The sequence below is a fragment of the Apium graveolens genome, chromosome 3 (assembly GCF_009905375.1).
Source record: "Apium graveolens cultivar Ventura chromosome 3, ASM990537v1, whole genome shotgun sequence".
Lineage (NCBI taxonomy): Eukaryota > Viridiplantae > Streptophyta > Magnoliopsida > Apiales > Apiaceae > Apium > Apium graveolens.
In genome coordinates this window covers 85,497,220-85,569,308 of record NC_133649.1, presented here as the reverse complement: position 1 = coordinate 85,569,308, position 72,089 = coordinate 85,497,220, and the positions used below count along the sequence as shown (strand labels likewise).

At 35.7% G+C, this 72,089-nt stretch overlaps 3 protein-coding genes and 1 non-coding gene across 4 annotated transcripts; 1 reads left to right on the top strand and 3 right to left on the bottom strand.

The window, feature by feature from the left end:
* Positions 1–43,173: 43,173 nt before the first annotated feature.
* On the bottom strand, positions 43,174–43,839 carry LOC141712551 (uncharacterized). The gene has a single exon (XM_074515535.1). It carries the CDS (start codon positions 43,748–43,750, stop codon positions 43,400–43,402), a length of 351 nt encoding a protein of 116 aa, XP_074371636.1. The 5' UTR covers positions 43,751–43,839; the 3' UTR covers positions 43,174–43,399.
* A 497-nt stretch (positions 43,840–44,336) lies between these two features.
* TRNAP-UGG (transfer RNA proline (anticodon UGG)) lies at positions 44,337–44,408 on the top strand. Its single transcript has one exon. It is a non-coding gene; the product is annotated as a tRNA-Pro (tRNA).
* A 122-nt stretch (positions 44,409–44,530) lies between these two features.
* Positions 44,531–49,318, bottom strand: LOC141712549 (putative pentatricopeptide repeat-containing protein At3g13770, mitochondrial). The gene is made up of 2 exons (XM_074515533.1): positions 48,727–49,318; positions 44,531–46,039 (listed from the first exon to the last, which is right to left on the bottom strand). Exons 1-2 carry the CDS (start codon positions 49,220–49,222, stop codon positions 44,595–44,597), a joined length of 1,941 nt encoding a protein of 646 aa, XP_074371634.1. The 5' UTR covers positions 49,223–49,318; the 3' UTR covers positions 44,531–44,594.
* Positions 49,319–49,542: 224 nt separating this feature from the next.
* LOC141712550 (exopolygalacturonase) lies at positions 49,543–53,111 on the bottom strand. The gene is made up of 3 exons (XM_074515534.1): positions 52,391–53,111; positions 50,863–51,194; positions 49,543–50,120 (listed from the first exon to the last, which is right to left on the bottom strand). The coding sequence occupies exons 1-3, from the start codon at positions 52,972–52,974 to the stop codon at positions 49,633–49,635; spliced, it is 1,404 nt and encodes a 467-aa protein (XP_074371635.1). The 5' UTR covers positions 52,975–53,111; the 3' UTR covers positions 49,543–49,632.
* Positions 53,112–72,089: the final 18,978 nt, after the last annotated feature.

Here is a 72,089-nt window from a genome sequence, read left to right as displayed (position 1 = left end):
ATTGATGTGAAGTTTCTTGAACACCTCCAGAAACTTACCGAACTGCTTATCCAGCTTTTGTTGTTGCAATCTCTTAGGGAAAAGTGGTGGAGCATAAAGTTGTTTCTCCCCTGTATTACCCTCAGGCAGAGTGTGTTCAACAGTAGTCTTCCTTGGTTCCACCGCTTTCTCCTTTTGCTTCTCTTCTTCATCGCCAACTTCAGCTTCTCCGTCTTTTGCTTTTTCAACATCAGCAACTTGTCCAGACCTTAAGGTAATAGCCTTGATTTGCTCTTTAGCTTCCTTTCTGCCTGGCACTTCAGTATCACTGGGAAGTGTGCCAGGTTGACGATTGAGCACTGCATTGGCTATTTGACCAATTTGATTTACCAAGATCTTAATAGAAACAACCTGACTTTTGCACAACAACTTGAGTTCCTCGAAATCAGCACTAGAAGGTGGAGCTGCACCTCCTTGTTGAGGATATGATTGCCTTTGAGCATAATGATGTGGTTGCTGGAATCCAGGTGGATTAAACTGTTTACTTACGCCTTGCTGATATGGTTGCTGAATAGCATTTTGATTATTGCTCCAGCTGAAATTGGGATGATTTCTGTTGTTAGGATGATAGGTAGCTGGCACAAGCTATTGCAGTCGCTGATAATTGTTCACATACTGAACAGATTCATTAACAAGAGAACATTAATCCGTAGCATGAGAACCTGCACAAAGTTCACAGACCATGGCTATCTGATTTACTCCATAGGTGGCTAGAGAATCGACCTTCAAAGACAGCGCTTGGAGCTGCGCTACAATAGCTGTAGATGCATCAACTTCCAGAATACCTGCTACCTTCCCAGGCATCATCCTTTGAGTTGGGTTTTGATGCTCATTTGCAGCCATAGTCTCAATAAGATTATAAGCCTCAGTATAGCTTTTGTCCCACAAGGAGCCTCCAGCTGCTGCATCGAGCATGGGCCAAGATTGGGCCCCCAAACCATTATGGAAACCAGTGATCACCATCCAATCAGGCATACCATAATGTGGACACTTTCTCAACATCTCCTTGTAGCGCTCCCAAGCTTCGCACATGGATTCTGTAGGTTGCTGCGCAAACTGAGTAAGAGCACTCCTCATAGCTGCAGTCTTCACCATTGGATAGAACTTTACCAAAAACTTTTGCGCAAGATCTTGCCAAGTAGTGATGGACCCAGCTGGTTCAGAATATAACCAGTCCTTAGCTTTATCCCCCAGAGAGAATGGGAAAAGCCTCAGCTTGATAGCCTCATCAGTCACACCATTATATTTGAAAGTACTACAGATCTCGACAAAATTCCTGATATGCATGTTGGGATCTTCAGTAGCAGCACCTCCGAAAGAAACAGAATTCTGCACCATCTGAATAGTGCCCAGCTTGATTTCAAAAGTGTTAGCCTGAATAGCCGAATGAAGGATGCTTGACTGAATGTCATCAATTTTAGGCCGAGAAAAGTCCATAAGAGCTGGATGTGCCGGAACTATACGATCACCCATGATTACTGGTTCTTTCTGCTCACTCTCTGTATCCGAATCTTCAAAATCTATCTTCTCCGGAATACCAAGAACTTCGTCTGTCTCCTCAGCCGTATCTAAAGTCCTCTTGCGAGTACGAGAACGTATTTGCATAAACGCTCGCTAAAGTACCTGAAACAAAACCGGAAACAATAACTAACACATCTTAATCAATGAGTCCTAATGACCACTGATGGTAAACATATAAACTAAACAAATACACCGAGTCCCCGGCAGCGGTGCCAAAAACTTGTTAGGGCGGAAAACACGTGCTAATAATACACGCAAGTATACACATTTGCAAGTAATGTAGCATACTTTCTAGTTCATTCCCACAGAGACTGAGACTAATTATGTTCAATTAACACTTACTCACCAATGTATAATTACTTCTCAATGTCAAGACAATAACACGTAGACTTTGATTAACTAATTACTAACTTTAATTAACTATGAGAATTAAACACTTAATTGACACTTGAATTAACAATATTAAACACACATGAGATCACAACTTCATTACTACTTCCTTCAATAGTTATTGTTATTACCCTTAACATGTAAAGGTGATGATATTAATCGAACAACACGAAACTGATAAAAGCCAACTTTCATTGTACTAATACTATTCTACCAAGCATCCACAATTAACACAGAAGTTGAATAGGCATCAATTATGTTGAGACCCTATATGTCTATAGAATTTGACAACATAACAATTTAAGCACAAGTTATTCCTTATGATTACACAGGGAAAGTAAAACGGTTAGAGTTACCCACTAATCATGCATACACATACATGAACCTATGCTAGCATGGCACACGATCCACTGTCGCTTCACAAGAGATAAACACCCTATCTTACATGTTCGTGACACACATAAGACGAATAAGCACAACCAATACTAGATATCATACAATCAACACATACTAAGGTATTAAACAACTAACTAAAGAATTCCATAGTAAATCTGTTACGACCCTATTATCACGATTAGCCCATGATAGCACTCATCGTCATCATGGGTTCATATGAAAACATGATAATAACACACACGAATAACTAAATAAACTACTTATATTAAACCAGAGTACGTCACAAGAGTAAATAGGTTCAAAGTAAAGAAAACTAGCATCCACTGTTACAACAAAATAAAGAATCACAAGAAAATATGCTTCCCCTTCGTAGCGGTGTGCTAAAACGGTCTTCTTCCTTATCTCCTTGCTCCTCGATTAATACGACGATTCAACACACGTGAAACGTCTCTGAAAACTACTTATATAGAAGCCCCACAAGTCCCAGCTATTTCAGAAGTCGGAAGCTCAACAGAATTAGGAGTCTAAAAATCAGTATCTTTTTTTACGCCCCTGAGCGGCCGCTCAGCAATCCTGAGTGGGCGCCCAGCTTCCTGAGCGGTCGCTCAGTAGAGCTGAGTGGGCGCTCAAAACCTTTCTGGAAAATTCATTTCTATGCTCCCGTTCTTCGCTGCATTCTGCTCCGAACTTCCCACTTGCAATGCCAAGCACATACTAAGGCTTATTCTTGATGAAATCTCTCCACAAACGCAAGTAATACTCTGAAATGTACAAATACTTGAAAAATGCATTAAATACATAAAATACTTGATTTCAAGACATCAATTCAAGCTATTATAAGATGTTCTAAGTGGTATAAAATGCCACTTATCAACCTCTACCCTTGCTAGGGTTTCCCTGGTCATCAGCTTCATCATCTTTCTTCTTCAGTATTTGATGACTAGAGCATTTGGACTTAACTATCTTCTCCCCCTTTTTGGCATCATCTGATAGTAGGAGTGAGAGAAGAAGTTCAACTGAAGATTGAATTTAATCCAATTGAGCCTGTTGAGAAGCTTGATTAGCAAGGACCTCAGAGATTTGGGCCTGTTGCTTCTTTTGAGCTTTCTCAATTGCTTCTACCTTTTCAAGTGTAACTCAGGATATGTCGATTCAAATTCAACATTTGTTTGTCAAATCAGCACAAATTATTAGTAACCACAATTTTAATCAAAACATTCATCAAGAAATACAGTTCAAGTAAATGAAGTAAAGATTAACAGGTTTCAATGAGAACATTCACATGCACATAATATAAGATAAACAAAGACTAAATCTTGCAATCAAAAGAAATTTCATTAAAATAACAAAAGAGTACATTTTATGAAATTTGTAGATTACATGCAAAAGATTACAAGATAATCCTAGTCTAAGATTAGTTCCTCCTGCTGCTGACAACTAGCACTACAAGACGGATGATCCGTTCTTGCTAAAGAAGAGCCTCTCTCTGTTCTTCTTCCAAGCGATCAAGATGGAGTTGATAGTCCATCTCAAAGAAAAAGAGATTTGTTCAAACCTCTTGTGGAACCAAGTTCCATATCTCATCAGCAATGGTAGTGACATGCCATTCATATTCCCAGTCACCACAACTGAACTCGACGTTGAAGTTTTCATAGTTCATAAACATGTTTACAAGAACCATTTTTATGAAGGAGGAAAATAGTGAGAATTAAAAGAGAGAGAATGATTTTGTATGAGAATAGAAGATGATTTGTCTGAGATGAAATGTCAGGTTAAATAGCCAATGGAATATCAAGGGACTAGAGGACTGATTAATGACTAAGTGTAGAGTTAACTTAATGAGCGTCTCCCTAAACCGATGTGTAATGATTTAGGCAATATGTGAACAGTCAATAGTAAAAGTAGGAGTTAATGGGCACGGGAAATAAGTAATAATTACTGTGCACATGCAGTTTTTCAAGATAAACACGTTTACCACTAACCCAAATGATTATGACTGTTTTTATCTCACCTAATTATATTCTGATTAAATATGACCGTTTCAATAGTTATCACAAATAATTCAAGTAAAGAATAATGCCACATAAGCATCAGAGTTTCCATCATAATTTAATATCAGAACTTGACTATTATCAGATTTTAACAGTCATCAGAACATGGCTTCTATACTCAAAAAGTGAATGTTTGTATTAGTGATTCTTCATACAAATACTAACTTGTTTCTTCGGAGTTTAATCATCAAAACTTGTCCTCAGAAATTATGCATATGACACTTAACTGTTTATCTGAAACAACTTCATCACCACAATAATTTTCATCATTCATATGGAGTGATAGTGTGTGCATTTGCAAAATATCAGATAAAGATTAAAGTCTGATAAACTTCAGTACATCTTAGAAATAAGGCATAACTAAGAAAAATGCTTAAAATCTGTCATTAATAATGAAGTCTACTATAGAATGAATTTATGCAAAATTCCACCTCAACTGTTTGTGCTCATTTTATGCATCTTTTGAAATTCCTTTTTACAGTGGCTTCTCAGTGTAAGTGAGTCACAACTGCTTATCAGAATTTATGCTATTATCAGAGTATTTCTCCAGTAATCAGAGAATGTGAAAAGTCACCAAGAAAGATTTATTTACTTTTCTAATGCATATTACTTAATACCAGCAATGTACTTGGGTCTTCCCTTCCACATATTTACTCTAGATCTCAAAGGAGTACCTGACTTTAATTTTCTTTCTTTTCTTTTCTTTTGAAAAGTGAGGCTTATCAGCATTTAGTTCATCCTTAAGATTTACTGACATCAGAATTTGACAGATAAGAAGCAAGAATCTAGTTTGTGACTTAGTAATAAGATACATAAAGTAAATTTGACTAAACTCAAAATCAGAATTTGCTTGTGTTAATGAATTTCCACATACACAACTAATTCAAACATGGGATTTCTAGTATGTTAAAGACTACTAGGTCACCATCTAGCACATTAATCCTCATTGGATTGAATAGTCACAGAATATTCAAATCACTATCAGAGTATATAGATCCACATCAGATAACAATCAGCATTTAATGTATTTCAATTTAAGCACAGATTACATGAAGATAAGACAATCTGTAAACACTGATCATAAAGTCTGATGCATGAGAACAAAAAACTAAGCAGATTTAGAGAAAGAACCTGAAACCATTCCAAGTTCATTTACCAGTCTTGTAAAAGTAGCTTCACATAGTGGTTTTGTGAAGATATCTGCTTGTTGTTGATCTGTTGGAACAAAATGCAATTCCACTGTACCTTCCATCATATTTTCCCTTATGAAATGGTATCGAATGCTGATGTGCTTTGTCATTGATTGTTGAATTGGATTACCTGTCATAACAATAGCACTTTGATTATCACAGTAAATAGGTATTTTAGAAAATTCTAACCCATAATCCAGTAATTGATTCTTCATCCAAAGAATCTGTGCACAACAGCTTCCTGCAGCAATATATTCTGCTTCTGCAGTTGATGTGGAAATTGATTTCTGTTTCTTGCTAAACCAAGAAACTAATCTGCCTCCAAGAAATTGGTAGCTTCCACTCGTGCTTTTCCTATCTATTTTGCATCCTACAAAATCTGCATCTGAGTAACCTTTTAGCTTAAAGTCTGATTCTCTAGGATACCATAATCCTAGATCAGCTGTATCCTTGAGGTACTTGAAAATTCTTTTCACATCTATTAAATGAGGTTCTCTTGGATCAGCCTGAAATCTTGTACAAAGACAGGTAGCATACATGATATCAGGTCTACTTGCAGTTAAATAGAGTAAAGAGCCAATCATACCTCTGTAGTTAGTAATATCTACCGATGAACCAGTATCTTTATATAACTTGGTTGTAGTGGTCATGGGAGTGGATGCAGTTGTATAGTCTTGCATTCCAAATTTCTTCAGTAAATTTCTGGTGTACTTGGATTGATTGATAAACGTACCTTCTTCATTTTGTTTGACTTGAATTCCCAGAAAATAGCTAAGTTCTCCCATCATACTCATTTGATATCTTGACTGCATTAGCTTTGCAAATCTTTCACAGAGCTTGGCATTTGTAGAACCAAATATGATATCATCAACATATATCTGTACCAAAAGTAAGTCATTTCCATGGTTGAAGGTAGAAAGAGTTTTATCAATTGTACCTCTATAAAATCCACTTTCTAGAAGAAATTGAGCTAAAGTCTCATACCATGCTCTTGGAGCATACTTAAGGCCATAAAGTGTTTTGTCTAATCTGTAGACATGATTTGGAAATTTTGAATCTACAAAGCCTGGAGGTTGTTCAACATAAACCTCTTCTTCCAATTCTCCATTGAGAAAAACACTTTTCACATCCATTTGAAAGACTATAAACTTTTTGTGAGCAGCATAAGCCAAAAAGATTCTTATGGCTTCCAATCTAGCAACTGGTGCAAATATTTCATCATAATCAATACCCTTCTGTTGAGAGTAGCCTTTAGCAACCAACCTTGCTTTGGTCCTTATAATTATGCCATCACTGTCAGTTTTATTTCTGAACACCCACTTTGTGCCAACAACTGATCTGTTCTTTGGTCTTGGCACTAGGGTCCAGACTTTATTTCTTTCAAATTCATTTAACTCTTCCTGCATTGCTTGCACCCAATCAAGCATCTTGAAGAGCTTCTTCCACTTTCTTTGGTTCAGTCTGAGATAGAAAGGAATGATAGAGATATTCATTTGATGTTGTAGTTCTAGTTCTGATACCTGCTTCAGGATCTCCAATTATTAAGTCAGGTGTATGTGATTTGGTCCACTTCCTTGCAGATGGAAGTTGATTTCTAGAACTGGATCCTTCCTCATGATCCATGCTATCTCCATCAGCATTTTCTGATACTCCCCCTGTAGTTATGCTCTCTGAAACTTCATAATTTGAGTTGGTTCCTTCAAGATTTGAAGAATCAAAGTTTCCAGAATTATCAGAATTTGGCTCATCAGAACTTGATGAATGAGAACTTGAAGAGCCAGTGACAGGTTCTGATGCTTCTTGAGAGTCTTGAGTTGTGGTAGGATCTTCAGCTTGCTCCCCTTGCACAGGTGCATTTTCCTTTGAAGTTGTTACCACAGTTTCAATGACATCAGAACTTAACCCGTCAGAACTTACAGGATTAGAATTTACAGTATCAGAGTTTAAATCTTCATTTTCGAATCTCAGCTGATCGTGATCATTAAAATCTTCAAGTCCAGTAATCTTCTTATCATCAAAAGATACATTGATAGATTCCATGACAACCCTTGTTCTTAAATTGTAGACTGTGAAGGCTTTTCTGGAAAGTGGATATCCAACAAAAATTCCTTCATCAGCTTTTAGATCAAATTTTGACAGCTGTTCAGGATGAGTCTTAAGAACAAAACACTTACAACCAAATACATGAAAGTATTTCATATTTAGCTTCTTTTTCTTCACCATCTCATATGGTGTTTTTCCATGCTTGTTGACGAGTGTAGCATTCTGTGTAAAACAAGCAGTCTGCACAGCTTCAGCCCAAAAGTAGGTTGGTAGTTTTGCTTCATCAAGCATAGTTCGTGCAGCTTCAATGAGAGTCCTGTTCTTTCATTCTACAACTCCATTTTGCTGTGGATTTCCAGGTGCAGAAAATTCTTGTTTGATTCCATGCTCTTTGCAGAACTCTTCTATGATTGAATTCTTGAAATTAGTTCCATTATCACTTCTTATAATTTTAACAAAATCTTTGACCAACTTATCCAGCTGTCTGACATGATCAGTTAGAGTAGATGCAGTTTCATTCTTCTTGTGCAAGAAATACACCCAAGTGTATCTTGTGAACTCATCCACTATAACCATAGCATATTTCTTCTTTGAAATAGACATGACATTGACTGGACCAAATAGATCAACATGTAGTAGGTGATAAGGCTCAAGAATTGAAGATTCAGTTTTGCTCTTGAAAGAAGATTTTCTTTGTTTCGCCTTTTGACATGAATCACAAAGGCCATCAGGAGCAAATACTGATTTTGGCAGTCCTCTCACAAGATCTTTCTTTACTAGCTCATTTATGTTGTTGAAGTTTAAATAAGAGAGTCTTTTGTGCCAATTCCAGATTTCTTCAATTGATGCTCTACTCAACAGACAGATTGCAGAACCATCAGAACTTGTTGAAAGTATGGCTTCATAAATGTTACCATGCCTCTAACCTTTCGGAACCACTTTGCCTGTAGAATTGCTTACAACTTCACAGTGTTCTTCAAAGAAATCCACATGATAACCTATGTCACAGATTTGACTCACACTTAGCAGATTGTGTTTAAGTCCTGAGACAAGAGATACTATTTCAATGATGAAATTCCCAAGATTGATATTGCCATATCCCAGAGTTTTTCCCATGTTTTCATCTCTATAAGAAACTCTTGGGTCAGCTTTCTCCACAAAGTTCGATAGCAGGGCTTTATTTCCAGTCATATGTCCTGAACATCAACTGTCCAGCACTAGGATATTTTTCCTGTTGCCCTGCAATCACAAAGACCACTAATGTTTAGTTTTAAGGACCCAGACTTGATTGGATCCTTTGGCCTTTTTAAGTTTGTTAACATTTACAACAGATTTAATTTCAGAGTTTATGCTAACATCCTGTTTATCAGAGCTTATATCAGACTTTGCATCAGACTTTACACTAGAAGGAATAATACTAACTTTCTTCAAAGAAGGTTTTATTTGATAATAATCATAGTATAAACTATGATATTCCTTACAAGTATAAATTGAATGCCATAAACTACCACAATGAAAACAAGGATTTTGTGGTTTAAACCTAACAAACTGACTCTTAACTCCTGATCTAGGAGGTAAAAAGTTTATATCTTTATTTTTCCTGCAAAAAGAAGCAAGATGGTTAGAGTTTCCACACTTATAACATTTCTTTGTAGGAGCATTAGGAACAAACATATTATTATTGCTTTTGTTCACACCTTCCTTTCCATTCCTATTTTTCCTAGCTTCCTTTACCTTGTTGACATTCCTAATCTCTTTCAGCTTATGCTTAAGCTGCTTCTTTGTCATTAAGCCTATGTTTACTTCAGCTGGTTTATCCTGTTCTAATTTTTCAAAAGTTGACTTTTCCTTAACTTCTATCACAGACTCTTTCATCTTTTCAGAATCAGACTTTACAGTTTTTGCTACAAACTTAACAGGATTTACCGTTGGCTTAGCAGTCTGTTTAACAATAATTGGCTCAAGTTGTTCAGTTCCTTTTTCACTTTTATCATCTCCACGACCTAAGCCCTCTTTCCAGTTCCCACTACTTAAAAAATTATGAGTTATTCTGCCAGAGTTAGCCCAAGTTCTGATAATCTCTCTTTCCTTTTCTAAGTCAGATTTTGGAGATTCATTCAATTTTAACACTTCATCTCTAACATATAAAGCATCATCTTTTTCTTTCTTAGTTTGATGAAGAAGAACTAACTCCTTTTCTAAATAATCATTTCTCTTTTTATAAGCAAGATTTTCAGATGTTAATCTTTCATATGTTAAAGTCTGATCTCTATAACTAATAAACATGGTTTTAAGATATAATCTCAACTCAGTAATATCATCAGTATGAAAGGAATAAGTTGTTTGAGGTACCTTAAATTCAGCAGTTTCAGGGCTGCTGTCAATATTTGTCATCGGGGCATAGTTCACCTCATGTTCAGAATCTGAAGTGTCTGTCCAACTTTTATTTATGACAAGCGCCTTGCCTTTTGTTACTTTTTCCTTTCTTGCAGTCAGGAGATATGTGGCCTCTTTCACCACAGTTGTGGCATTTGACATTTGAATTGTCTCCTCTGTCAGACTTTCCTCCCTTGCCTTCAGACTTTCTGAACCGTTTCTTATCAGAACTTTCACTTTTCCTGGAAAACTTCTTGCCTTTCCTGAATTTCCTGTAGGCTATCTTTGTGATACCCTTTACCATAAGGGCACACAATTTCATCATCTCTTCATCAGAATCCATCTCAGGTAAACTTTCAGTTTCCGAATCATCATCATCAGAATATGATGACTCTGAATCAGACTTTATGATGAGAGCCTTTCCTTTGCCCCTTTTTGAGGAAGCCATTTTAGGAGATTCCTCCTCAGCCTTAAGAGCAACTGTCCTTGATCTTCCATGCCTCTTGCTCCTTTGATCCATCTCAAGTTCATAAGTCTTGAGCATACCATAAATTTCATCAAGAGTAGTTTCAGTAAGGTCATAGTTGTCTCTTATGGTAGTAGACTTCAAATCCCAATTTTCAGGAAGAGCTAAAAAGGAATTTTAGATTTGAATCTTCAAGATCATATTCCTTGTCCACCAGTGACAGATCATTCAAGAGTTTGACAAACCTGTTATATAATTCAGTTAAAGACTCATCAGCTTTTGAGTCAAAGTGATCATACTCTTGAGTGAGTATAGTCCTCCTGTTCTTCTTGATTGCATCAGTTCCCTGACATCTTATCTCCAAAGCATCCCATATCTCATTTGCAGTTTTGCAATTAATTACCATGTTTGACATGACATTATCAATGGCACTATGCAGCAAATGCCTTACCCTTGCATCCTTGGCAATTGATGAGATGTCTTCAGCTGTGTACTCACTTTTCTCCTTTGGTATGGTCTTTGCTGTTGATCAGCAACTACAACAGAGAGCTTGGTAGGCTTATGTGGTCCTTCATTAATTCTGTCAAGGTATTCTGGATCTGTAGCTTCCAGAAACATAGCCATCTTCACTTTCCATATGGAATACTCAGAAGGTCTCAGTATGGGAACCCTAATAATCTCATATCGACTGTGGGTTTGAGTCTTTTGAGTTTCTTCAGTTTTGGTGGGCTTGGTTGGAGTTTGTGCTTCTTCAGACATGATTGTTTGGATCTTTACTGTATGTGTGTTAACAGAAAAGCTCTGATACCAATTGTTAGGTCACACAACACTGTAGAAGGGGGTTGAATACAGTGTTAATACAATCAAATCAATTTAACATAAGTATGTAACAAAGATCAAGTATATTGAATAAACTCTGTTACAATAAGAACTGTTGTTCTCTCTCAGTGATGAAAAAATATCACTAAGAGCTGCTAAGTTACAATGTATAATCTTCTCGATAATAATAACACATATAGTGTAAACCCTAAGTTTGTGTTTATATAGTACACAGTTACAAAATAACTTCTAATTGATATGGAATATAATTTTGTCTCCTAAAATATATAAATCAGATATCTTCTACGAGTCTTCCATTCTTCTAACTCTTTCCATGCATATCTTCTTTTATTTAGTCTCGATCTTCTACTGTAAATCAGCTTCCTTCCTTATATGAAAGTCTTCCCGTACTTAAGTTCTGATATGACCTTAAGTTCTGATATTAAGTTCTGACTTCCAGTAAGTCCTGATTTTAGTAAGTCCTGATATGTCCTGTTTGTTAAGATTTGAAAACTAAACATGAATCATATTAGACATGACATCTCAAATATATCTAACAGTCAAAGATTTCTGTATGACTGTTGAATCTCTTACCAAAAAGAAGACAGCTGGTTTGCAATTGGAGCTGCACATGAGTCTGATTCTAAATCTGAGGAGAGGAGTACACAAGAACCTGGGTTTTAAAGTAATCCAGCAACTCCTGAATCTCCAGCCACACAAGATCCACTACCTCAAAGTGGTATTACAGGCTTGACTCCTGGTACAGTCATCTTGGCACTGGACACTGAAGAAAGGATACATCTGACTCTAACATCAATTGAAATTCTTTCAGTTCCACCTTTGGATGTTATCTTAGAAGCTGATCCTTCAGAAACACAAGATATAAATACTGACTTTTCTTTATCAGCATTTAATTTAAATACTGATATTATTTTATTAGCTTTTACTAGTTTCAAAAATCCTGATGGTATGATCATGTCTAGTCATTTATAAAAGGGTACCCCAGTCATGTGACCGCATACATCTCTTCTCGTCCACCTCTTATTTTTGCAGGAAAATATATTCTGAACCTTTCATGTGAGAATGAGAAAAGATTTGGAGAAAAACAGAATTAAAGAGAGGCATGATCCTTACCTGACGAAAGGAGAGGTAGATGAGTGCCAGGATTTAAAAAATCCTTGTGAGGAAACTCTGACTCTTAAAATTCATGAGATGAGTGGAGTGATAATTAGTGAGACTAATTTAAAAGAAACTAGAGATTTAAGTGGTTTTTTGATTGATTTTGCAGGTGCTCAGAGTCCTAAAGAAACAGTTGCATATATCCAGCCTGTAGTCCCTCAGTCTTTTTGGGGTTAAACCCAATATGTGATATGGGCTTGGTGATACAAGACATAATTGGATTGAGTAATAATTCTATTTGTTGACAATTATTATCATAATGGGATTGAGTAATAATTGTATGTGTTGACAATTATTATCATAATGGGAATGGATAATAATTGTATGGGCGGACAATTATTATTGTAATCAGATTAAGTATGTCTTGTTGGCTATATTTGTGATGGCTATATATACATAGTCATGTTATTTTTTTGATGTATGTTTAAGAGATGTAGTCTTCTTAGGTATCATGTGGCGCCCTCCAAACCCGGGTCAGAAGTTTGGGATCCACACACATACCTTATTTATAGCCTGCTTATAACAATACTAAAGATAATAATAATATGCAATGACCCTACTTACCAACTACCACAGATCGCAACAGGTTAAAGTATGCACACAAGCCAAACACACTAATATATTACATACCGATTAAATCCTAACCATTCAAACTCGAACTGAGTATTAAACATATTACAAACTTTTACAATTTACATTATTCCAAAAGAAGCCTACTAGCTCAGCTTCAACAACCTTAATCCCTAGCTCTCGCACTGGACTGGGGATCCTTGCTACCAACTGGTTCCTTCTTAACTGGAAAGAGTATAAACAACATCGCACAAATGAGCTAACTAGCTCAGCAAGTCACAATGACAAAACTGAGAATAATGATCATCAAGTGAATATGGTTATGATATCAAGTGAACAATGGATTATGATTTATAATTGGATACTATATTTTTATTTTAAAACCAAGGTTAGGCTGCTGATCAGTCACGCACTAACCCCGAGTAAAGCACACAGCATTGCTCTAACTACTGGATCCAAGGCACACATTGGCCTAACTTGACCATTATATGGTCTGACCACGAATCTGGTCCACAATTTTATAAAAACAATCCAATTCTAACATAATAACAAAATTAAACAATAATAAACAATAATCAGAATCATTAATAACAGTGAGTGTTTAACAATGAAAGGGTTTCAACCCTTGTGTGGATCAACAAGGTACTTTCAAGGCTTGGATGTTGGGTAATGAAAGAATTGGATAACAAAGGAATCAATGTTTCAGGGTTTCAAGAATTTGGTCTTTCAAAGCATAAGATACCATGGGTTGAGTATATAATAATTCAGTTCAGTGTCTGGTATTTAGTTTGTATGTATTTGTGGAGTAGTATCGTAGATTTGTGGTTCGTGTTTGGGTATACAATAATCAATGGCTTAGAAAGAATATGGTTCATGGCTCAAGAACAATAACTGAAATCAGGGTTTAGGTTTCTGTGCTTCAAAGCACTTGCAATGTCAACAAGACTATCAAGTACTACAATATCTCGAGAAAGTTCAGAACACTTGTCTGGTATTAGCTTACTATCCTTCACCCGCTTCCAATCACAATCGTTTTACTCCTCAACTACCTGTTTCCCTTTCCTACGTCTTGCCTCTTCTTCTCACATATTATAAGCATCTATCAATCATCAACTCATAGGATTCTATTCTACACATACTTCTATCTACCCTTCGTTTCACCCAAATCCGATTAACGGATTGAAAGTTATGCAATAACCAAGTAAACACCGAATATATAGACCGATAGTCAATCAACAAGTCACGTATAACACATAATACATCACATAATCAATGACATATCATTTATAAAGAAGTCTCGGGTCATAAATATGCTTTCGGGTATTTAAAATGATTTTTAAAGTATTTTTCAGAATTAATACGGGTCGTTGGATCAATTTCGGGTTAATAAACAGGGTTCGGTTGGCCAATTCTGGCTCCAAAACAATTTTGTAATAATTATCGAGCCTTGGAAATAATTTAGAATAATATTTTAAAGCTCGAAACTATTTTTCGGAATTTTTAAATCATTTTTAAATAATTATATCTAATTAAATAATTAATTAAAATCAATTAATAATTAATTAAATCAATTAATCAATTAATTTTTGAATTAATTGACCAATTAATCAATTAAGAATCAACTGAAATTAATTAACTAATTAATTCAGATTTATTTTTGAATTAAAAATAATTTTCGGAATTAAAATACTAATTTTTAGAATTTTCAGAAATTAAAAATGAATTTTTATAATAAAAATAAATAGGAAATATGATTTTTAAACATTTTATAAACAGGAATCCTATTTTTGAAAACTTTACAAACTACAGGGACAAAACTTCATCATCTACAAAACTACAGGGGCCTGTTTGCAATTTTGCCAGCCCAGCCGTCTACTCGCCGGAGTGTGGCCGGAGAACACGATTCCGGCCACCTCAGGCCACCAAACTGTCCAGATTAAATCCATAGGTTACCAGCAACTTATTCATGCAATCAAAACTCAATAATCATCTCTTTTCTGGCCGGAAATTGGCCAAGAACATCGCCGGTTTCCAGGCGAACATCGAAAACTTTCAAAACACAACTCCCTTCGATTCATTAATCCTCTGTTAACGAGCTATATACCAATCGATTGCAAATTTCATAAGGAACACAACCCACTATAAATTAACAGCTAATAACCCTTGAATCAAAAACCCCCAAATTTCAATTGAAAACATTCATACGGGCTATAAACCCTAATTTTGAAATTCGAAAATTAAACCTACTTTTGAGCATGTTATTGAACTCCAAATCAGACGTATAATATATCAAAATCATCAGGAAAACAAGCTCTACCACATGCAATCATCAAATCATACAAACAATCATCCGAACAAAAATTCATATTTTTCATAAAAATAATTCGAAAATAATTAAATTTATATAAAATCAACCTTTGATTCTGCAGTAAAACAGGTCCTGGAATCTGATAGTACTCCTTGAGACCTTCAAATTGGTTACTCCAACTTTCCAAACGGATTTCACTAACACCATGAATTTGTGGTTTGATTCTCAGAAAGGTTTATGAATATATGATTTTTCTCTGTAAAATTATATAATTGTCTGCCTGCAAATGATTTTGATACGAAATAAAATACGGTAAAAGGCTATTTATATTTACGGGAAATTAGTATCCCGTTGGATCATTCTGGATATAAAACGGTACGTTTATTTGTAAAAACTGATCCAAACGGTATCGGTTTTTGGGATAATTATCCAAATCAGTACAATTTGTATTGCGGTCTTGGTCTCAGCGCCTGGTTACACGTATTACGAAGTGATAATTGTGATAGTTTAATAAAAAGCTCCCGTTTATCGAAAATACGGGTTTTATTGATTTACCGAAACGAATATTGTATCGAAAATGTTGCGCCAGGACCCGCGCAGGACAAACCGTACGTCGGATCGAAAAAGTCGAAACATGAAAAATGCTCGGAATATTACAATTAGGTTAGGAAGGAGTTCTCGGAAGAGTTTCAGGTTTCCAAAAACGTATCAACGGTTGACGTCGGTTGGTTCCCGTTTTTATAAAATAGATTTTAAATACTCGGAAAAAGATTTTATAAATTTCATATGATTCATATAAATTCATAAATCAACATAATAATAATTAGGAAGATATGACAATTATCTATATTTTATTTTGGACATATAAAAATTGAAATACTCAATTAATACTATTTTTGAATATTCAAATACAAATAACACTTAACAGTTAATTCACAGAATAGATACTGAACACACATAATAATTATTTAATAGCAAAAATAATTACACGATATATCCCGGATATTATATATCGCGTAGGAGATGATTGAGCATTGGTTGACTCAAGTATCAGTTTGGGAGACCATTGAGGTGTTATGTGTTGATGTATTATTGATAATTGTTTTGATTAATAATACAAGTTGGGACGTGGGTTTTTCACATCAAATATATTATTGTGTGTTTGTGTGCGTACTTTGTATTGGTAGAATTGAATCTCGAATGTGTGTGTGTGTGTGTTTCCTCCTAACAAGTGGTATGAGAGCCGAGGTTCGAGGTTCGTGATAAATTGGGTTGGAGGAACGTTCGAGGTTCAATTGGTATGGTGGAGTACGTTGATGGATTTGCTGACAAAGTTATGTGCAGTATGGCGGTTGACTTACACCGTGGATCAATTCGTTCGGACTCGAGGTGGAAGATGGACGGGATCATTGCAATAGTTTCAATGGCTTGATGGTTGATCAACCAGGTGAAGAATCTGGATGATGCTGGTGACGTTCTTCAAAAGAGGCCGAAGGATTGTGAAAGCAAGGATCGGGTGACTCAATGATGAAAGGAGGCACTCGTGGTTGATACACGTGATTTTGTAGATTTATATATTGTTATGATGAATAACGGTAATTTGGAGTTATTGAAGTTTACTATACGGGTCTTAGTGATTCTCAAAAGTTAGAAGAACGAGATGAATGAATTCTTGTTCGAGGGGAGGCATCGACGAACGACGTTGATATTTTGATGGTTATCATTCAACCTGATCTGGAGTATTGGGTTGAAGGGGAGAATTGTTAGGGTTAAACCCAATATGTGATATGAGCTTGGTGATACAAGACATAATTGGATTGGGTAATTATTGTATTTGTTGACAATTATTATCATAATGGGATTGAGTAATAATTGTATGTGTTGACAATTATTATCATAATGGGAATGGGTAATAATTGTATGGGCGGACAATTATTATTGTAATCAGATTAGGTATGTCTCGTTGTTTAAGTTTGTGATGGCTATATATACATAGTCATGTTATTGTTTTGATGTATGCTTAAGAGATGTAGTCGTCCTAGGTATCGTGTGGGAGATGTTTGAGCATTGGTTGACTCAAGTATCAGTTTGGGACACCATTGAGGTGTTATGTGTTGATGTATTATTGATAATTGTTTTGATTAATAATACAAGTTGGGACGTGGGTTTTCCACGTCAAATATATTATTGTGTGTTTGTGTGCGTACTTTGTATTGGTAGAATTGAATCTCGAATGTGTGTGTGTTTCCTCCTAACAAGTCTAACTCTGATGCACCAAGTGCTGACAATTTCCTTGCAGGTCTGAGTACTGATATTTTCCTACAGTTCACTCAAATTTTTATTCCATCCACTGTTACTCTCCTTATTTTTGCTATTGATTAAGTTAAAAAATAGTCCACTCAAAATGAAGACATCATTCCTGAATCACCGCAGCATTCTACTGATACTGAGATTCTGGTGCTAAACACTGATGTTCCAGTTCATATGGCCACAATTCTTGAAGATGTAGAGCTAAATAATGATGGTATGGCAGTTTCCGAAGCAGCTGGATCACATACTGCTCCAATTCCTGACTCAATATTAAATGTTGATATTGAAGATGAAGTGGCACTGATAGTCAAAGAACCAGTTGTTGATGATGAATTTGTTCATGAAAGTGAGCCTGATGATGGAGAAGATATTGATAGTATCTAATATTAATGTGACCTTAGATCCTGATGAGGATCTTGATGAAATATTATTTTCTGAAGGCATGACAGAAAGGGAAAAGAAGCTGAAGTTAGCTGAGTTGGATGTTATCAATACTAATAAGTTTTTTGATGAGGAATGGACTTCTAAATGGAAAGATTCTAAATATTATATTTCCGTTGCTCATGCTTCTCAACATTTGGAGATAGCTGAGAAGAACATTTCAAATCATGATATTTTTATTCATCTTAAAGCTTCAATATTAATGGTCAAGTTTGTGACGCCCTCAATCTCAGGGTTAGGAAATGAGGACCCACACACCTTTAATCTAATAATTAAATAAGCATAAACCCCGATTAACTACTAACAGGATCAACAGGATAAAGTATGAGACAAGATTACAACTACCAATCATAAAATATAACTTACAACCCCAAAATATTATTAAATAAACAATATCGATTCCGGCTGGGAACCGACAGATAACCCATTGTATCTTTACATATTTCCTTCTAAGCGCTTGCTCACTCAAAATACCACTACCTGCTCTGGACAACCGGAAGCCCTCAACACGATAGGGACCACCATGTACGCTCTTACGAGCAGTGCGTCTAAGCCTGTCCATCTTCTTGCTTAACTGCCATGGTTAGATTAAAACAAAACATATGAGTATAAAACTCAACAAGTAACTATAAAGTAGTTCTACGATACGAAATCCATAATATACTTTACCAACCTCAGGGCATTCTACTTTATTTGATCTAGGTGGCAGATTTCCATCTTTTGGGTTAAGGAAGGGTTATGATGGAAAAATGTAAGGCTTTCAAGGAACAAGGCTCAACGCAGGGTGAAAGCCGACATTTATCACAAATCATTAAAGGATCAGATTAGACCTTTCAGGAAGAGGAAAGCAACAGTATTTCACTATATGGAATCAATCATATGATCAACAGATTAAAATCAGGGTTCTCGAGCTTTAAGCTTCACATTAACACAATCAACTCTTTTCAAAACAATATAAACCATTTTCATTTTCAAGAATCAATTTACTGAACAGAAAGTTTCAGTTCTCTTTTAAATAATCAATTAGAACCCTTGATTAGATCACTTTATCTTTCATTTCATTATAATACGAGTGATCAGCCCGTACCGACCTTCATCCGGTCTTTAAAGTACCAATCAAGCATAATTTCAGCCTTAAGTTGGACTAGCCCCGCTAGTCTCTTACCATGACTGGACTAGTCCCACTAGCCTCTTATGTCCCAATCCAATCCATCAGGAATTCGTTTGGAAAACCTTGAGTTTGGAAAAAGATAGGTTTTCTAGATTTATTTTATCATTACCAAGAATATGAAATCATTCAGACTCTTTCGAGTCGAAACTCATTCTTAAATCAAATTCCAAGAAAACAAAGTTTAGGGAGTGATTCAAAGATAAGCAAGGAACAACTCTTAAGGTTTTTGAATCAAGGATAATAGGGTACTTAAATTAGAAGGATCAATATCTGTTTCAGGAATCAGTAGGGAAATATGGTGATCAAGAAATAAGGTATCATTACAAGGGGTTCGCAAAGGTAATCATAGGGTTTATAACAGTGCATGGCTTAACAAATAACTTGAACAGAAAAGACAGGTTACCAACGGGTTGAATCAGTAAGCTTATAAATAACAGTTTATCAAGATCAAAACGGGATATCTCAAATCATTAACAGTTCCATACTCTACATGGTATGAACAATAACCTTTCTATAACTATTTTCACAAGTAAATAGAGTTACTTGCCTGAATTTGCTTTCCTGAAAGTTGAACTACTGCCACCTAGTATACCCTTTCCTTTCCTAGCCTGAATGCCCTCACGCTCCGAATCTACAATAAAAACAAAAATCTTAATCAGTTCTCAACTCTCGTTCCCAGAATGATCACTCATTACGATAGCTCGATTATACCCTTGACTCGAATATACGAATATAGCTTATACACATAAGCACATAGCACATCACACGTCATATATTTTACTCTTAACCTTTACACCTTTATATACTCGACCATCGTCTTATAAACATCCTTATCTCATTTCGAAGTCAAATCGTACTTTATATTAGTACACATAGCTCTTTTTATTAGAAATTCTTATATGAATAAATAAACAGCAAAACTTGCAGTATCGACCCTAAGGTCATCTTTAAGCCAACAAGACAACCATAGATAATACAAATCAATCATCCCATTTCTTTATACTTTAATTCGAACCAAATATAGCCAATTAAGTAAAAATCTCACATACAATCCTTAATTAATCTTTATGATCAAATCAAGCACTTAAATTAGAATTGACCCCTTTTAAGTACTATAAACATTCGGCCTTAATTACAATCATAATCAAACCAAGACATGCATCATCAATTCCCCTTTTAAATCAACATGCAATCTCATTTCTTCCTAGTTAAACTTAAATTATACCAAAATCAAGTCACAAAAATCAATTTTTCTTCTTATTAGCACAAGGTCGAACCAAAACCTTCACCATGCAATCCCAAATTTGATTTCTCAAGCATCCAATCAAACATACAAGTCCAAATATCATAAAAATTCATTGTTATCAATTAACATACTTAAATCACAAAAGAAACATAACCCTCATTGATACATGTAATAACACCAAAAATTTTGGACTTTTTGTAAACCTTATAAATAGTGATTTTGTTGATTATGCTGAATAAGAAAACTTTTCATGCCACACTATGTAGGGGTTCTTTTATTGATATTCTGAGATCTTATTAGTACTCTATATGATATATAAGTGTATGTAAAGATCGTCAGAATCCAAATTCGAACACTTTGATTTTTCCCGAAAATCCACCAGATACAGAAAGAATTGAGTATAAGGTAACATGATTAAAATGATTTAAATTCAAGGATTATAAGAGAGGATCATAAAAGGAATATAATATATTGAGAAAGGTTAAGGGAACCCAAGTAATAAGATCCTGGGTATGATCCCTCAAACGATAAACGAGAACGAAAGTTAAGTGAACCGTATAACAGATAAGTGGTCATTAGCCAAGTAATTAGGGGTTAATCAAATAGGTTAATGGATGATGATGTCATCACACCAACAAGAAGAAGACAAGTGTAACAAGATGACCTAAGCTTGATGACCTAAGCATGATAAATGGAGGGAATTGGTTGGTTGATTGTGAGCCACACAATTTTTACCATGGTAACAATCTAATTAACAACAAAAGGAAGTAACCAAGCTAAACACCACACAAATCATTTAATCAAACTAGAAACATTTTTACTTCACTTTTCTTCCCTTGCTCTCGGCCAAAACCAGAGCAGAAACTTAAAACTACCATATTTCCTTCAATACTCACTCAAATATTGTGTTCTATAGCTCGTTGGAAAGGTATTGAGATGACCGACAACTCTTGTTCACAAGTCTCGTCCAAATAAGAATGTTAAGACCCTCATTTTTACAGTTCTATAAATCAGACTTTTAGAAACTTCAAAACCTAACTTTGTGTTCTTGATTTTTTTGGAAAGATCAAGCTTGTAGGAGGTTAGATTAAGGCTCCCTAAGGCTTCCTAGCAACTTAACACCAACCAAGGAAGGTATCAACTTCAACCCCTAGCTTTGATGTTATAATTCCATTAAGTTTTATTGAAGCATTGTTAGTATTAAGGCTTGATCTTTGATTATAAGTAGTTTTGGTGGATTTGTATTAGTTTTGAATATTGGGTCTCTGATTGGTTGGATAAATTGGTAAAACATGGAGTTGGGGACTGAGTTTGTAGTATGATGGTTGAATATTGTTGTATTGGTGGTTGTGAGTGAATTGATGATAATTTAGAGTGTTAATTAAATTGAAAATCGCGTAAATATAAACATCATAATGCCCGATTTTCCTTAACTGTTCTGTTCTTAACTTTAGGACCCATGAACTCACTGAAAGATTCTAACCTTTTCCATGTTTAGATAGTTCATGTTACGAGCTTCGTTTTGATATGTGGTTCGCTTGAATCTGATGTACGGTTTAGGAGAAACGACCGTTTTAAGTAACGGCAGTTTCGCGAATGAACCATTACCCCTCGCCTTACTTTGAAACCTTGGTTAAGGCCCTTAAATGACTAATTGGAGTATGAAACAATTATGTAAAGTATACTAGGCAGTTGATAGGGTATTCGCGAAAGCGTCACCTTAAAATTCGTAACGGTTAATTTATTAAAAATGGTGGAGCTGAGGGTACTCGAACGACTTATGTGATTTGTTAAGCGTAAAAATGACCATAAGCAAACGTTAGGGTTCAATTGGTTAAAGTCTAGTTTCTTAAGCGACCCTGGTTTAATTCTGGCTTATGTTGTTGTTCATAGGTTACCGTATCCACTCTAAGCTTAAGTCTACCCCGGAGCACTCATGCAAGTTTTCTACACGTTATACTGTTATTGTGATGTATATATGCATATGCATTATCTTGTGATAAGTGCATGATTGTTATTAGCAAATCTTGCGATATATTGGAGCATGCTGATATGGTATATATGCATGCCTGTTTCGTAATCTTGATATCTAATTGTTGATTCAAATGCTTATAAGTTGCATAATACCTATGCTAGAGATAAGGAGTAGTTGCGTATACCCTTAGTATAGGGGACCCAAAGGTGGACATTTTCTAAACCGGGAGTCGATGTTCTCGAGTATAATATATATATTTATATATATATATATATTGATATTATTTTCAAAACTATTAATCGAATAAGGTTTATTCGATAACTTTATTTTATTTAATGAATATTATTTTGAAAATTCATTCGAGGACTTATGACTCCGCTTACTTTATTTAATGAATATTATTTTGAATATTCATTCGAGGACTTATGACTCCGCTTACTTTATTAAATAATATTCTTTATTTTATTAAAGAATAATATTTCGATAATCAAACTTATTTTCGATTATTCTAATAAAGATCGTGCTTTCGTATAAGTATATCTTTGGTTATTTATTATTCATTTCAAGTATGAGTTTTTTTAAAACTTCTACTTCAATTATTTTTATAAAGATTATCCTTTATGGGAATATTATTTAATAATAATATTCAGATATTTTCTAATATATCGGGACTGATGTATTTCATTAAATCAGTATTACTCCAAACATTCTTAAAAATGTTTTCGAGTCTTCAAAATGATTTTTAAAAGTTAGAGCGGATCCCAAAACTCATTTTGATATTTAAGATCTTCCTTTCGAAGGGGATTTAAATACTCGCTCAAAACCTGAGGGATCCGGCTCAGTGGTGTATTTTATATTCGTAACGAGGTTGTTGTTTTGAGAAAAAATCTTGATTACTTGCCCATCGTTCTGGAAGTAAGTTCATCTATTTGAGTCGGCATAAGCAACATGAGCTCAGTGGGCGTCCATGAAAGTGTAAGTGGCTCAGTGGGAGTCCATCAAATGCTTAAGTGGCTGAGTGGCAGTCCAGCATAAGGTCCTATTACGGCCAGGGTGATGACCCGTGGGGAATTCGTCCATCTACTAGTAGAATAGGTTACTTATTGGTATCTTTGCCTGATCAGCAAGATATCAGGTTTATGCCAAGGTTTTCTCCTTTCCAAATTCATTGGATATTGCAACTCTGTTTATAATTTTCATAACAGAGGTTTTCAAGGAGTGTATGAAATGTATATATATAGGTATATATATATATATCGGGACTTAATGAAGTATCTCGTAACTTCATTATTTATAATGATATTTCAAAGATTAAATCTATCCAAGTCTTTTCTTGTAGTCTCATCTATGTGATGAACTTTTGAAACTGATTATACCTTGAACGGTGGTAGTTCAAGTAGTATTCGAAAAAGATATAAGTATATTGGAGTATCTTGTAACTTCATCTTTTGAACTTATATCTAGTAAATGATTATCTTATGCATGTCAAAGATTTTCAGAAAAACGTTGAGACAAGGTTAGATATATGAAATCACCTTGCAACGATATTTTTATACAGTTATAAACTGGAACTCTGTGTATATTATACATATCAGAGGATTTCAAAGATTGTGAAAAGTATATATGTATGTATATATTGAATATTTTGTGACTTGGTCGCGTTAAGATATCAACTTGGTTCATTTCTTCTTAACCAAGACTTTCTTGAGTACTATGAGCTCATATATTGTAAATTATTATACATACTATTTCGGTGGGCTTGTTGCTCACCCTTGCTTTCTTCTTTCATCACACAACATCAGATAGACAAGATGAACAGGACCAAGCTCCCAATTCGCGAGCGGATAGGAAACGTTTTGCAGTTTCCTATAGGCGTTGATGTCGCTGTAGCTGAGGTAGGAACTATCAATAGGCTAGGTTTTCAACTTTTGATGTACCAGACTTATGTATCTTTTTGAATTGTAATAATGACAAAGAAATGTAAATTTATTCAGAAACCCTTTTAAGGTGTAATGGCATATAATTGTGGAATAAAATGACTCGTGTTATTTTTTGGATATTCATCTCTGAGACTATAATTTGTGGTGTGTGTATTTATTGTGGGGTCACAGTATAGAGGAGTTGATTGTTTATTAAGATTGGGTGTTATTAAGGGAAATGGAACTCGTGACAACCCGGATCCCCGACCCCGGATTTGGGGTTGTTATAGAAATGGTATCAGAGCTAAGCGTTATAAACCTCAGAGATGATATGACGTTAAAATAATAAGTTCACTAAGATAATAAGAACTCTTGCCAAGTTCATAGTCGGATTACCTAACGTAGTACTGACAGTTAAAACCCTCATGAGAACCCTTATAAATATCGTGATAGAAGCGTAGTTCGTTATCGTATATGGTAGCGGGACTCCGAATCCTGAGGTTGAGGAGCAACAGCGCGATGATGTTTTACTACTTATTGGAGATCAGATTATGGATCCGATAGAGCGTCCTAATGCGGGACCGGATGATGTTCATATTGAGGATGTAGCTGTTGAGGATGTTGTCCTAGAAGGGATTGTTGCTGAGAAGAATCCCGTGGAGGATCCTGACAAGAATGAATAAAGGACCACTGAGGAATTGATGACTATGGTTAGGGCGACTACCAGAGGTAGGATTGGCCGGTTACTACCGGAGGTTCGTTCAAGTTCGTAAAGATAGTAGCCCCTTTAACGCGCTTACTCGTAAGACTGAGAAGTTTGAATGGACAGAGAAATATGAGAACAACTTTCAAGAACTGAAGCAAAGATTGGTGACGGCCCCTATGATGGCGTTGTCGGATGAAAAAGGAGATTTTGTGATGTGTAGTGACGCTTCGTATAAGGAATTAGGATGCTTCTTATACAGCACAACAAGGTAATCACGTACACGTCAAGACAATTAAGGGAATATAAAATTCGATATCCCCACCCATGAGCTTGGGCTCATGGCAATAGTTTTTCCCTAAAGATTGGAGGCACTACTTGTATGGAGAGAAGTGCAAGATTTACACAAACCATAGGAGCTCTAGTACATTTTTACGTAGAAAGAGCTCAACATACGCCAGAGGAGGCGGTTAGAGCTAATCAAGAATTATGATTGGGAGATTCTTTATCATTCAGGGAAAGCCAATGTGGTGGCTGATGCCCTTAGTAAAAAGGAGAGACTCAAGATGATAATGTCTTTGGGAGAGTTTATAAGAGATTTTGAGAAAATGGAAATAGAAGTGAAGGTAACCGGAGCCGGTACCGAAAAGCTGTTTGAGATTGCAATACAGCCCGAATTATTGGAAAAGAACATATTGTGCCAGAAAAAGTGATGAATGAAGGCAGAGAGCCAACAAATAGATAAGAGATTAATACCGAGAAAGATGATAAAGGAATAATGAGGTATTCCTACAGAATTTGGGTTCCAAATGTTCAAGAGCTTAAAGATGAGATCTTAGATGAAAGCTAGTTTGAGGAATAAGATTTAGAGCAAACCCTGAATGTGATAGTCAGGGAGGTCGCCATCAAGATAGAAGGAACCCATACCATAATGAAGTGGAAAATGAGGATTTAAAACATGTAGGATGACCCCGATTATGGGGAGGAGGAGGGAACGTTCAGACTAAGGAAACAGAAGTCGAGTAAGGAAAGGAGACCCAAGACGGTACTCCTATACGACAATTTATGGACCTTTCTAGACAGAAATTAGACTATTATCCCCAACCACCACCCTGAGGAAACAATGCGGTGAGAAATTCTTTCAGGACCTTTAAGTCGCTAAGCTCTCAGAGTTCCAAGGAACAAGCTGACCCGGTCGAGGCAAGAGCCGGACTAAAGGAATTATAGGAATCATTTGAGATTCTAAATGATTGATGAATTATAAAAGAATGTTTTTGTCATTTACCCTCCTAAGAGAGAGGCCACCCGCTGGTGAAAGGCCAAGGAAGGCACAGAGCAAGAGATTATAATCAACTGATTTAAGTTCAGTCAATTATTTTCAGGAAAGTACTTCCCAAGGTTATGAAGATAGTGTAAAAGCTTTAGAGCCAGAACAAAGGCAGACGAGTATGATGAATTATGAATCTAAGTTGTAAAAGTTGTCAAGATTCGTTCTGAGGACACGAATCCAGAATGACGGGATGTTTGAAATCAATACTTATGTTGTGTTGGTTCATGAAATAATGATAAGAGAAAGGAAAATAAAAAGAAACTGAAGTGGAAAAGAATATAAAGGCAATAGAGTTTGAGGAATGATAAGGGAGTTGGGTATGAGGAAACCCTAAAGACTCGTAGCAATAGAAATAGAAAAGTATGTAATCGTCAGGATGAGGGTGATTCACCATGAGTTAAAATTGATGGTTGAAGGCATAAGAGATACATATATTTTATCCCCTGTAAGTTGGGATGATTCAAGGAAACCTTGAGATAGTTCGAAGGATAAATAATGAGACGCGGATAGACTAAGGAGACAAGGAAGTAAGAAATTAGGAAAATTGGATGAAGGAAGTGACCTTCAAGAATGTGAAGTGTAAGACCGGTGGCTTGATACCCACAAAGGGAGACACCATGTATGAAAGATATCCCAACATATTGGGATAAACAACAAAAGTAAATAAGGAATTATTAAGAAGAAGTTCACGTTGAACACGACCAATATCTTCCAGAACATCCCTGTTGTCATTACCAAATTAGGCAAGCAAAGCGAAAAAAAAACCGTTGTTATATTTTGGAGGCCATATGGATTGACCTCAGTTTGAATAAGGATGTTATTGTGAAATTAAGTATAGACTATCGAAGTGAGAATGATTGAATAAGGTAATCTATCAAGTATATATGACTTGATTTATCCATGGAAGAGTGTAAGTATCTTTAAAGGTGGAATTAAGGATAAAACCCCGATAACTTGAAATGAATCCTAGGGGAATGCACAAAGGTTGGCATTTCACCCTTAATAGGGACAGCATGAGTTTTGATAGTATGAATTAGAAAGGATTAAGGTAACAACAACATTTAAGGATCAGTAGAGAAATTTTTCAGAAGTATATAGACAATCATTCTGGTATTAGTAAATGGTATCTTGATATGCCCTGCGCCTAGGGTGTACCTGATGAAGGATTTAAGGATAATCTTAGAGGTTTTACAAGGAGAAAGGTAATATTCAAAGTTCTCAGGAATAGGAATTTTGATGAAGGAAATATGGCGTAATTATAATAATGCCAGGTGGGCACGTGTTAAACCATAAGAAGTATAGATTGAACCAATGAAGGTCAGAATTGTTAAACAATAAGGGCCCAAGATAAAAGACGTCCTAAGTATGATCAAGAGTCAGCCATGATAATGTTCACATCTAAAGACTAAGGCAATGACTTATGGAAAAATGGTGATTTTTTTTCTCACCAGGACTTAAGAGAAGCATTTTCACATAAGCAGTGATTGAAATGAGGTAGAAAATTTAGTTGGAGGTGGTTAAAATGACATTGATTGTAAGGAAATTTTACTATCAGAAAAGGCCAAAGAGGTGGCCAACACTTTAAGTGTAAGAGGACAATTATCGGCGCTCGTGCCAGAGGAATACAGTGATAATGGTTAATTCCGTGAAGGTTGTATTATGGTGTGGAAGATTGACATTCCTTCTAATGACTGTGCGGTACTCAACCGTAATAGTAGTTTGGTAAAGATTTAATTCATGTAATCGCCGTGAGCGGGATTTCTATCTTAGAAGGTCCTATCTTGAGATAAGCAAGGAGCATGTTACGAAAGGACTAAATGAACCTTTGAGCTTCATGTATCCCAGTAAAGAAATATGGTTAATAATGGTATTAGCCTGCTATCGTTGCTTTGATTGAAACTCTTCTGCAATTTTATCTGCTTCATGTCATGTATGTACGTCAGGATCAGGAATGTTCTTCACGAATTATGAATGGTGATTATGTTACCTCCTTAGAAGGATTCGATATGATATGAATGGACTCCGTATGGTTAGCTATTAAAACTTCATGGAAAACGAATGACTACAGTAGGTCAGCGGTGGGCCATAGTAATGCAGGAATGATTCTGCGAGTAATGAGTCGATTACTTACAACCGTGAGAGTTGTATTGGAATGGATGTTGAGAGTGAGTACCACTAATCGGGTCATGGTGGTGTATAAGTTATCATTGATAGGCTAATTAAGTCGATTATCTACCTATTGAATACTTATTCCTTCTTATCAATAGAGAGTCGTATTACTATACAAGGAAGGTTGCGATGCAAGCATAGAATTCTAATAACGATGACGTCTAGAATGAAATCCCAGATTCGATTTTCGATGTCGAGGGAGTTTCAAAGGTGATTGTTTATAAGCTCGAGCAAGAGCATGGGTCCATAGAATGATGGACGGAATAGTAAATATTCAGACACGTGAAATACGATGCTATAATACTTGATGTTGATATATATACGTATATGTTTTGTTCTCCTATGACAAACCTCTATAGTTCAGAGGTAGATTCCAAGCCAGATATTTTGTGTCAGTATATTTTATATATATACAATTCTCTTCAATTCGTTCTTTTCTCTCCTTTTCATTTCATATAAGCTGAGAAGAACAACCCTTCCAAAATGGGAGGTATTGCCGAATGACTATCTATCTGTGTGATAGAAGCCAAGTAGGATACCATCTATTGTTTAATTGCTTGTCAAGTACTAAAGGCTGGCCACCTTCTGTATTAACTATGCAATGTAACAAGTGTTCATGATCATAGTGATCTCTCAATAAATTCTTTTACTTCTATATGAAGGACCAAGCTTTCGAAGATGGAGGCAGTTAGAGATGAAGTGGTACCAAGTATGGTGGTATTCCGATTCTAACGCGTTCGTGATACTAAGGTTGACGCGATTATTAAAAGGTTATAGAACGCTAACGAGCAAAAGTGTAATCAGTATAAAATTTGGTACGGAAGATAGTAACGATTACGAACTGGAAAAGAGTGGGTATTGAGAAGCAAAAGCTGTAGATCTAGATGAGATAATGAGAGTCTGTACAATAGACTTGAAATAAATTTGGAATGATCACTTAACGTGGATTGAGTTTTCTTACGATAATCGATCGTATGTCAGTATCGAGGTATCGCCTTATGAGATCCTTGAGGGAAGACAATATCGATCTCCCTTATGTTAGGATAAAGTTGTAGAGCGCAAGATGCTCGGACCCGCAGTAGTCCAAAGGACCAAGGATATAATAGATCTAATCAGAGGACGACTGGTAGTAGGCCAAAATGGACATAAGAAGTATGTTGATTTGACACGAAAGGACAAAGAATAGGAAGTAGGAGACCTAGTGCTGTTATAGGTATTCCCTTGGAAAGGATGGATGTGGTTCGGAAAGAAAGGAAAGCTAAGCCCATGAATTGTTGGACCCTTGGATATATTAAGTCGTATTAGGAAGTTAACATATGAGCTAGCCTTACCCGAACCTTAGCAAGTTCAGAACGTGTTCCATGTATCAATGTTAAGGAAGTGTAATCCGGATGCCAGACAAATAGGGGCATATGAGCGCATAGACATGCAACCAGACGTAACCTATATGGAGCAACCAGGAAGGGTTATAGATCAAAAATGGACAAGTGCTTAGAAGAAGGGTTATCATGCTAGTCAGGGTTTGTGGCAGAACCACAATGTGGGAAAATTGACTTGAGAGTTAGAAAGTGCAATCCTAAGAAAGTATCCCTATTCATTTTCTATCTGATTCCGGGACGGAATCCTTTTAAGGAGGGGAGACTGTAATAACCCCAAAAATTTTGGACTTTTTGTAAACCTTATGAATACTGATTTTGCTAATTATGCTGAATAAGAAAACTTTTCATGCCACACTATGTCGGAGTTCTTTTATTGATATTCTGAAATCTTATTAGTACTCTATATGATATATAAGTGTATGTAAAGATCGTCAGAATCCAAATTCGAACACTTTGATTTTTCCCGAAAATCCACCAGATACAGAAAGAATTGAGTATAAGGTAACATGATTAAAAGGATTTAAATTCAAGGATTATAAGAGAGGATCATAAAAGGAATATAATATATTGAGAAAGGTTAAGAGAACCCAAGTAATAAGATCCCGGGTATGATCCCTCAAACGATAAACGAGAACGTAAGTTAAGTGAACCGTATAACAGATAAGCAGTCATTAGCCAAGTAATTAGGGGTTAATCAAAGAGGTTAATGGATGATGATGTCATCACACCAACAAGAAGAAGACAAGTATAACAAAATGACCTAAGCTTGATGACCTAAGCATGACAAATGGAAGGATTGGTTGGTTGATTGTGAGCCACACAATTTTGACCATGGTAACAATCTAATTAACAACAAAAGGAAGTAACCAAGCTAAACACCACACAAATCATTTAATCAAACTAGAAACATTTTTACTTCACTTTTCTTCCCTTGCTCTCGGCCAAAATCAGAGCAGAAACTTAAAACTACCATATCTCCTTTAATACTCACTCAAATATTGTGTTCTATAGCTCGTTGGAAAGGTATTGAGATGGCCTACAACTCTTGTTCACAAGTCTCATCCAAATAAGTATGTTAAGACCCTCATTTTTACAGTTCTTTAAATCGGACTTTTAGAAACTTCAAAACCTAACTTTGTGTTCTTGATTTTTTTGGAAAGATCAAGCTTGTAGGAGATTAGATTAAGGCTCCCTAAGGCTTCCTAGCAACTTAACACCTGCCAAGGAAGGTATCAACTTCAAACCCTAGCTTTGATTTTATGATTCCATTAAGTTTTATTGAAGCATTGTTAATATTAAGGCTTGATCATTGATTATAAGTAGTTTTGGTGGATTTGTATTGGTTTTGAATATTGGGTCTTTGATTGGTTGGATAAATTGGTAAAACATGGAGTTTGGGACTGATTTTGTAGTATGATGGTTGAATATTGTTGTATTGGTGGTTGTGCGTGAATTGATGATAATTTAGAGTGTTAATTAAATTGGAAATCGCGTAAATATAAACGTCATAATGCCCGATTTTCCTTAACTGTTCTGTTCTTAACTTTAGGATCCATGAACTCACTGAAAGATTCTAAACTTTGCCATGTTTAGATAGTTCATGTTACGAGCTTCGTTTTGATATGTGGTTCGCTTGAATCCGATGTACGGTTTAGGAGAAACGACCGTTTTAAGTAACGGCGTTTCGCGAATGAACCATTACCCCTCACCTTACTTTGAAACCTTGGTTAAGGCCCTTAAATGACTAATTGGAGTATGAAACAATTATGTAAAGTGGACTAGGCAGTTGGTAGGGTATTCGCGAAAGCGTCGCCAGTAAAATTCGTAACGGTTAATTTATTAAAAATGGTGGAGCGGAGGGTACTCGAACGACTTATGTGATTTGTTAAGCGTAGAAATGACCATAAGCAAACGTTAGGGTTCAATTGGTTAAAGTCTAGTTTCTTAATCGACCCTGGTTTAATTCCGGGTTATGTTGTGTTCATACGTTACCGGACCCACTCTAAGCTTAAGTCTACCCCGGAGCACTCAGGCAAGTTTTCTACCCGTGATACTGTTGTTGTGATGTATATATGCATATGCATTATCTTGTGATAAGTGTATGATGGTTATTAGCAAATCTTGCGATATATTGGAGCATGCTGATATGGTATATATGCATGCCTGTTTCGTAATCTTGATATCTAATTGTTGATTCAAATGCTTATAAGTTGCATAATACCTATGCTAGAGATAAGCAGTAGTTGCGTATACCCTTAGTATAGGGGACCCAAATGTGAACATTTTCTAAACCGGGAGTCGATGTTCCCGAGTATAATATATATATATATATTGATATGGTTTTCAAAACTATTAATCTAATAAGGTTTATTCGATAACTTTATTTTATTTAATGAATATTATTTTGAATATTCATTCGAGGACTTATGACTCCGCTTACTTTATTAAATAATATTCTTTATTTTATTAAAGAATAATGTTTCGATAATCAAACTTATTTTCGATTATTCTAATAAAGATCGTGCTTTCGTATAAGTATATCTTTGGTTATTTATTATTCATTTCAAGTATGAGTTTTTTAAAACTTCTACTTCAATTATTTTTATAAAGATTATCCTTTATGGTAATATTATTTAATAATAATATTCAGATATTTTCTAATATATCGGGAATGATTTATTTCATTAAATCAGTATTACTCCAAACATTCTTAAAAATATTTTCGACTCATCAAAATGATTTTTAAAAGTTAGAGCAGATCCCAAAACTCATTTTGATATTTAAGATCTTCCTTTCTAAGGGGATTTAAATACTCGCTCAAAACCTGAGGGATCCGGCTCAGTGGTGTATTTTACATTCGCAACGAGGTTGCTGTTTTGAGAAAAAATCTTGATTACTTGCCCATCGTTCGGGAAGTAAGTTCATCTATTTGAGTCGGCATAAGCAACATGGGCGGGTCCATGAAAGTGTAAGTGGCTCAGTGGGAGTCCATCAAATACGTAAGTGGCTGAGTGGCAGTCCAGCATAAGGTCCTATTGCGGCCAGGGTGATGACCAGTGGAAAATTCGTCCATCTACTAGTAGAAAAGGTTACTTATTGGTATCTTTGCCTGATCAGCAAGATATCAGGTTTATGCCAAGGTTTTCTCCTTTCCAAATTCATTGGATATTGCAACTCTATTTATAATTTTCATAACAGAGGTTTTCAAGGAGTGTATGAAATGTATATATATAGGTGTATATATATATCAGGACTTAATGAAGTATCTCGTAACTTCATTATTTATAATGATATTTCAAAGATTGAATCTATCCAAGTCTTTTCTTGTAGTCTCATCTATGTGATGAACTTTTAAAACTGATTATACCTTGAACGGTGGTAGTTCAAGTAGTATTCGGAAAAGATATAAGTATATTGGAGTATCTTATAACTTCATCTTTTGAACTTATATCTAGTAAATGATTATCTTATGCATGTCAAAGATTTTCAGAAAAACGTTGTGACAAGGTTAGATATATGAGATCACCTTGCAACGATATTTTTATACAGTTATAAACTAGAACTCTGTGTATATTATACATGTCAGAGGATTTTAAAGATTGTGAAAAGTATATATGTATGTATATATTGAATATTTTGTGACTTGGTCGCGTTAAGATATCAACTTGGTTCATTTCTTCTTAACCAAGACTTTCTTGAGTACTATGAGAATGCTCATATATTGTAAATTATTATACATACTATTTTGGTGGGCTTGTTGCTCACCCTTGCTTTCTTCTTTCATCAAACAACATCAGATAAACAAGATGAACATGACCCTCCCAATTCGCGAGCGGATAGGAAACGTTTCGCAGTTTCCTATAGGCGTTAATGTCGCTGTAGCTGAGGTAGGAACTACCAATAGGCTAGGCTTTTAACTTTTGATGTACCAGACTTATGTATCTTTATGAATTGTAATAATGGCAAAGAAATGTAAATTTATTCAGAAACCCTTTTAAGGTGTAATGGCATATAATTGTGGAATAAAATGACTCGTGTTATTTTTGGATATTAATCTCTGAGACTATAACTTGTGGTGTGTGTGTTTATTGTGGGGTCACAGTATAGAGTAGTTGATTGTTTATTAAGATTGGGTGTTATTAAGGGAAATGGAACTCGTGACAACCCGGATCCCCGACCCCGGATTTAGGGGTGTTACAATACGTGCATGCAAACATTAAGTAATTTATCATCCAAACTCTCTAATTAATCATTAATTTCCAAGAATGAACATCAACAAGTCATATCCATTACAAAAATCATTTTTGATCTTCTAAAAAACCAAGATCCCATTCCGGTTTTTCAAGAAGCAACACATGCAAATGTTTTTCTTATTCCTTAAATCATAAATCATCCTAATATCAACCCATAATCACTTTAGCTAACAAAAATCAAATCAATAACTTACAAAAATCAAAACCATTCGGGTTTTCAAAATTAACACATGTAAGAATCAAAAGAACAAGTTTGATGTAGTAGAGTTCAGTGGTTACATTATTACTCACCACCAGTTCACCGGATTTCATCATCGGTGGCGGTGACCTCACGGTGGTTCCCTCATTCGAGGGTGTCCAACCACGAAACCTCCGATTTTCCATTAATTACTCAAAACAACTAACATGCACATCTCATATACCAATCATTTGCAAAGAATCATGCTTAAACAAGACGATTTCAACAATAACACAAAGAATCGAGAAGCTCTCGGGTAAACACACACAAACACACACATCGAGCTTTGCATGCAAGGGAATATACACACATGCACACTCTAATAACTACTTATATGTGTTTAACAAGAGATTTTGAGAAGGATTGGTGAGAGTTATCAAAGAAACAAGTAGTATACCAAGAGAGAAAAAGGAGAGCCGAGAGAGAGAGAGAGAGAGAGAGTAGCCGAGAGAGAGTGAAAAAGAAAGAGAGAAGAGAGAATGGGGTGCACGGGAAAAAGAAAAGAAAAGGGGGGAGAGGAGTTTATAAAAAATCAGGGACAAGGGTAATTTAGTACTTTACTAATTCCCTTTTATGCTTATTTGATCCTTTCTTTTTACTCAAATACAATAAAAATCAAATATAAAATATATCTCTCTTGGAAATTCAAAAATTATTGCAAATGACAATTTTAATACGTAGATCTCGAAATTAGCTTTCCAACCATTACTCATAATAAACTTTTGAGCGAATGGTTGATTTTATATGATTTTCGCAAGTTCGTGCTAGTAATAGCAATTTAGCACATAAAAATCAATTTAAAATGCAACGACCAACAAATAAATATGTCCACCATTTTTAAAAAGTCTCTAGGACTATTATGATAATAACAGAACAAATCCCATGTTTTTATCTTACTCAGATAATTTTATAAAAATGCGTGAAGGTTAAATAAACCTTTATTTTAATCAAATAATTCTTTTAAATTCATAAAAATGTCACAGAGCACATAGTCATGCACACAGACCAGCAATCTCACATATACGAACACATAACAACTCAGGTCTGATCATAGAATTTGTCTTTCTTTAATCTTTTATCCTTTTCTACGCATACCGGGTCACGTTCAACCTGATGGCCCGACGCTCAGCGTTTCGATTACGCTTCTCATTAACATTATCAACCTGACACGTCACTTAGGACGAAATACTTTATTTAAACTATTTATTTCACTCAATCACACATATTCCACATTTTATATTCTTTAAATCCTTATTAGAACGGGTTTCGTTCTACCTGACGGCCCGACACCACAATTTAACTCCTAAGCTGACTCTTTAAATTGGAACGATTTTACTTACGCTCCTATATTCTAATATACAGTAAAGACAATTAATCAACACTTAATCACATAGTTATAATCACATCACATAAAACATACTTTATTGACTTAATTACGTCGAAAAATTCTCAGTCGTCACAAAGTTCAATCAGACTACTCAAACTACATCCAACTCCCAAATGGATAAACTCAAGGATGCTTTCTTTGAAGCTAAACTCACCTCTGGACTTGAGATGCAAAAACAATTAAAGCTTATCCTTGCTAGACAAGAAAAACTTGAAGCAATCAGGCTATGTTGGAAGCTACTCAACATAAAATATATGGACAATTGGATGAGGTACAACAGTCTATGGAGCTCATTATTTCACTTCTGCTTGGTGATTATGCCAAAAAAGGGAGAGAAAATATCCAAATCTAAATGTAAGCAACTCCAGCTGAAAGTTGCTAATGACAAAGATGATGGTCCTGATGGTGGAAGCAAAAGCATTGGAGGAAATGAGATTTTTGGGAAGAAAAGTGGAGATCTAGTTAGATCTAGTGGTACTTCTAAAATCACTAGCCAATCTAGAAAAGGTGGAGAGAGAATGAGAAGTGGAAGACAACAAAAATTGACTGTGACTACAAAGCAAACTCTGAAAGTCACAAATGCTGATGAAGACCAAGGTATTCTGAAGATAGAAGATGGTGTCGAGGCAAATCAGTTTTTACAAACACTGAAGGTGAAAGGAAAGAAGACAACTTCGTTCTAAAAGGTTTGATTCTGAGGTGAGTAGAAGGATTTTTGAAAAGGAAAATATAGGAGTTGATCTTGAGCAACTGAGCCTTATGGAAGAGGAATTCAAATCTTTGAGACCAGTAACCATTGATACTGTCTCACCATATGAAGATATTCCTGGATAAAGACAACTAAAGGAGTAGTTATCAAAGAAATCATCGAAACTGAAGCTGAAAGACATGTTCTAAGGTCTCAAGCTATATTAAACGCTGATGGGAGTTATAAGGGAAATGAGAAAGTTGGTGAGAAATCAAAGTCCAAGACCAAGTTAAAGTCTAAGAAGAAATAAACATCTACCAAAACTCAAATACTGATAGATCCATTCAATTCAGTAAGTCAAGCTCATGATGATGCTGATGAAGGGGAGATTCTTGAAGAAGAAGCCAAACATGTTCACAAGAAAAGAAAAGTCATTCCTGGATCTGATTGGGCTGAGAAATTGCAAATCATTCCAACCACTGACAATGCTCAAGTTGGAGAAAAATTGTTGAAATTCAACCAGTCACAATCACTGATACTACTCAAGTTGTTGACAATATAATTCAAGAAACAAAAGCTGATCATTCAAATCCTAACATAAATTTAAACTCTGATTTAGAAGACTCAAACTATGATAAACCAGAGTTAACCCTTGAAGAAAAGAAAAAGCTGTTATGGGGAAGCAAGACACCTGAACCTAAAAGGGTTCTTCTGAGACTATTAATAAGATCTACAGTGGTAACTCACAGTCTAGAAGAGCTAGAAGAAGAGGTTTCTTGGGACTTCTAAATGCTGATACTTATACTGGCAATGCTTTAATTCTCAGAGAGCCTGGAAATCTGACAGGAGTGGGAGAAAATATTGACCTTGAAGATTTACAGAAAATTCTTTCAGTTCAAATAGTGCTTGGTTTGTACGACACAAATAAACCTAAGGAAAATATGTTGTATTTTCTGGAATCTGAAAAAAGGATGAAGATTTCACAGGAGCGGATGGGAGATAAATTATGGCAAGAGTTGGAATATGTCATAACATGACTAAAGGTAATCAACTCTACTACTACTAGATGGTCTGTTATATGAAGGACCTAGTATACAGGAATGACTTACAAGTCAAATTACACTCCAAAATATATTGATGAATCTGGAAACACTGTTAATATGCCTGTTGGAGGAGCCAGAGTGACTACATCTCTTGGTGTAAAAGTTCTCACTTTCAATCCAAATGGTAAGAAAGTTGGTTTCTTGGAAATGGATGATCTGTTACTTGGAAGATCTAATCTACATGACCTCAGAGCTTCTATCTTTTAGAATGATGAATCTACAAAAGAGCTCAAGGATATCAAACAGAGGATGAAGATGTATTCAAATGTTCTTGAAGCAAGTCTACTCAAAAAATTCTTTGATGATGCTATTGGATTTACTAGAGTTCAAGACCGAAGTTAAAGTCTGAAAGCACTGACTGTAATAATCGTATATTTGTTAGTATTTATGCATTTAGATAGTTTTGACATCATCAATTAGGAACTTGTACATATTTACATAATACATAAGTTGGGGGAGATTGTTAGAAAAATTGATGATATTAATATTTAAACTATCAGAGTTTATTGATCAGCATTTGATATCAGAGTTTGACAGATGTGACATCATCGACATTTATATTAAGTTTCCTTAGTAATTGTGTAGTTATGCAGTATATAAGCACAAGTTAGGTTTACACTTGATGTGTGCGGACATTGTTATATTATTCACAAAACCTAGCGGCTCTCAAGGATATCCGTTCATCCTTTGAGAGAGTATTGTAATCAGTTTTTATCCATTAATAATAAAAAATGTTCCTTCAATTGAGTCTGTTATTTCAATTTGATTGTTTAACTATATTCACCCCCCTCTTCAATTGATTAAAGGCCTAACACTAAAAATCTATAACTCTTATCAAATAATGAACAATACAATCAAAGAGACTATAAATGATGAGTGTATCAGATCTGTAAGTCTTTAAATGGTGAGTAAACAAATGAGCATTACATCTCCTTGTCAAATCAAGCTTTTTCGGTGTGTTGAGAATAAATTGCAAGAGTTGCACATTATTCAAGAATGGAGAGATGCAATTCCAATCTGCATCTGATTGATTGATTATATAACTGGTAGGTAGGTGAGCGAGAGAAAGGACATGTGGCACTCTAATAACCAAGTATTTTAAAGTGACAACTAGCAAAATATACCATCCTCTGGAGCTTCTTCCTTCTTTACTTGCGCATACAAGTAATTTTTGCCTTGGTTTTTCTCTAGGTGGCGACTAGAAGGCGCCCTTGGACTTTTACTTCCGCACCATAACAGTCTAGGGAAGTTGCCTTAGTAGATTTTACTAACTTGCGAATGGCCTTCCCCTTGAAACCCTTGAGATGCTAACTTGCGACCCTTGTACTCTAGAGAGTTGAGTTGCCTTAGAAAACATAGTGAGTTGCGACTGGAACTCCCTTGTATGGCTGAGTGGCGAATCATGCTCTCTTAGGGAGTGAATTAACTTAAAATAAATCCTAGGTTGCGACCCCTTATAGCTCTAGGGAGGATAATAGTCACAACTTAGTGCCTTGGAAGCATTCTTTACTTAGAAGAAACCTAAGTGGCGACCTAATGTCCCTAGGAATGTCCCTTGTAACAACTTAGTGCCTTAGAATCTTATTGACTTATAAATAAATCTAAGTTGTTACCAAGAAGATATACAAGCACATTTGGAGATAATTTTTGCTCTAGTTTCTTCCTTGTTGCTCCTACTAGGTCAAGACCAATTCCTTTACTTAGATATTGAGTTGTACTTCAAGGATATTACTTCTGATAAGCAATAGAATGGCCATGGAAACTCCTACTACAAGGTAGTAATCAGTTTGACTTATTTTATGTAGAGCATTATAGTCCTTAAGTTGTCCTGTCTTCAAGTCTTCTCTCAGAGTCTTCACATATACCATATAACCTGCATATCCAGATATGAATTATCACTTAACAATCTTCCTAATGACAGTACTTAGAGTCCTTTCACGAATCACTGACACCTAGTGCAATGGTCTGGTTCACAGGTGACTTATTACGCTCTCAGGCCTTCGTACTATAATCTTTTCAAATCATTGTCAAGTCTTCTACCAGATACAATCAACTTCACATAGAATCCTTGAGATTTTCATACTGATCCTAATAACTGCTTCAAATGACTTCAACCTTATTCCTCCGTTACCTGAACATATTAATGAATTTCATACAGATCTCTATTGACGTCTTCTTCACTGCAGCTACCAAAATCATCATGTATATGCCCAATAAACAATCTGTACTGATTCTAGTGCAACATAAATTATTTCAAGTCCTTTGTTCTATGTTCAGTTATCCACACTAGCATTGTTGAGTCATATATACAACTCCAATCTTGATCAACACAACCCATTTAAGGAGACAGTAGATCAGCCCAAGAAGGGGGAAGACACGGTCACCTAACCACAACGTCCATTTTCCCGTATTTATCGGAACAACCCGAAGACCCCGGGAGAGAAAGTTAATGTTATTCAGATTATATACACGATGGTATTCATCGAATAAATACACATAATATCACAGACCCAAATTATCTCGTATTAAAATTTACTCTTTGAAATCAGTTAACTTATTCTCACACTAAGGTGAATGGGAGGCCGATGCAAAAGTAGGAGACGAAGTCTTGTAGGCCGAAAACCGATTCCAACACTATATTAACTCTGATTTGTAATTAGCAAAAAAAACTCTGGTTTGTGTCCGTTAAATAAAAGATTGTATGTCTGTTTTCTTCAAGTGTACAGAAGAATTGTCATTTACTACGCTTAAATGTAAAATGCATATGGGATCACAAATACATATTTTTGGTGTCTAGTTTTCGTGTACACAACAATAAAAACATTAATTATTTAAATTTTAAATATGTAAATATATTATATTTATGTATTAGCTATATAATAATATGGATGAATGATTTATGGAGTATTACATTTAATTCTATAAAACTCGTAAATATATTATTTCGTATAAGAATTATATATAGTTGATGTACTCCCACAAGCCTTAGAAAAAGTGCAGGAATAATCTTTTATATTGTAAAGTGCATTTGCACTTCAATTGATCTCTTGCAACACCACATTTATGAAGTTATCACTTCGTATGAAGTTTACATCTTGCTTGAATTAATTTCCTGGTCTTTTCTTTTGTTCGAATCACATTTTAACAACTTTATTCACACTAAAAGTCCTGAAGAAGCTAGTGGTACTTTCCGATGAGCAGCGAGGATGAACATAGAAATGGAACAGCCGCCCGGCTAATGCCAAGTCACACCAATGGGCAAGTGCGGCAAAATCGATCAATAGCAGAAGAGTGTCATTGATACTTTCATTCCTTTTTTTTAATCTGAGATAATTGTTCTTCACAGAACCCCAACAATTTTGCCAACCCGGGCTATGCAGTAGGCCCTAATATGCATCCATTTGGGCAGCGGTTCTAATATGCAGCCATCTAGGCAGTGGTTCGGAGTGAACGCTCGAAATTTGTCCTCGTTTCTTAGGAAGAGTTTTTAATTTTAATTATCATTAGGCTTAAATTATGAATTCCAAATCTTCAAATATTCTAAAATAGGTGAAAAGATAATCAATCGATGACAATCCTTCACCAACCTCTTAACTTACCAACATGTATAGTGCATTAGTGTCAGGTACTCAGGTCCCTACACTGCAGAAACTAAAAACCCAAACAATGGCATACAAGTATACAACTAGTGACAACTTAACCAAGTCCCAGTACATAAACAACAATTCTTGCCAACACTAGTAACCAAAAAAACAAAAGAAATATCATATGATAACCAAAGTTTAAACGACTACTGGGATTTAATAACTTAGATGAAGCTGCGGCTGATTATCAAATATTCCGATCCCTAGTTTAGTGACACATAATCACGAGAACCAAGGAGGGCGCAAGTGGTGACAAGGGTACTCGTAGTGTTGGAAATAAAGTTAAATTACCTTAATATGTACCTAATATTATACAAGAGAATTTGATACCAAGGAAATAGTTAAAAGTTAAAACCGATAAATATTAACGAAACAAGATAAATAAATTACATTTTACTTTCAAATAGCGAACGGAAAAGAAACATGAGCAGGTTCCGAAACATCATCTAAATATGTGTTCAACTTAGCAAGAAGGGACAATAGAAAAGCCATACTGAAGCAATTAATTAGAAAGATGTTGAACCTTTATCCTTTTCCTCCTACAAAGTAAACTAGTAAAACGACATTGTTTGCACAGGAGGTATGAATAATGATAGATATTTCAGTACCATAAAAAGGTAGAAAACTTGCTCATACATCTTATCTATGTTGACAAGAGATATATGAGGTAATATAACAAAACTGAGATACAAAATAATATGATGGAATGCGCACAATACAGAAGACATGTAAGATGGAGCTATAAACTGCTTACAGATTGTCAAAGAAGAGATAATGATTCTAAGGCTGCTCAGCTAATACATAACAAGGTATCTAACAATAGTATTACAATGCACAAGTTAGAAAGATGGAATTATGGAATAAGAAAGAAGACGATAGACTCGATTGAACAGCAAAATATCCACAACCCCCAGTTACGATTCAGCGAATGAGTGACTAGCCTAAAATAAAATTAACCGCAATCCAGAGAAAACACACTGCCTCAAATAATAAAGAAGACAGACTTAAGCAATCTAATTGCAGATAATACCAAATAAGATCCAAATATAGAATCCCCCCCCCCTTGGGTTCCCATTCCAAGAAAGAAATTAAATATGATAGATAAATCATAGATCACTCCATAAAAATAAAGATAAATCTAAAATCAATAATTCAAATAAAAGTCCGGTATATATAAAAGAGCACCCTTCTAAGAAGATAGGTATCCCTAAAACTAATTCTAGTAAAAATATATACTGCTATCAATATTTAACTTCTGTATACCAATCTATTGTATGGCCCTTACTAGATGTAGGAAAAGAAATCCTAATACTACGCCACTCATATTCTTTGGTTTCTACTTTCTACTATGCCTAAGTAGTAAGGTGTGGTATATAGGGTGAAGTGTGAACTAATCATATTAAATTGCAAAAAGAACGCACAAAACTGAAGACACATAACTTGAAGACACTTCCAACCGGCCACTTGAAAACAAAAGGGTTCATTCTAAGAATCAATGAGTTCCCAATAGGTCCTAGGTGTTTCAAGTGCTAGAAGAGGTCCTAGTTTATTACTTGAAAATTAAATGCTTCTTCTAAAAGCCAATTGTAAATTGGAAATTAAGTAATTTGTACATTACCTTTAACGAATACTACACTTTAAACTAATAGACACTTCTGGTTGATTCATGCAACTTCAAGAGGACTTCTACTATAATTGACCTCTATCTGAGGTACACAGACCTTCAACAAAGCTAAAAGCATTCTGTTTATTTCCATAAAGTAATAGTTACCACTTACCGCCATAATTAGCAACAGATCCCATAAAACATCACTAAATAGACACCAGCATAGCATCTCAATATGCAACCAAACAATGAAACAGGCTAAATAACAGCAAAAGAACAATACATAACAATACTTATAATGTTATCGAAAAAGCATCGAAATTAACAGCCACAATGCAGTAAGCAAGAATAGGCCAAGTTTTCAGTTTTCACTAGTCAGCTCATTATTAAAAAGCACAAATGCTAAAAAACAACAAAATGATATAAACATAATATTATCTCGAAAACCCTAATTGACATAATCAAAATTAGGGTGTACCCAGAATAATCTCAATCAGAATCATCAGAAAGAGGAGCAATCTGCTGGGCCTCGAGACGTTCAAGGGCTTTTTGATGGGCCCAAGTTTCAAGAGTGAGATCGGGCTTAGCATTAAGCCCAACACCGAGGATGACGATAGTGAGGAAGCTAGTGACGTAGCATGGTAACTCCCAGTCTTCCCATTTTCTAGATTGACCCGGTGGAAGTGGAGTCCGGTTCAGGAAATAACCGTTGGGGTGTTCTTGGTGACCCGGGCTTGTCCATCGGCTTGGGCCGGCTGAGCTGCTTTTAAGACGGAGGCTTGTGGTTAGCCGGCTTCGGAGAGTGCCGGCGGCTGTGGCCAAGGGTTTTGCGGAGGCCATCGAGAGAGAGAGAGAGAGAGAGAGAGATTGGTGTGTGTGTATTTGTATGTGTTGTTGCCCTCTTTTGGATCTTAGTTTTGCCAAGGGCTTCTTGGTATTTCGGACGATCCGACGTCGTTTTGTTTTTTCTTCTGTGAATCCCACAAGATTAATCTCCAAAATCCAACAAATAATATTCACTAATTTTCCTTTTCAGGAATATTAACTGAAATTTAATTAAGTTTTTTAAGCCAAAAATACTACTGTTTCTTCATTTTTACAAAACACAATTTGGACACTTTTACATTTTTTTAGGGAACTTGGACACTATTACATTTAAATTGTGTTCAAATGACTAAACACACTTGGTACATGAGTTATTGAAATTTTTTAATTATCAAGTCTAACATATAGTTTTTCTCATTTTTAACATAAAAACTTATTAGTCAAGTGATTTTTCTTTTTTTATTTTTGTTGCCAGGGTGAGTCAATTGAATTTTGGAACTACTTTTGTCTATGTAAGCTTGATGATACCTTTGATAAACCTAAAAACAATTCAACATGAAAAACGATAATTAAAGATCTAATTAAGTAATAACCCAACTCAGGGCATTTGGTCTAGTGGTATGATTCTCGCTTTGGGTGCGAGAGGTCCCGAGTTCGATTCTCGGAATGCCCCCTGTTTTGTTTCCAAAACACTATGCAAGTTGACCAAACCTGTGCGAGTAGTGAGTGCTAACTCATTTCATGAAAGGCCAGCCCTGTTTCAAACGTAGTTCATACATGAACATGATACACCACTCGTCAAACAATGCCAAAAGATACAAGGATTTCTTTTTACAGAAAACATGATGAGGTTTTACATTTACCAATAGTTTCCACATGAACAGACACCATCAACAATACGATGATATCGGCTTTTATCCCTTAAAAATACTTCTCTTTTATAAATCTTAGATACAAATTTGGCAAAATTATGGCAATCAACACAGATACGTAGGTTTTTCATCACTCGAACTGCCCTTTTCTGAGGAGTACAAATTAGTGCAAAAGCTAAAGCCAACTTTTCACTATGTCCTAGCAGTATTTTCTCCTTCTGCTCCTCATCCACATCATATAACACACAAGACACATTTGGGACATAACCAGCTTCCCTAATCTTGACTAATATATCTCTTACCTTTTTAGATACCTCTTCCATTCGTGGATGTGATCGATCACCTGCGTGGAAAGTATGAAGGGTTTTATCCAGTTCAATCCAGCTCTTTCCTGGCTCCTTTATTACAGCCTTTTCCAACATCATATCCCTTATCACTCTTACTTCATTCCACCTTCCTGCAGACGCAAGCAAATTTGAAAGAACTACGTAATTACCAGCATTTTCAGGTTCTATTTCTAATAGTTGACTACCAACATACTGTCCAATGTCAACATTCTGGTGAACACTACATGCACCTATGAGTGAACCCCAAATTGCACCAGTAGGTTCAAATGGCATATCCTTCACAAATTTCAGTGCCTTCTCTATTTGCCCAGCACGTCCAAGCATATCAACAACAGTCCCATAATGCTCAATATCTGGCTGGACGTCAGTTTTTCCACTCACCATCTCATTAAAGAATTCCAGTCCTCTATTTTCAATCCCTCCATGGCTGCAACCAGATAACAAAGCCAGAAAAGTGACTTTATCAGGCGAAACCCTATTCTCTTCCATCATTAATTCGAAAAGCTTAATAACATCTTGTCCCCTACCATGTTTGCTATATCCCACAAGCATTGTATTCCATGTTATGACAGTTCTTTCAGACATGTTATCGAAAATCCTTCTAGAATATGTGAGGTTTCCGCATTTTGAGTACATATCGATCAAAGAATTCTGGAGAACCACATAGGATGGCAGTTGAAACCTAAGTACATAGCTGTGAACTTGCCTGCCATGTTCATATGCAGCAAGCCCAGATATTGCAGTCAAAACACTAGCATAAGTTACATAATTGTAGTTCATTCCCTCTTTCTGCAACTGACAGAATAACTTTACCGCCTCTTCGTCGAAACCCAACTGAGCATAGCCTGAAATTATAGCAGTGCATGAAACAACATCTCTTTCTGTCAAGCCATCAAACACCCCTCGTGCTTCATGGATCCAACCCGTTTTGGCATAAAGGTCAAGAAGTGAGCTTCCAACATATACATGGGAGTCAAAGCTCAACTTAATAATATGGCTATGGATTTGCCTTCCATGGTTTAGCCCGGAGAATCCTGAGCAAGATGTAAGAACAGTCGCAAATGTGAACTCATTAGGTTCAGTACCTGCAAAAGAAAGAGTTTCAGTATATAATTCACACTTGAATGTTAATGAAGAAGATGACAACCATCAGAGTAAAAGCTATTTGATGTATTCGGTCCTATAATATGGCACTATAATCAACATACACAACAGAGTATCTGGCTTATGAGGCAGAGAGTTGCCGATAAGTTAGAGGGATTAGGACACGGAGCTTAAAGATGAATAATTCATGTATGTGTGTTACACATGCCACCAATCGAAAATGTAATTTTCTTTTTATTTAGATTTTATTTAAAAACAATATTAGACTCTTCTGTGTCTGGGTTGTGAAAACATTAGTATAATATTCACGCACACATCATGTCCAATCTACTTCCCTGGAAAACCTTGAATTACTCTAACGCGGTTCATCTAGATAGTTGTTGGAGGTGTATTTAAATACTCCATATTTCTTCGGTCTCCTCAGGCATTTCTCTTTTACGAGTGGAATTTTCTTTCTTTCGACGCAAAACCTAGTAAGGAATCAATATTTCACATAATCTTCGTGTTTAAAAAGTAAAATTTAAAGCAAGGTATACCCGTCTGGTAATTTCTTGACTGCAACAATGGGGAGTAGTCCAAGCTACATTTGGCGAAGTGTTATGGAGGCACAAGATTTGATAAAGGCTGGTATTTCTTGTCGAGTGGGTGGTGGCAAGGAGGTGGAGATTCTGAATACTGCTTCTGATTCTTACGTTCATTCCACCAATGAGGCATTTTGCAATTTAGAAAGTGTTCTCTTTTTTTTTTGACAAATATGGCTTATAGCCTTACAAATGAGTATCTGTTCTCGTAAATTCTCGGGGTGAGCGAGGATCGAACTCAGTACTTGGGACGACAGAGGATAAACTCTTCACCAATTGAGCTATCCAACCGTGCTCTAGAAAGTGTTCTCTTTAATGAAAACAGGAGAGAAAACATGGGATGAGGAACTGATTTCTGAGTTATTCAATGAAAGAGATGCAAATATTATTCTGTCCATTCCTTTAGGTGTGGAAGATCATGACACTTGGTACTGGAGACGTGAGAAAATGGGTCAGTATAGTGTCAAAAGTGCTTACATTGCTTTGCAGGAGGCTAAAACGGCTAGACAGGGTGCTTCTAATTCAGGATTTTGGAGGAGATTGTGGAATCTGAAAATACCGTATAAGGTGAAAAAATTTCTTTGGCGAGCAGCTTCTAACTGTTTGCCAACAAAAGACTTGTTGCAAAGAAGACATGTCAATGTAAGTCTGCACAGACTCAGAATCCATACTACACTCTTTGGTAACATGTTCCTTTGCATCAACTTGTCACATATCTGTCACCTCTTTTACTAACACAGAGGAGTTCCTTACCTTCTCGGACTGGTTACAGCTTATCTTTGATCATAAAACCAGTTGGAAGTCCAGAATCATGTAATGACTTGTTGGATGCTTTGGAAAAATCGCAACGACCTGGTCTGGAATCAGCATACTGTCAGCACTTTGGAGATAGTTAACATGGCATTTTCGGTCCTTAACCAATGGCAATCTGTTCAAGATAATTCATTCGACAGTTTTCTAGGCTATGTGCAGAAAGAAGACGGTCTGGAACAGTGGCACCCACCTCAGATAAACAGAGGTCAGGTTAATGTCGACGCTGCTCTCTTTAAAGAACCACGTAGGTTCAGCTATGCGATGGTCATCAGAGATCATATCGGGAAACTCATAGAAGCCAGTTCTAGGTGTATAACTGGGAGTGTTTTACCTGAGTTTGCCGAAGCAATTGGCATTCGGGAGGCCCTCAGTTGGGTTAAGAAAAGCAACAAATCAGAGGTTGTAGTAGAAACGGATTGTTTGCAAGTGGTGCAGCTCATCTGTAGTTCTTACTCCAGCCTTTCTTATCTAGGGAGAATAATTAACGAGTGCAAAGATCTCCTGAACAGATTAAAGTCTCAAAACATCATGTTACGGTTTGTTAAACGTTCTGCGAATAGTGTAGCTCAGTGTCTAGCGAGGTACAGTTGTTCAGTAGCTGAGCGTCAATGGAGGGTGGGAGATGTCCACCCCGAATTTGATTCAGTTTTATGTAATGATTTGATTTAGTAGTAAAATCTATCTTTCTGTGGCAAAAAAAAGAAGAAGTAAAACTGCATTCAAGTAATAAAAGCTAATTGGCTAAATAAGCTACTCCTACTGGCATTACACCATAGTAAAGATCTTTTAAAAAAGGTGACTCCTCTATAGCTTGTGAGACTATATAATCTAAGCTTATTCAATGTACTAGAAAACAGTCTTCAGGAATGAACATTGAAATGATTTGACCCTTTTTTGATCATAAATACTACTATTATCAGTATGGATATCTTCTTATTTTATATAGGTTCTCTTTTCTTTGTTTTCTGCTCGCGATTCACACCAGGAGAGCTAAGGGACTAGTTTCCCCTAGCCTAGTGTTTTGACATGTTCGCAAGTATGTACCGAGATTTATCTTAAATAAGATTCTCCTTGTATTTTTTTTTGCTAAATTCAAATTAGTTTTAGACTTGCACAATATTATTTAGCATGTTGATAAAAATTTACCAAAAATAAGCCAATAAAAAATGATGAGATAAAAGAAAATATGCAAGCTAACGACAATGAAACAAGAAATACCAACAACATCAAGCATTAAAATTTCCTTAATATATAATAACTTGCTAGAAATGTACCTGACTTTAACATCTCTACAAAAAGAGTAAGAGCTTCCGAGGCATCCTTTCTTTTCGAATACCCGGATATCACTGCCGTCCAAGAAACAATATTCCTCTCAGGCATTTCATCAAACACCATCCTAGCATCTTCCAGGCACTCACACTTGGTGTAAAAAACAATCAACCTGTTTCTGAGATACACAGGTGGAAGATACTGGGTTTTAATCATATGGGCCTGGACTCTCTGACCTTCTCTAAGACCCCTTTGGCTTATACACTCATTTAATAGCAAGTCATAACCTTCAAACTTCATTTTAAGACCTTGCATGGCCATTTCTAACAAGCCCTGTTTTAGGTTACCGTTAAGATTTATATAGTTTGAGGTAATTGAATTTGGCGGGAGAGAATAAGAGGTTAGATGGCGTGTCAGATACGAAGTACATATTTGTATACTTTTCAGGTTCATATGTTTGTAACCTGGCAAGGAACACAATATTATTTTGAAGGAGTGCATAACATGGTATTGATGACCGCTGAGATATGTCAAGAATAAGAGCTTATTCTTTATCGTTTTAATTCTGAGCTCGATTTTTGTTTCTCGAAAATTGATTAAAATCGGATTTAAGAGAATACATGGTAGCTTCATTTAAATATGGTCCTTGCAAACAAAGGCGATATTGATTGATCATGGGCTTTCCCGATTTCTGTTATTATTTTCGATGCATGTATAAATTTAACTAAGCAAAAAGAAAATCGGGATATTTCCTTTGCAAAGATAACAAGAATTCTAAAACTTTAAAAACAATAGAATTAAGATCAATTAAATTCCATCAATTCAGAATAAAGAGCTTCTTCCCAAGGAAACTTCAATTATAATTGAACTCATGTTTCATCAAAATAATGAATATCCAGCTTTTGAGACTGTCACTGTTTGGATAAACCAGAGTGGAAATTAATTAAAGAGATGTTGTTTACAGTCGAAGGCTTGAAATCCAAAGGAGTGTTCCATCTTCCCAAGCGATCTTTAGACCATCTCATATTTACATTATTCGCTTCCAATCCGTCGATATGCTCCATTAAAAACCCAGCTGAACTATGATTAACTAGTCCTTGACATCCTGGCCTGTAATCTATTAAACCATCCATATAATTTGTCCATCTTCTGTAGGTGAGATTCACATTTACGAATTTTAAGTTGCTCAGAATTCCACCCTTGCATCCGGATAGGAAGACGCCGTTTTCTGAAGTTGCGGTAATGTTGACAAATAGTATATTGGATATTGAGCCAGATTTCGAAGTTTCATCTCTGGGGCAGGTTGTCACATATATAGGCTCTGCTCTTCCCCACCACGATGGATCATAGTATCTTGTAGTGATGTTTATATTTGAGAAAGTCACATCACTTACATTTCCTGTACTAACAAGTTAATCACAATCAAAATTTCAGTTATTATTTATTAAAAAGAACAAGACAATGTGCATTGGGTGGGAAGGGATCATAACTTTCTATCTGTAAGCATCACCATGGGCAAAAGCCCCAAAACTTACTACATTATTATCTTTTCTATCTGAACAACACAAAGTTCCGATTTTTCTTTTTTGCATAAGCTCTAACCTCAAGTACCAAAATAGTAAATTTAATGTTATAGAAGACTAGTAGTAAGGTTTCTCAACATTTCAATTATAAAATAATCAATTAGCTACTGTGATGTCCAAGTAAAAGTTTAACTATTTGGGTATTGTTGTAATGAGAAAGGCAATTTGGTTTCTTTGGCTCCTGAAAAAGTAGTATCAGTGATCTTCATAGTAAGCTATAATACACGAAGCGCATCTAGTGAAGTGGTATCATAGCACCCTCCCACGTTACTGACCATGGTTTGATTCCCTCAATTCAAATTCAATAAAGTTTGACGGATAAATTCTGGATTAAAAAAATGCAAAATAGGAAATAGACTGTCATTTTGGTATATACAGAGTTAGTGCACCATTTATAAAAGGTTCAGTAGCATTTGTTAAGAAAAGGTCCCAGAAATTCTCAGATATCTCAGAACAGGAAATAGACTATCAGTTTGGTACATAGTGCACCATTTAAAAGAAGTCCAGTTAGGAAAAGTTCCAGAAATTCTCAGAATATTTATAAAAAAAAATTGTTACCTCCGTCTCGAATCTGTAGCCCAAGTCCTCTGTGAGAATCCACTATGGTTATATTATTGAAAACCAGACCCTTGAAATCAAACCAGCTAGCACTCCCAAATTTGATAGCTGAAGATTTTGTTCGAATCCAGCAATCGGTGGCCGTAAGGTTATAAAGAGGACCGTTATATGTTTTAGGACAGATAGCATCATCTCCAGTGTTGATGTTGCATCTAGTAATGACTGTATTATTTGAATCATCTATATCTATGCCATCATTGTTAGGTGTGTTGAAATCTCCATATATTGAGACATCATGTATAGATGTATTATCACACTGTACAAAGTGCAAGCTGCATATGAACACTAAGCTCTTTTACAAGAAAATATACAAGATAAAAAGTACGAAGTAAAAACCAACTAGTGGTAGAATTGAGGATAACTGAACTTAGCTGTAAACTCTTCCAGTAATATAAGACATGGTAGAGGGGAAACAAAAAGAAAATATTATCACCTATGCTGTCATTTCTCAGGTCATATATTTAGTTCTAACTAGGACTTTATCCTTGGTTTCCAAAGCAATTTATAATACTCAATGTGATCCGTTATAAAAGACAGGGCACGGTGACTTACAAATGAGAGATAAGGTAATAACATAGCAATAAGTTTAATACTTAGCTTGTACTCCGCTGAAATCAGTGATTGCACATCTCATTTACATTACTTTAATAATGTTCATATCCAAATCTATTGGAGGATAGAAAAATCGATGCAGCAGTATTTTTGAGGCTATGAGCATATTATGTCAAACAACAAACAACCTCATTCTCCATTGAAATAAACAGACCCCATAGAAGCTTGAGTACTGTCATCTACTTCTCTAAAAGCTACTAGAAGTCTAGAACTTTGAACTTTACAGTATAAGTTAGAACTATACTAAGAATTTCGCAATAGAAGCACTAACAACTTCTGATTTCCCTTTCAAAAAAAAAACCTAGGCCTGATTTACAATGTCAGTTCATTTTCTGTTAACTAAAATAGTAAAGCCAGAAGTTCAATTCGGACAATAATATCATTAAAGATTTCTTTGTAAACACAAAAGCAGCAACATAAGTCCTAAATGATACAATTTTTCATCAGCATCTCTATACGCAACAAGATCATTCTGTTCCTTGAGTAATAAATAACCCTAACAATTCCTTCAAAGACATATACAATCCAGACTCTCCGGCAGCCAAGTAAATAGATCACGGTAGATGCATTTCTTGCCTAAGATAAATGTCTACAAATTCACATGCATAGGCATAGCATAAACAAGTAGAGTAAAACACATTACAACGTCAAACCTCAAATAGTCAAATAAATTAAAAAAATAATAATACCTATCCATCACTAAATATAAGTCTTCCGATTATTAAAACATGCAATCATGAGTTGAGCCGTTAAAACAAATAATTCTACTTAAATAAGTAAAAATATATTTTCTTCTTACATCGAAACAACAACTATTATTTAGAAACGGAAAGAGTAGGAGAAAACAAAAACGCACCACCAATAAGCAGGCTGAACCAAGTTAACATCCCACACCCTAACATTCCTACTACGTAAAAAACCAACAAGCCTGGGCCTACACTCATCACCCAAACAATCACCACTTGTATTCCAACTAACCATCACATTCTTCCTCTCATCAAATCTCGTAACAAACTTCAATCCCTGTCCATTAATCTCCCCACCGCCAGTGATCCCCACATTCTCCGCATCCTCCGCCACCACCACGTACCACTTCTCATTCTCCTTCGGATAATCCTTCTGTTTTATTCCTCCCAGGATCGTTGCATTCTTTTTTATCTCCAACACCACGTCGGATTTTAGATATATAGTCGCAGTTAAGTAACTGCCTGGCGGGAAGATGACGTGGCCGCCGCCGTTAGAGTGACAGTCGTTAATTGCTGATTGGATGGAATGAGTGTCGTAGTGGACGCCGTCGCCTATTGCGCCGTAGTCTCTAACGGAAAGTGTTATAGTTGACCGAGGGAGTTGAATTTTTGCTGAGCTGGAGGATCGAGTTATGTAACATAGTAATAATACTAGTAGAATTAAATTTGAAAATGTGAAGAAATAAAATTTCATTTTTTAGATGAGTGGGAGATTTTTGTGAGGAGTTTGATTTTCGATGTTTGTTAGGCAAACCATATCATTTGTGGATTGTGTGATTTTATTTTTGTGCTTTTTCTGTAAACGATCAACTTGATATTGCATTATTATATTCTATCTATATACAAATTATTGTTCTCAGATTTATAATGGAAACCTTATCTTCAACTAGTTGGCACACGTGATGTCAGATTGCTTCAAGGAAGAATATAATCTTGAGTGAAGCTTCACAAGTTGTTCTATTTTTGAGTTTCTTGTGCTCATTTTAATGCTATTTTGACAAATTGTTGCTTGTATTGCATAGAATGACTAAAATTAGAAACTGAAGTTAAAGTTTGTAAAATTCCGGAGTTTCTAAATTGTGAGATATATACGCTAACAATTCAGTATATTTATCGTTACATGTCTATTTTGAAAAGTACTTATATTAAGAAAAAACTTCGGGGGACAAAATTATTTACCATATATCCTTAATTAATATATTGAAAACCAAAAATTAGATGGTATCAAGAAAACAAATTTTGAAAATACTAAACATAAAAATAATCAGGCAAAAGCGTCTTTGAATTTACATTAAAGAAACTAATATAATATTAGAAGGGGAAAGTATGTATATAAGTCTTTAATGATTCTCACAAGTTCGTTGAACAAGGTAAATGAATTCTTTTTCGAGGGGAGATATCAGCAAGTTTTGATTTTTGATGGTTATCGTAAATATGGAGTATTGTGTTAAAAGGGATGATTGTTGAGTTTTTAACGTTTAGATAATATTAGTGAAACGTGGAACTCAATATTATTTATTCACGTCAAAGTATTGGCTATATAGCCTAACAAATACAAACGTGAACAACTGAGAAAAACTAGGAAATACATTCTAACAAATTAGAACATTTCAACTCCTAAAAACTAGCTTATTCTAGTAGTGGAAGCACTACTTTAACCTATTATTATGCTTCAACTTGACTAACGAAGACTAGGTAGACAGTAATCTCTAACAAATCCTCCCCTTAACTGAAATATGCTGACAGCATCAGTTTATGTATGGAGTCGTTGAACACCAAGCAAACTTCTAAGTTTCACAAACTGATCCAACTTGATAGGTTTAGTCATGATGTCTGCTACTTGATCATTAGTTCCACAGAAGACCAACTTCACAGTACCTTCACTTGACAAATTGTGGAGATAATGATATCTAACATCGATGTGTTTTGTCCTTCGATGCATAACTGGATTCTTAGATAACTTGATTGTTGAACTGTTATCACACATAATGTCAATGCATCTATAACTTATAACCCCTAATTCATTTAAAATTCCTCTCAGCCAAAGACAATGACACACGTATGAAGTCGCAGCAACATATTCAGCCTCCGTAGAAGAAATAGTAACTATCTACTACTTTCTTGAACTCCAACAGATTGCTCCTCCGCTTAGTAAAAATACATATCCTGATGTTCTTTTTCTATCATCGACATCTCGCGCCTAATCGTTGTCTGTGTATCCCAGTAGATTTGATCCAATGCTTCTTTTATAAAAGACTCTGTAATCGAGTGTTCCCTTCAAATACCTTAAAACTCTTTTTCCAATCATCATATGTTCTTCTTTAGGCTCAGCCATATAGCGAAAGATCAGACAAACAACAAACATTAAATTTGGCCGACTTACAGTCAAATACATTAGGCATCCGACCAGCTGTTTGTATAGTGTTGAATCAACATCTCTGCTTCCTACCTTGGACAAAATAGTACCAGGGACTATTGGATTTTTGACGGCATTACAGTTTCACATATCGAATCTTTCTAAGACTTCCTTAACATACTTCTTTTGGCACAAATGGATTCCATTCTTACTCTGATTGACTTCAACTCCCAGAAAAAACTTCATTTTTCCCAGGTCTGTCATCTCAAACTCTTTCTGCATTAACAACTTAAAATCCTTGCACATATTCTCATCATTTCCTGTGTATATTAAGTCATCAACATAAAGACTTACCATCAGTATTTTTTCTCCATGCTTCTTCAAAAATAGAGTGTGATCATAATTGCTTTTCTGAAATCCTTCCCTCCGAAAGTAACTTTCAATTATGTTAAACCAAGCTCTTGGAGCTTGTTTTAAGCTGTAGAGAGCCTTCCACAGTCGATAAACCTTATTTTCTTCCTCCTCTTTGATAAAACCTTCAGGTTGCTCAACATATACCTCCTTCATTAACTCCCCGTACAGAAAAGCACTCTTGACGTCTAACTGGTGAACGTTCCATCCGCGCTGAGCTGCTGCTAACAAAATTCTGATGGTATCCCAACGAGCTACTGGTGCATACACTTCTCCGTAGTCCAATCCCACCGTTTGTAAGTACCCTTTGGCGATAAGTCTAGCTTTACATTTATCCACCTTGCCTTCTTCATTTAATTTAGTTTTATAAACCCATTTAACGCCAATTTTCTTTGCTACATCTGGTAATGACACAAGTTCCCAAGTCTTGTTTCTCTCAATACATTGAATTTCTTGCTCTATTGCCTCCTGCCACTTCTTTTCTTTTACAGCTTCTTCAAAGTTTTTCAGATCATCATGGGAGACATAGAAAGCATATTTTTCTTCTTGTTCTTCCTCAGATAAACCTTCAACAGTTTCATAATCACGCATCCAATAAGGCTGCCTACGTACTCTTGGTCGTTCCTCGTGTTGTGATGTCAACTCCTCGCTTTCTGGATTGAAGTCTTGAGTATCATCTTCAACATGTTGAGTTTCCCCATCAGTTTCTTCTATAACAGAATGTTCTTCTTCACTATATTCCATCACACCTTCGTCATCTCCCCAAGCCAGAATATCCTTTATCTCTGTTGGGCTCAAATTCCAGTCCCATTGTTCATTTTCTTCAAAAATGACATCCCTGCTGACAATTATTTCCTTTATTACAGGATCATACAGCCGATAAGCTTTAGATTCGTCACTGACTCCGAGCAGAACACACTTATGACTTCGATCATCAAGTTTAATTCTCTTCTGTTCAGGGATGTGCATGTGCAATAGAACCAAATACTCTGAAGTAATCAACATTTGATATTTTTTTCTATCCACCTTTCTTCGGGAACCATATCTTTCACTGCCTTTGTAAAGCTTCTGTTCAACACATGCACCATCCAATTAGCGGCATTTGGACATAGTGATCGTGGCATCTCCTTCTCAGATAATAAACAGCGGACCATGTTCATAATTGTCCGATTTCTTCTTTCCGCCACTCCATTTTGTTGAGGAGAGTATGCTGCTGTGAGTTGTCATCTTATGTCGTGATCCTTGCAGAACTTATTGAACTCATTAGATCTAAATTCTCCTCCTCTGTCAGTTCTTAGTACACATATGGAGGTCTTTGCTTCTTTTTCAACAGAGCTTTTAAATATTTTGAAAGTATTAAAAGTTTCTGCCTTGTTTGATAAAAAATAAATCCAAGTTTTTCGAGAAAAATCATCTACAAATACCAGCATATATCTCTAACCGTTGTGAGATGTTGGAGTGATAGGGCCACATAGATCTGCATGGATTAACTTCAATCTCTCAGATGCCCTCCACTCGCTCCTTCTTAGAAACTTTTTCCTTCGTTGCTTACCCACATTGCATATAATGCAGACCTTGGCTCATTCCTTCATATTTGGAATCCCATCTACCATTTTATTTTATTGCATAATTTGGATGGACTTATTATTTAAATGCCCTTATCTCCCGTGCCAGAGATTCTCCAAGTCTTCTTCCTCCATCTTCAGTACAAGTTGTGGCTTCCTATTTGCATAAATCATGAACATGCGATTTGTTATCATTGGTGCGTTTACGATCATGCCTCTTTGATGATGGTAGATTCTACAAGTTCCATCTTTAATCAAGATCACCAATCATTTCTCCTAAAGCTGGCCAATGCTTAGTAAATTATTGGTGAGTTTCCGAACATAGTAGACATCAGCAACCATTTGTGTAATCCCTTGTACTTCAAACCTGACACTCCCTTTGCCTTCAACCATCAACCTCGAGTTATTACCCAATTTGACAGAGTGCTTGTAGTTTTCGTCCAACTCAACAAACCAAGTTTTGTCTCCTGTCATATGGTTTGAACATCCAGAATCGAGAAACCAAATGCCTTTCCCTTCATATTGACCAATTTCTGTGTGTGCCATCAGCAGTAGATCTTCCTCCTTGTCAAAATCAGCATAGTTGACTCCTTTTTCCAGGCTTGAGCACTCGAATTGATAATGTCCTTATTTTCCACATCGAAAGCAGTTTATGGCTGATCTATTAACGAATGATCTACCTCTGCCACGCCCTCGAAAACCATTTCTTCCTCTCTGATATGTGATTCTACCTCGTGTCATCATATTTCTTGGCTCACTTTCCACCTGAAATACTTGCTCTTCATTCCTCTTAGAAATTACTTTTTGTTCATGTACCAACAGAGATGCTTGTAATTCATCAACAATGAGCTTATCAATGTCCTTCGACTCCTCAATAGAGCATACCACAAAGTTGAAGTTGTCTGTAAGACTTCGCAGTATTTTCTCAACTATTTTGACATCATTCATATCTTCTCCATAATTTCGCATATCATTGGCCGTAGACATAACTCTTGCGAAGTAATCTGACACACCTTCTCCTAATTTTATCTCCAGAATTTCAACTGTCTTGTGAAGCCGTTGCAGTTGTGCACGCTTTACTCTAGCACTTCCCTGATACATGACTTTCATCGACTTTCATAACTGTTTGGCAGTCTCCTGATGTGTGATGGTTTTCAAAATGCTCTTATCTATCGACTAGAATAGATAATTCTTTGCTTTCAGATCTTTCAGCCTTGCTTCATCAAATGCCTTCTGTTGTGCCTTCTTCGTTGCTTCATTCTGCGAGTCCTTACTTGTTGCTTCATTCTCCTTAGCTTCTTCTACACCAGACTCAATAACACTCTAATACTCCTTTGAACGCAGAAGATTCTCCATAATCAAGCTCCAGTGATGGTAGTCACCATCGAATTTCGGAACACATGGTGTTGTAAAGTTTCCCGAGTCTGCTGCCATCTCCTTTTATGTTTTTCCTATCAAACACTAAGTTATGTATCTCACTCGCTCCAGGATTCTTTAAGACTCTGATACCATATATAGAAACCTGGAACTCAATGTTATTTATTCATATCAAAGTACTGGCTATATAGCCTAACAAATACAAACGTGAACAACTGCTGGGAAAAACTAGGAAATACATCCTAACAAACTAGAACATTTCAACTCCTAAAAACTAGCTTATTCTAATAGTGGAAGCACTACTTTAACCTATTATTATGCTTCAACATGACTAACAAAGACTATGTAGACAGTAATCTCCAACAAATATGACTTTGGTGATACAAGTCATAATTGGATTGAATAATAATTATATGAGTATACAAATTCAATTATATTTAGATTGATTAATTATTATATGGGTGGACAATTATTATTATATTATGATATGTCTTGATGGTTAAGTTTGGAATGATTATATATACATAATCATATTGCGTTTGATAGACATGGAAAGTAGTTTAGATGTAGACTTAATTATTGTTTGGGAGATACTTGATCGTTAGGCTTAAGTATTGGATGAGTAAATTATTTGTTCGATGAGATTGATTGTATTATTAAAAATTGTTTGGATTAATAATATAGGTTGGGATGTGGGTTTTTCTCGTCATATATTTTGTATATATTTTGCATTAATTTTTTGAATTTCGTATATATTTGTGTGTATTCCTCTAACGATGCACAACTTCGATTTTATAGGATTATAACATTGTTATGTAGGTCTTTACTCCATGAAGAACCATCTTATATGAAGAACCGTGGAGAACCATTGATTCTATTATAAAATCTCATCATAAATTATAAAATTTTATTTTAAAAAATATGTAATTCGATGCTAATCTATAATATTAATTATATTTGAATATATTTAACATATAAAATTAAAAAAATAATGGATTTTAAATTTGATTCTACATTCGAATAACTTTTAATAAGTGTAATTTTATTGTGATTCTACTATTGAACCAATTTATTTTTTTTCATTAAATTTCAATAATTTTTTTATATAAAATATTGTGTAACTTCGATTTTTAACTTGGTAATTAAAATTTATAACTATATATGATGAAAAATGAAATAAATTATATTTTCTATATTTTTAAAATAATGGTTCTCCACGATTCTCTATATAAGATGGTTCTTCATGGATTCCTACCCTTGTTATGTATTATGTTGTTAGATATATTTGAGATGTCATGTCTAATCTGATTTGTGTTTAGTTTTCAGAACTTAACAATAGGACATATCAAGACTTACTGAAATCAGAACTTACTGAAGTCAGAACTTAATATCGGAACTTAAGACGTTAGAAGATACATATCAGTACTTAAGTGCGGGAAGACTTCAGATAAGAAATGCGGCTGATTTACAGGAGAAGATCTGGACTAAAACAAAAGAAGATATGCATGAAGAGTTAGAGGACTAGAAGACTTGTAAAAGATATATGATTGATATATTTTAGGAGACAGAATTATATTCCATATCAATTAGAATATATCTTGTAACTGTGTACTATATAAACACAGACTTAGCGTTTACACTATATGTGTTATCATTATCGAGAAGATTATATATTATAACCTAGCAGCTCTTAGTGATATTGTTCATCACTGAGAGAGAACAACAGTTCTATTGTAACAGAGTTTATTTGAATATACTTGATCTTTGTTACATACTTGTGTTGAAATCGATTTGATTGTATAAACACTATATTCAAACCCTTTCTATAGTGTTGTGTGACCTAACATATGTTGAATGGATAAACTGATATACACACATGAGGTAGAACATGGTTCAAATTTATTAGCGTATAAGATCATTTTCAACAGTTTTGATCCAAAAATTTAAATTGGGATCATCAATTGGTCCAAACTCTGATCTGAATTTTTGACGAAATCCAATTCTGACGAACTTCAACAGCAGTGATCCAAATTTTGATATAAATTATCTTTTATATATTATATAATATACAAATATTATATTAAACTTTTTATTATTAAATTTAGTATTTAATCGTTATCATATATTTATATTATATTTGATAAATTATTTAAATTAAAGATAATAAATTTTAATATACATAAAATTTATTAAAATTATATGCTTAATTCACGAAAGACATTCATTTATAAATTAAGATATAAATGTTGTGCAAGACATGCCTGTATTATAACAAGACTAAGTCAAATTGACAGCGCTAAGTAAGTTGTATGATAATCTAAGTTTGCATTTTGTATTGTATCACTTAAGTATGTAAAAATGAAAATAGATTAGACTGGAGTATTTTTCTGTAAATAGTCTCAAGCCTAAGAATAAACTCTGGAAGAAGATCATGAAGAACATGCCTCAGAGAAAGTGTGAAGAAGCTTGGAGTTGAATAAATTTATTTTGGGGAAAACATTCGAAGTTAAGAAATCTACAGGTCACATATTAAGTGTTATAGAGAAGTCATTCGAGAATGACTTATCGAGAAGTCAAGAAAAGCTTATAGAGAAGTCTCAGAGATATCGACAAGCCAAATTGAAGACATGAAGATTGAAGATATCGACAAGTCATTTCTTTGCTAGAGAACTCTGAGATATCCATAAGTCAAAATGTCACTAGAGAACTCTGAGATATCCATAAGTCAAAATGTCACTAGAGAACTCAAAGATATCGATAAGTAAATTCTACATGCAAATAAATGAAGACCTCGATAAGTCAAAGTTCATTCGAGAACTCAGAAATCTCGATAAGTCAAGATTATACTCGAGAACTCAGAGATCTCAACAAGTCAATTTCACATTCGAGAACTTAGAAACTTCGATAAGTCATATCAACTATAGGGTAATAAGAGATCTCGATAAGCCATTATACTTATCGAGATGTCTAGTTCTCTATATGACTAACCGGAGATCTCGATATAAAGCTCAAGTACATAATGCGAATCAGCTTAATATCCAGGATTATCAATCAACAAACAAATCAATCAATGATTGAAAAGCCTACAAAAGCAACTTGAAGAGTACAAAATCAAAGGCCAAGATTAACTGGCAAAGTAAAGTCACAGACATGCACGATTTGCAAAGATACACTAAGCCATAAATAGAAAGTTTTAGTTAACTTAAAGTAGGGTTTAGTACATGCTTTTGCATGTTGTGTAAAACCAGTTATTAGGAATATGTGTATTAGTTTGATGATAAGTTAAACAAAATACTTAAGTAGAAATCTAGTATTTGTAGCCTCAACGGATAAGACCATTTTGGCTATCCGTTGAAGGAGTAGCTTTACCTAGAAATAAGTTTAGTATTGTAGCACATTTCATTCTCTATATTCAAGTTGTAATTCTTAGATGTTGTGGAAAATTATCAGTCATGTTGACTACTAGTGGATATGTAAATAGGAGGGCTAATTGTAAATATTTCATGCCTTGTAATTTTGTATAAGTGAAGTAGTATCAACTGATATTAAAGGCCTTCAACGGATGAGAAACAAAGCTTCAACGGATGTCTCTAAAGCTTCAACGGATAACATCCATCAACGGATGAGTGCTTCAACGGATAAAGCTTCAACTGCTAATGCATCAATGGATAAAGCTTCAACGGATAAAGCATCAACGGATGAAAGCTTCAACGGATGCTTAGTTCAATAGCAGTTGATAGTGACAATTCATAAGCTGACAGAGGCACATGGATTGACAGAGATAAACTGGAATGTGGCAGCCTCTAGGAGGAATCAAGAAAATGCAGCATTTCCATTCTGGTGCAAACAAGGAAGTATTCAAAGATTCAAAGCTAAACCTAAATTGCATTGGATAGAGAAATGAAGAAGAAACATGTGAAGAATCTTTTAATTGTATTTTACAGTTTTGTCTTCACTTATAAACTTGGTGATATATAAACCAAGTAGCAGCTAGTAATTAGATGGTGAATTTTCCAGAGCTGTTTAGAAAAATCCAAAGAGAAAATCATCTAGTTTGTACTAGGACGCAGCTGTGATTTAATTCTTTGAATCACAGATTTTCTGAAATAACACATCTCTGGTGGAACAACAAATCCACCAGAAAAGTTTTTAAGTCTGTTGTGTTCTTTACATTTGTGTTTGAATATATATCTGTCTGCATTAGCTGAAAGCAATTCACACACACTTGTTCATCAAAACACATACCCTAGAAATTGCTCAAAACTTGAAAAAGTTTTGAGATTTACATTCAACCCCCCTTCTGTAAATCTCATTGTTAGTTCACTGGGAATAACAATACTCTTTTGAAGAGTAAACTCATTCGAGGTTTAATTATTTATCGATTATCATTTAATTAATTATTATTAAATTAAAGAGTTTATTTTGATTTAAAATCATAGATCCTGATTTAAAACATACTTTCTGATTTCGGAAAAATCATTCGAGTAATTTCAGATCGTCGGAGAATATTATCCCGACTTATTTAATATTTTGAATATAGTTTCAAGGAGAAACTTTTTTAAAATCAACCGCCAACAGGATATACTGATTGTTGCAAGATGAGACAAATGGCCCCATGAAGTCATTTCCTAAACATCGAAGACTTCAACCTCGAGAAGCACATTAAGAGGCATCTCATCCCTCTTGGACATATTACCCACATGTTGACATTGATCATATTTTAAAACGAACTGATGAGCGTCTTTAAACAATGTCGGCCAAAAGAAACCTGCTTGAAGAACACGAGCTGCTGTCTTTTCTCCACCATAATGTCCTCCATAAGCCGTTGAGTGGAAATCTCGCAAGATCCCCCCCCGGTTTCGTTGTAAGGAATACATCTCCTGATGATTTATTCAGCTCCTTGGAAAAAAAGAAATGGCTCATCCCACATATACCACTTCACTTCATGTAGAAACTTCTTCCTTTGAGCATAAGATAAGTCGGGAGGTATGATATTACTCACAAGGTAGTTTACAAAGTCTGCAAACCACGGTTCTTCTTCTTGCACTCCAAACAGCTGCTCGTTGGGAAAAAACTCATTTATCAAGGTCTTATCTAATGAAGTAGCATTAGGATTCTCTAATCGCGAGAGATGATCATCAACTTGATTTTCAGTTCCTTTTCTGTCCTTCATCTCTAGTTTAAATTCTTGGAGCAAAAGAACCCATCGAATCAATCTAGGCTTCGAGTCCTTCTTCGAGACAAGATATCGAATTGCAGCGTGATCAGTGAAAACTGTCACCTTAGTCCCAAGTAGATAAGATCGAAATTTCTCAAAACCATAGACAATAGGCAAAAGTTCTTTCTTCGTAGTAGTATAATTCAGTTGGGCGCCATTCAAGGTCTTACTAGCATAGTAGACCACATGAAATATGTTGTTCTTTCTCTGCCCAAGAACTGCTCCAACTGCATAATCACTTGCATCACACATCATCTTAAAAGGTTCATTCCAATCGGGTGCAGTTATGACCGGTGCCGTAATGTTTCAAACACTGCAAGACACTTGTCATCAAACTTGAAAGGGACATCTTTCTCTAGTAAACTGCACAATGGATTTGAAATTTTCGAGAAGTCTTTGATGAAACGCCTATAGAAACCCGCGTGACCAAGAAAACTGCGAATTCCCTTGACAGAAATGGGAAGTGGAAGATTCTCAATGACCCCCACCTTGACTTTATCCACTTCAAGACCCTTATTAGAAACCTTATGCCCGATAATTATGCCTTGATGCTCCATGAAGTGACATTTCTCCCAATTGAGAACCAGATTGGTCTCAACGCACCTCTTGAGGACGTGCCCAAGATTTTGAAAGCATTCATCAAAAGAATTGCCAAAGACTGAGAAGTCGTCCATGAACACTTCCACATTCTGGCCAATTCATATCAGAAAAAATGGCCATCATACAGTGCTGAAATGTGGCTGGTGCACCACACAGACCGAAAGAAACTCGTCTAAAGGCGAATGTACCGAATGGACAAGTGAAGGTAGTTTTATCTTGATCTTTTGGAGCGATACAAATCTGATTATAACCTGAATAACCATCCAGAAGACAATAGTACTCATGACCAGCCAACCTGTCAAGCATCTGATCAATGAAGGGTAAGGGAAAGTGATCCTTCCTAGTGGCCTTGTTTAGCTTCCTGTAGTCCACACAAAATCTCCACCCCGTGACTGTTCTTGTAGGAATAAGCCCATTCTTCTCATTTGCTACCACAGTGATACCGCCTTTCTTTGGTACACATTGGACCGGGCTTACCGATGAAATGTCAGAGATAGGATAAATGATCCCTGAATCTAGCCACTTTAGAATTTCCTTCTTCACTACTTCCTTCATGATTGGATTCAGTCTTCTTTGCTGCTCGACTGTAGGCTTACTACCTTCTTCTAGCAGAATTTTATGCATGCAGTAAGAAGGGCTGATTCCCTTGATATCTGCTATAGTCCATCCAATTGACGATTTGAACTCCCTCAGAATTCTCAAAAGCTTTTCCTCATCACTACCTGAAAGGTCAGATGCAATAATAACAGGCAGAGTAGATGCATCACCTAAAAAAGTGTTAGGCACAAAGCATGCGCTAAATAAATCACGCAAGTATACGCATTCGCAAGTAATATAGAATGATTTCTAGTTCGTTCCCACAGAGACTCTGATTAATTATATTTAATTAACACTTACTCACCAATGTATGATTACTCTTCAATGTCAAGACAATAACAATTAAGATTGATTAACTAATATTAACTACAAGAATTAAACACTTAAATTATCAATATTAAACATACATAAGACCATAACTTCATTACTACTTTATTCAATAGTTATTGTTATTACCCTTAGTATGTAATGTTGATGATATTAATTGAACAACACGAAACTGATAAATGCCAACTTTCATTGTACGAATACCATTCTACCAAGCATCCACAATTAAGATAGAAGTTGAATAGGCATCAATTATGTTGAGACCCTATATGTCTACAGAATTTGACAACATAATGATTTAAGCGCAAATTATTCATTATGATTACATAGGGCAAGTAAAACGGTTAGAGTTACCCACTAATCATGCATATAATACATGAACCTATGCTAGCATGGCAAGTTCTAAATCTCAACATTCAATGTCACTTCACAAGAGATTAACAATCTATCTTACATGTTCGCGGCGCACATAAGACGAATAAGCACAACCTATGCTAGATATCATACAATCACCACATACCAAGGTATTAAACAATTAACTAAAAAAATCCATAGTAAATCTGCTATGATCCCATGATCACGATTAGCCCATAATAGAACTCATCGTCACCATGGGTTCATATGAAAACATGATAATAACACAACGATATAAACTAATAAAAATACTTAATAAACAAAGACGTACGTCACAAGATTATTAAGGTTCAAAGAGTAAAGAAAACTAGCATCCACTGTTACTACGAATTAAAAAAATCACAAGATAAACATATGCTTCCTCTTCTTCGTTGTTGCGATGCTAAAACGGTCTTCTTGATCTTCTCTCCTTGTTACTTGTTGTTGAAAACGTCTCCCAAATAGGTGTATATAACAACCCAAAGAACCTGCATTAATAGAAGCCCAATAGAACTCGAATTATAAATTCCAGAATCTGATTTTACGCACCTAGGCGGCCTCCTGCATTCACCACGCGGACGCGTCTGCTATAGGCGGTCGCCTGCTCCTTCCAGGCGGGTGCCTGCAACACTTCTGGAAAAATTTTAGGTTTCCTTCTGATTTTTGCTGAATTCTTCGCACAATGCCCCAAGACTGATCCCAAGCACTTCCCTTAGCTTATTTTGATGAAATCCTCCTATCGAAGCAAGTTATACCATGAAATGCAAAAACACTCTAAAACGCATCAAATACACAAAATACTCGAGTGGAAGACATCAATTCAAGCCGTTATGAGACGCTCTAAGTGGTATAGAATGCCACTTATCACACCCCCAAACTTAAATCGATGCTTGTCCTCAAGCAGCACACACTCAAAAATAGAATAAAATATGCATGAATGCAAACTATATGAATGGAACGATCACCATCGCAATGACTAAACCAACCAACACATGACATATCAACAAATGCAATTAGGCGACTAAAGATCAATCAAACCATGCATGCTAACATACAACTAGAAACGTGATGTGTGCGAATGCTTAACAGATATGCTTCGAAACTAGACACAAGGCAATCACAAGATTATACAAAGAATATATTCTAGACATAAAATGACTTATAACACTTCAAAATCATTGGAGTTTATTACAGAATCATGCTTTTATTCAACATATAAACAAATGCTTATTTGATCGTTCAATGAGTGAGGTCCACAAAAGACTTATGTAGTGGTATCCATTTAGCGAGCGTTAGTTTAGCGGATCCCAAAATATAAAAGCCTTAAGTCACTAGACACAAAGTCTCCTAAGAACTTAATAACTCGAATACCAAAGAGCTCACTCGTGACCAATTGTGCATTAAACCATATTTTTTTTCTTTTTCTCTCTTCTCTTTTTTTTATATATATTTTTTTCAATTTCTGATCAAGTGTGTTTCGCTCCATCGTGCTCAACCCTAGACTACTCATATACAATACGAGCCGGCTACTAGCCATTTGACGCCTAGCCACACTAGCAATGAATTCCAATTTTTACTCCAATTTTATCTTTGCATGCCTTTTATCATTAAAAGCCTATCATACATTCTAAGCATAAGCAATAGATTAACCTCAAAAACCATCAAACCATGACAACAATCTAGTCCTTAAGCATACTCTAAGACTTAGTGAAATTATAAGTGTTTCTAGCATGCATGTCAACCTAACAAGATTCAACATCACTCTAGCACTATCACTACACTCGCATCAATATCACATATTAATTGATAAAGCCACACAAAAAGGATCATGGTATATGCATGAGCTATATGATATGATAAATAAAGCTATAAAATAATAATAAAAAACTGTATATAAAAAAAACTATATGGTAAAACTATGCAATTATATGAACTAAACTAACATGAAAATGCAACTACATGACACATACACAAATATATTCCTTAACTACCACCCCCAAACTTAAAATCTTCACTGTCCCCAGTGAAGGTAATAGAAAGGAACACATGGTATACCTACTCAGAAGAATCATCATCATTATCATCACCCTTAGAGGGTGGAGTGTCAGGAGGTGGATAAACATAATCCTCACCAAAAATGGGCCACTGGATGTTAGCTCCAAGGACTCTAAATGCAGTCCCAAGTGCTAGGGTGAACTCCTGCACAAACCTACTCTGCAACTCATACATCGCATCCATCCTCCTGGAAAGCCTCCTGTACTGGACATCAGCCAATCCCGAACCATCTCCTCTCTGAGCTCTCGAAGAACCTACCTCCCCTGAGCCTGACTGGACCTAGCCATGGTAGCACCAGCTGTTGGACGTCCTCCTGGGAGGTGATATCCCAAACCATATGACTCGGGCTCTCCACCCGTCCACTCCCGCATCGCATTCAATATCGCAGAATCAATAGGAGCGGCCGACATCTGCAACTGCTCATAAGAAGGCCACTGGACTCTAACTGCCTTGCACAAGCTTGATGACAATAGAGGCATACGGGATAGAGTACTGCGACTTCCCCCTTAAAAACTTCAAAGTCCCTTGGTAGATGAACTCACCAAGGTCCACATAATACTCCTCATTCAGAATCCCCCACAACAACCTCACCCTCTCAACTGTAACCTCAGGTGCATGCGAAGAAGGCAGAATATTAGAACAAATAAATGCATTCTAAGCACGAGCATACCTGTTCGTCACGACAGCAGGGAAAGAACGATAATCGTTTGATCCCCTCTTAAACTTCCACACTGTATCCGGCTAACAGAGAGTAGCAATAATCAAGTCTGAATCGTCTAAATCAAAATCCTCGGGGGCCTTTTCATTCCAATTCTCCTCTTGAGGTTTTCTTTATCACTGCCCAATAACACAGTGAATTGCTTCGGGCTGATAATCATCAGTAAGCTCACGAATAACAGAAAACTCATTCTTGTCGGCCTTGGCATTCACATAGAACTCGCGAACAATACTCAGCGGGACCGTCTCAGGTGACTCGCAGAAAGTAATCCATCCCTTCTCTGCAATCATCTATAACAACTCATCATCCCTCCCCGATGGTAAAAACCCCCTCTCCTTCATAATCGGCATAGTAAGTAGCTTGGCATAATCCTCTTCAGCAACCCTCTCCAACAATCGGGGCCTCGTAACAGTACTCCTCGAAGAATCAGTAGCAGTCGGATTGGTGCTTCTGCTACCCATAGTTCTTGATCTCTTTGGGGCCATGGAAACTGAGAATTAGAGTTAGGGAGTTGTTTTTTGTGTTTAGGAGAGAGTTTGTAGAGTTTAAAGTGTATGAAAAGTGTATGGAGAGGTTGTATGTATATATAGGGTAAGATTATGGTTGAAAATTTATTAGGAGTGGGGATTATGGCTAATTATAGGAGGAAATCGTGGGTAATGGGGTAATGGTGCTGTGGTTTTGTTTTTGATTTTTTTTTGTTTATTATAGGCTGAAAACTGTTTTTTCAAGGTTCAGCAGGCGGGCGCCTGCAAGGTCTCTGGAAAAAAAAAATTGCCAACATTTTTCTGATTTTTTTTCGGTTTTTGGATAAAGTACTAAATTCTAAGGGTTCCTATGGTCTCATATCTTGGGTTGCCTCCCAATAAGCGCTTCTTTTATGTTATTAGCTTGACGTAGAGTAACGCGATCAAGTTGACAATAAAACGACCCAAACCACTTCACGGTTTTCCGTATCCCCATAATAGTGCTTCAATCTCTGACCATTTACTTTGAATGCTTGGCCCGGATCGTTCTCAAAAATCTCCACCGCTCCATGTGAAAACACAGTTTTGACGATAAATGGTCCAGACCACCTTGATTTCAACTTTCCAGGAAAAAGTCAGAGATGAGAGTTGAATAGAAGAACTTTTTACCCCGGCACGAATGACTTAGGCGATAGCTTCCTGTCATGCCACCTTTTTACCTTTTTCTTGTTCATTTTATTGTTTTTGTATGCTTGAAGTCGAAATTCATCAAGTTCATTTAACTGATGCATTCGCTTCTTCCCAACTGCATCTAGATCAAGGTTTAACTTCTTCAATGCGCAATAAGCCTTATGCTCAAGTTCCGCAGGTAAATGACATCCCTTACCATAGACAAGTTGAAACGGGGACATCCCAAGTGGAGTCTTGTATGTTGTTCTATAAGCCCAAACAGCTTCATCGAGCTTCAAAGACCAATCTTTCCTTGACGGACAAATGACTTTCTCTAGAATGCGCTTGATCTCTTTATTCGACACTTCAGCTTGACCATTAGTTTGTGGATGATAGGCAGTAGCAATATGATGATTCACTATTGTAGCGTTGCATCATAGAAGTGAACTTACGATTGCAGAAATGCGACCCTTCATCACTTATGATAACTCGTGGTGTTCCAAACCTTGTGAATATTTGATTATGAAGAAAACTCAACACTACCTTTGCATCATTAGTCGGTAGAGCCTTGACTTCTACCCATTTCAAGATATAATCGACTGTCAGCAAGATGTACTGATTATTACAGGATGAGACAAATGGTCCCATGAAATCGATTCCCCAAACATCGAAGACCTCAACTTCAAGCATCACATTTAAAGGCATCTCATCCTTTCTGGTAATATTCCCAACTCTTTTGAAATGATCACACCTTAAAATGAACTGATGTGCATCCTTAAACAATGTAAGCCAGAAAAAACCTGCTTGAAGAATACGAGCTGCTGTCTTTTTCACCACCATAATGTCCACCATAAACTGTGGAATGACAGTCTCGTAATATCCCCTCCGTATCACATAATGGGATACATCTCCTGATGATCTGTCATCTCCTTGTCTAAATAAATATGGTTCATCCCACATGTACCACTTCACCTCATGTATAAACTTCTTCTTTTGAGCCGCATTCATGTTATAAGGCATTATATTGCTAACAAGATAGTTCACAATGTCAGCGAACCATGGCTCTTCCTCTTGATTTGCGAACAACTGCTCATCCGGAAAAGATTCATTGATCAATGTCTTATTATGTGAAGTAGAATCTGAAAGGAATATGTCCTAAGTCCAATCATGTATTAGGATTTAGGAATAACTTTTATGTAATCTGTTTTAATTTCATTGATATTAATAAAAGACTTGTTTTGTTTTTATTACGGGCTCTATCTATTTAAGTGTTTAAATAATATATACAATAGTTTAGAGTTAAACTTTTATGGATTATGATGAGATCATAATAGTGAGACCTAAAAGATGATAACTCTAAACTTAAATAGATTCCTGATCATAGGATTACTAACTGGTAATTAATAATCCGCAAAGATCGGTACATACCATGCTTGCTTTATTATGAAGGATGTCTGTTCTCATAGACATTTGTGTGGTGACACTATAGCTAGTATGTAGGTGCTTATTATAGAATAAGTTCACTGAACATGACTCACACAGCTGAACAACTGATGGAGTTCACTCACGTGTCAGCAGTTGTTCACATAGTGATAGTTGTACAAGTATCCTTAGACTTGAGGTCATCATAGTCATCTTGTGTACACTGAACTATGCTTTAGTTTAGTTCTTAGTACCGGTGGAGTGCTTCACGTTTGAGGAGCAGCTGCTAAGGATCTCCGATCGTTGCTTTTATATCGCTATTAAAGGTTAGTAATCGATTCATATGTTTTAATCACGATTTATATGCTTTTATTTAGGATTTTATATATGTAAAAGTGTTTTACCATGCCTTCCGCTGGGATATAAATCCATCAATGGTATCAGAGCATAGGTTGTATGCATATAGATCTGTGGTAAAAATTTCAGAATTTTATGTGCTTGTATAAATTAATTATGATTTTTACAAGTTATATTATGAATTAATTTTGTCTGATGAGAAATCGTTTCTCAGAATAATTTTGAATGTTGATCTGGGTTCTACAAGTGTTGTAGATCGTCTGGGTATTTTTTCATAATTTTATGATGTATAGATTTTTTATTATGAATTTTTGAAGTTGTTGCAATTAAATTCGTAATTAAATAATCATATATATATATATAAATTGTAAGTATATATATTATGCATCTGCTGCTTGTCTGCTGTTGTCTGTTGAAAGCAAAGCAAAGGTCAGATGACATGCTGACGTCATGCTGACGTCATCAGATGACATCATGCTGATGTCAGCACAGGGTTTCGGGCGCGTGAGGCGCGTGTGCGCGTGGACGGGAGTCTCACACGCGCCAGACAGCGCGTGTGCGCGTGGGGGCGCGTGGGAGACGTTATTTTGGCGCGTGCAGGCGTGTGGGAGCTCAGAATTGGGCGTGCCTGGTGCCGTTGGATTTGTCTTTTCGAGACGCTTCTAATGGTATATTGTATGATATTTTATGAAATTGTTTCGAACTGTTTATAGCTAATAGAAGTGTTTTAAAGCTGTTTTTGACTATTTTAATTGCTTTTAAATGCTTCATGTTATACATAGAGATGTATAATGCTTAGACCAATATGCTAGATGATGTAACATGCCTACCTTGATGTTTATTCATGTTGATATATGTGATATATTCTTAGTTTATCATGCGATGATAGATTTAGGTGAACTTAAATGAATATAAGGCGTTTGTTAGACAACCTAGTATAGTGAAATTGTTTCATAACCTTAATAATAATATTATGAATACAATCATGAGATTCTTGTGTTTATGAAACACGTAATTGAATATGAATTTTCGATATGAGAGAAAGGATGATTCTGTCAACAACAGATTTCTATCTGTAAGAAATGGTTATTAAGTGACGCCTCTTGACAATGCTCCACCCGATTTGGGAATCATCTGATTATTGATTATTGATTTGAAATATTTAATTTAAAAGGAAGAATCTCTTTATAATATGATTATGATTGTAACGTAATATAATCCCTCTAAAATTAAATAATATCAAGTAGTAATTGGTCAATGATACAACGGGCTTGTGT

Excerpts from the sequence above, each read along its gene's own strand:
- LOC141712551 (XM_074515535.1), bottom strand. The coding sequence starts at position 43,750 with ATGGCCTCCGCAAAACCCTTGGCCACAGCCGCCGGCACTCTCCGAAGC.
- LOC141712549 (XM_074515533.1), bottom strand. The coding sequence starts at position 49,222 with ATGCACTCCTTCAAAATAATATTGTGTTCCTTGCCAGGTTACAAACAT. Across the intron at positions 46,040-48,726 it reads TGTAGAGATGTTAAAGTCAG|GTACTGAACCTAATGAGTTC; the intron begins GTACATTTCTAG and ends TTTCTTTTGCAG.
- LOC141712550 (XM_074515534.1), bottom strand. The coding sequence starts at position 52,974 with ATGAAATTTTATTTCTTCACATTTTCAAATTTAATTCTACTAGTATTA. Across the intron at positions 51,195-52,390 it reads GTTCAGCCTGCTTATTGGTG|CTTGCACTTTGTACAGTGTG; the intron begins GTGCGTTTTTGT and ends GTTCATATGCAG. Across the intron at positions 50,121-50,862 it reads GCTACAGATTCGAGACGGAG|GAAATGTAAGTGATGTGACT; the intron begins GTAACAATTTTT and ends TTGTTAGTACAG.